The following is a 72,089-nucleotide window of genomic DNA, read 5'->3' on the forward strand; positions in this document are numbered from 1 at the left end:
CTCTTCCTTTCCAGCCTGTGTGGTGGTGACTGTGATGCCAGCTCCTCCCTGCCCCGCTGCCTTGTTTTGATTTGAAAAGCTCTTTTAGGTAACAGATGTTTCTCTGCCTAAAGATGGCACCCATAATGGGGAAATAATCTCCTGAAATGGAAAGGGGACGTTAGCCTGGGTTTTGACATGTCAGATCTGAGAAGAGAGTGGAAGTGTTCTGTCAGCAATCTCAGGCAGAGCCAGGCTGGCAGGGTTGCCATGGCAATTAGGTTGTTTATCACATCAAAGTTTCCATAATCAAACAGCAGAGGATGTAATTTAGAGAGCACAGAAAGTAAAATATGCATATCTGTATGTATTAAGTTGCAAGAAAATGGTGAGGCAATCATAAAGTAGTGTTAGTTTGGGCCTTGGTTTGAGTGGGGTGAAATAACTTATAAAAGCTGAGAGGTTTTATTGCATAAGACAGTGTTTGCCTAAGAAATATGTATCACATTGTGGGATGATCCAATTATAAGAATAAACAGATTGGAACTATGGGATATTAACAGATGGATGCTTAAAATTTTAATTCTTTAATTCTTGAACTGTTATTGATATAAGAACAACTCTGTGATATGCAAGCTCCTGTACAAATTTACCTGGTTACAAAGTGTAGCAGTATCAGTTTAATTTTGAAGAGAAGCAGTAGATTAGATTGAAAGAAACAGGCATCAGTTTCTATGAGATGTCTGCAGTAATCACTAACCTGCTTAACTGTACTTTAAAGGTCAGGCCACATGTTATTGGAAAAATCATCCCCTTTGGATTCACAAAAAGTTCTTGCACTTCACCTGGGACTACAGATTCAGGAGGTACAAATGAACAAAACCAGGAATATTACTTAAACAAGCATGGAGCTCTTGATCAGGGAAATTCATAGACCCTCATCCTTCCTACAGGCACTGGGAGCCCAGGTGTCTCTGCAGAATCTGCCTCCCCATCCACATGGCCTTTGTGCTGTTTATGGACTGGGACTTTGCATACATCATTGGAAAGCTTCAGAAACAGAGAAATGACCATACATGAGAGAAACTGGAAGCTTACAGTCAGGGTCTGCTGTAGCAAAAATAAGCCTAAAGTATGCACCAAAGTGTAATGTTATAACTGACTAAATTATATGCTTCAAAAGTTCCCTGCATACATATTTAGCAAGTGCTGGCTATGAATTTACTCACACCATACTGTGTATATTTGAGTGACTGGAACAATTCCTGAGGTTAATTACTAAACTAATCAAAGGCCTTGACTCATTTGATGGAGAGAGCTGCACTTTCTCCTCAAATTTATCAAGTAAACACAATTATGCTGGTCCTGACACTAATAGCACAGGCCACTGGAGTAAAACATCCTGCCTTGGCATGTGTCTCTCAGCCTCACAACCTGTCATGCACTATGAGATGAGAGCTGGTGCAGGAGGGAAAGCAATGGCCACCCACTGGGTATTCCCCCTGATGCCATATTTTTATATTACACTGCATTACTGGAAATTACAGAAAAATATGACATCCTCTACCTTGGAAACTTGGGATATGTCTGTAGATAATTCTCACTAAGTGGTTTTCTGTGTTTAGGATATAAAACAATCCAGTTGGCTACAGCAAGCAGGACAATGAGCAAGATGAGCACAAAGCATTGAGGTCTGAGATGGCATCTGAACCAGCTGTCAGTGAACTTCCATCAGAATTTTCAGTGGGAGGAATAGCTGAGGAATGGCTCCCAGCCATCTGAGAAACCCGATGCAAACTGCTGATCTGACCTCTGCTTATCAGCCTTTGCTGAGGCTGGCTCTGTGTGTGTATGCAGAGGGTGTAACTGCATGTTAGAGAGCATTGCCACAGGAATCCAAAATCCCCTCTCCAGCTTGCCTCCCTTGCAAGCCATTGTTGGTGCTTCCCTCCCTTGCCTTTCACTGCATGTTTCTGTACCCTGTACAGCTGTCCTTGTTCATGAGGTTTCTCAAGGAGGGACTTTCCCTAAATTGAATGTCTTTTAAAGTAAGCTTTTTGCTAGACACGCACAGAATCCCAAACCTGTCAACAGAGATGAAGGCAGGGCAATGAATCTCTAATTTCCAAGGTTGGTTAATTTGTCATCTGAAAGCCTTTTCTACTTCTACGGTAATAATAATCATATCCTTAAAAAATGTGATGATGTTCCTCATTCATGACTAACTTAGGTGTCCAGTTATGGACACCCTCACTTAAGAAAGCCCTCAAATATGATTAAATCATACTAAAGCCCAATCTTAGGCGTTTATCTGAAGTGGCACTTAATTTGTTAGTGCCTTAAGCATCCCTCTAACAAATCCTATCTAAATACAGAATTATGAAGCAGAAAGTAGAAAGTATGAAGCAGACATCCATAGCACCACAATGATGACATTTTGTCCTGGTTTTGCACAGAAACCATTTAATTTTTGCAGTATCTGGGGCACTGGGGAAAGTCCAGACTTCAGGTTAAGAGGGGGAAAGTTAAGACTAGAGATTATTCTATACCATCTCATGTATTACCAGGAGTGGAGTTAAGATACTTTCCATGGGCAAAGGAAGTGCATCCAGGTGAAGGGGGAGGGTCTTTTGGGTCTTTTCCAGTTAGGATAGTGTGGCTGCAGTTTGCTTGGCTTGAGCTCTGCAGTTAGAATTTTGCAAGTGAATCACTCTCTCTTTTGTACACTTTTGTTATTAATATTGTTGCTGTTGTTATTTGTTTTCTTATCTCATTGCTGTTTCCAGTAAATTGTTCCCATCTCACCCCGTGATCTTTACCTTTTGTGTCTCCAGTTCTTCTCTCCAGCCCTCTGCAAAGGGGAAAGGAAGGGGGAGCAAGTGCCAATGTGGTGTGCAGAGTTTCAGTGGGAACACTAAACTGGGGATTACCATTCTTAAACCATGACACGTTTATTAACAGAGGTGGTCCTGAGCACTACAAGCTTTTAGAATAATTTTCAATTTTTGGTTAGTCAAGCCTGCATCCTGCCTGCCCTAGAGAACTGCCTGAAGCACCTTTGACATGAAATTTCCTAGCTTCCTGTACCACTTTGGCTGTGAAGAAGGGGGTGGCAGTGGAGGTACAGTACCAGCCTTTGTGTACCCATCAGGTGCCATGCAGGCAGCACTGGAGAGCCAGGAGGGATATGCATATGGACATATCACCCACAAGTAGGAATGTGCCTATCCTGCCCTCCCCCTCCCTCTGCTACCTCTTTGTAACTCCATTTGTGATGTCCTTGTGCTTGGGCTTTGCTTTTGCCCACAAAATTTGCATGGGACAGCCCAAGTGCCAGAAAATTGCCAGGAGTACCTGTTTTCAAGTTGGAAAATGGGAAACATGATTACAGAGCTAGTGTAGGAAGACTTGAGCTAAGAATTGTAGAGTCATAAAATGGTTTGGGTTGGAAGGGGCCTTAAAGGTCATATAGTCCAACCCCACTACTAATGTAGAGTAATATGTTTCTTAAAGAGAGAAAAAGAAAAGAGAGAAAGCCTGGACAGGCTTTTTGATGACCCTTTTAGAGTTTGAATGTAAGTTTTTAATGTAGCAGGACTATAGAATAGCCAGCTCTTCATTATGTATAATGTCTGTATCTTCTGGAAGACTCGGTGCACTTAAGCAATCAAAAAGAAAATGGAATTTTGACAATTCTTTAAAAAAGAAGAAGTAAAGGGGAAGGGGGAGGGGGAAAGTGTTGAAAGCACTATTTTGCTCTATCATGGGTTTATTTTCATGTGGTTTTGTGATCACGGAAGCAGTCTGCCCTTTTTTGTGAAATGATGTGAATCAATGTTCAGTCATTTTCTGGTGTGAAAAGCTTTTTGTTCTCTTTTAGTAGGAACCAAATTGCAGTGTTCACCAAGGAGAAAGTAAGATGAGTGAAGGTCTTGCACCATACTAGTAAGAAGTCAATGTAGTATCTGAGGACAGTTTATCTAGATGTATACAGCTTATGGCATAGGCACCTGTAGTGCTATAAAGCCAAGAAGCTTAAGATCAGGCATTGAGACAGTAATTAAAAGAAGTGTTTCCCTTAGAGGACTACAGAGACACTAGGCTGTAGCAGGTGGCAGAAGCAGAGCTTAACAAGTGTCTCTGCAGCTCCAGGAGTGCATCCTGGTGACAGCCAATCCTGCTCACAGTGCCTTGAGCCACCTGCTTCTCTGCCTGGGCAAGGTCTGGCAGCCAGCCCCCATGCAGGGAGGGACAGCACTGCTGCTGAGCCTCACTTCACTGTCTGCTGGCTCCTGCCTTGGACAGGGAGCTGCATTTTCCTGCTGGTTGTCATTTCTGGGCCTGGTCTGCAGGCAGGATAACTCATGTTCTAAACACCCAGTTGTCCTTGTGTGACACTAGTGACAGCTGGACCACTGGTCCCTTCAAGTCCTGCATGTCTTTGTAGACTACTGATTACCACTGACACAAAGAGCTGTGCTTTCTCCCCAGATTTGGTAGATGTTTCCTGGCTCTTACTGCCATGAATTATCTTCCCCAAGTCTGAGTTATTCCCCCAGATCCTATGAAACTTAGGAATTCCACAGCTGAAACATCCTAATGATTCAGGGTTGTTATGATTTACAATCCTAATTAGATTCCTCTGTGCATTATCACTGGTTCTCTAATTGTGGGATAGCCTGCTATGCTTTTCAACAGGATTTCTGTTTCATTCAGTGAACATGATTAATCCTGCTCTGGGGGTCCCTTTTGCTATATTTCCAGTCCTTAGATGTGCTCTGTGTTTGGTAGCCTGTCTACAAATGTTTTGCACCAGAGTGCAGGTTTGGAAGAAATCTGGATATGCACCAACCCCTTCTAATGCCCTGCTTTCCCTGACACAGGGAACCCTGAAACACAATGAAAGAAAATCACTGTATTTCCAAAAATGTATCTAGTCTGGATAATCAGGGAAAGAGGGGTACTGAGTACCTCTGCAGGTAAAGCAAAGTACAGCTTATATGACCTTCATCTTTTACTGCCATGGAGGAAACATTCACAGCAAACAATTTTTAAAAAAGCAAACACTTTAGGGACTTGGAGGAGATGGTGGACAGGGCTCTCATGGTTGAGTCAATGTGATGCTACTTGGAAAAATGGATTCTGTCTGTACTGCAGCCACAGGGCTTGTGTGATGCTGGGCAGAGATTCTAACCCTGTGTTTTCCATATCCTGCCTGTGTGCAATGCAGGCTATGGAGTCTGTTGGCAAAACAAAAAGAGAGAAATCAGCAACCAGACTCAAAGCAATTAAAGTGCCTCAAAACCTAACATCCCCTACCAAGTCAGGACTTTCAAATGCAGCACCCAGCATAGCTGGACATTTCAGATGTAATATCTCACCATCTCAGTTCCCCATCTCCATGGGAAGTAGTAATACTACATCAATTCTGAAGATTTGCTGTGTATATCAATCAATTATTTTTTTTCAAACCACTCAAACTTTGTAATGATGAATGTTTTAAAGAACTTATGATTAATGTTGCCTTCAGATTAAGATTTCACAGTGTACATAAATAAGGCTTGGGGCTGAACATAGACAAATTAAGATAAAATGAATTACAGAACAGCTGCTTCTGGGGGAAGCAAATCCACTGTACTCTCCAGGTGGTGAGGCCACTCGAAGATGGTGCATGTGGGCATGAAATTAAAGTCCAGGACACATGCTTTGCCCAAAAAACACTAAAACAAGCTTGCACAAACATCTTTTCATTGTTATCTTTGATCTTGCAACTTTTCAACCTTTTTCAATCAAAGTGATAGTTTTTAATGTATTAAATGTACTAAGGCAATGCAAAAACTCAAAGAGATTTTTGTTTTATTTTTGTTGGGTGCATTTAGAAAAAGAAGACATCAACACTTATATAAATAAAAGTAGTAAATTCTGGAAGTCACATGGCTGGTAGTGACATGCTAGCATGGCCTCATCATGGGCAGTGTGGAGGCCCTTTGAACAGTACCAACACAATATTGTTTCCTGGGTCATATTGTGTAGCATCCCTATCTGGAATTCTGCCTCCAGCCTTGGGTGTCTGTGTATCTTGGTACACTTTATTCCTGGGCAAGGAAGCACTGCTCAGCCATCTGCTGACTTTTTGAGGAAGGACTGAAGGAAAGAGAGCAGAGAGGGGATCTTATCAATGCATACAAGTAACTTAAGGGTGGGTATCAGGATGATGGGACAAGTAGTGTTCTGTGGCAGGTCAAGGAGCAAAAAGCCTGGCACACAGGAAGTTTTATCTGAATATTGGGAAAGACTTTTTTACTTTGCTCAGAAAGGTTGTGGATCCTCCTTCACTGGAGATATTAAAAACCTGCCTGGATGTGATCCTGGGCAGTCTGCTCTAGGTGAACCTGCTTTAGCAGAAGGGTTGGACTAGATAATCTCCAGATACCTTCTAATTCAAACCATTCAGTGATTCTGTGGTTGTGTGGCTGACAATCCACATTTCCCCTACATCTTTCTGCTTTGAAGCTTGTGGGCTAAAACTGTGTCCTGGCTTTCTCCCCTCTGTTAAGAGTTTGGCTGTAATTGAGTGTGAACATGAGTTGTAGTCACACTGGGCCATGCTTTCTGGCTCAGCTTGAGTGTCTCAAGCTATGGTGAGGGCTTCCTGGGCACAAAAAGCACAGCCACCCTGGACTTGGCAGCAGCTCTGAATCCCAGGGGGACAGCAGATGGGGACTGCTTCTCCTGGGGACAAGGCAGCTGAACTGGTGCTGCTGGCAGAAAGTTGCAGGGAAGGAACTCAGAATAGCTCAGACTTCTCTGAAGTGTGACCAGGGTTGGTGATGATTTAGCACACAGGGGTCAGTGAGCTTCTAGCCCTGAGGCTTAGTGTACATGCCCAAGGCTAAATTAGGAGGCTGTGTCACAATCCAGCTAAAGCTTAGGTGTCTTCCTTCACTTTGGTGCATAAAAAATATGGGGTCAAATCATCCAGTGGTTCTAGGCACAGAGATGCTCCACAAGCTGGCAAACACAGCATCTCACTTGATGGGGGCTTCAGGCACTTTTTCTGCATCAATGCTTCTGCTATAGCTCCTCCTGGGAGACCAGACCCAGAACTGGCAGTGGTGGATTTTTGGCTCTCATGCCCTTCCCTGCCATATGCACCATCTTGCTTTACAATACCTGAGCACTCCTTTGCATAACTACTACTTTGTTGTGGAGGGAATCCAACCTATGCTACATTACGGGTTGGCCAATCTGAGCTTGCCAGTTCAGTTGGAAAACAAACAACCTCATCTAATTTCCTGCATGTATGTTTTTCCTGCATATCCTTTAGCTTTGCCTTGGCATTTCAATAGCAGCAGGAGACTATTAGCTTGTCAACAATGGTCTATTGCATTGACATTATCTCTTAATTACACAATTACTTTGTTATGTACTGTAGTATGAGCAATAAAACATTTGAAGTACATCAAGCAAATACAGTTTTAAAGGTTTAAAAGAAAAAAGACACAACCCAACTCTGATTCAAACTACCTGCTAAGTGCAAGTTCTTTTTTTTTTTTTTCACTCTCTTTATAGATTAAGGAATTAATTGTACAATTAGTGCTAGAAAAGGTGCAGGTGAAATGATTGGCAAAATGGTGCTCTTTGTCTTTTTATACTGATAGAGATGTCAAGAGAACAGGGCTGCTTTACTCACATCACTCCTTGTCCTGTCACCACGGGACCCCTCAGAAATTAAAGGGATCCAGCCCAGCACATGCCAGTGGCTGGAGGCATCCTGACAATCCCTGCTGGTTGTGCCATCAGGGATGGGCTGGCCTGACCACACTCCTGGCTGCTATGGGGTCATCTCCTAGCACCAGTCCAAATCTGGGGTAGCACCACTGGGTTTTCACTCCAGAGAAGCTAACCTGGCATACTGCCCTGGCACCACTGCTGCCTGAAGGGCTGCTGGAAATGCAGCTCACAGCCAGGCACTCTGGCAACCCACTGCTACCCCTGCCAGGTTACTGCTTACTGGCAGCTGTGTTGTCATGCCCCAGACTTGCTCCCAAAGAAGCCCAAGGGTACTTTGTCATTGCCCTTGAATGACAGTAAAACTTGGGACTTTGTAGCCTAGATAAAACTGGTGCACTTGGCAAAGATTTTATTTTAGAAGCAAATCTCATTATCCCCTTAAAAGTCCAACACTGCTGACTTCTAGACTTATATTTTTTTTTTTCCTACAACCCTTGCTTTGCCTCCTGACAAAATCAATATCCTAAAAATAAATAAATAAACATACAGTGCAAGCATCTAAATTGAAAAGCAGCAACTGGCAGAACCATGCATCCTTAATCTAGATTTAGTCATCCAGATGAAGTGCAACTTTGCAAGACCCTTCAGGCAAAGCATTTGACAAATTTTCTGTACTGCACTTCAGAAGGCTGTGAGTCTTCTCCCCATTACAGGTATAAAAGAAAAACAACATGGGAATGCTCCCAGCCACTTCTCCCACAGCTCCCCTCAGCCTCTCCTGGGATAGATGAGGAACATGATGATGACTTTGGCTCAGGATTTGTGTATCAGCACAAAGGAAAGCTCCAAGGGTTGGTGGGAAGGAGTTGGGATAAGCTGTAGGATCAGGCTACAGATCCAAACACTTGGCACGGTTTCATTGACATCCTTGCATTTTGTCAACCCCTCCATGAGAGGAAAACACATTTACAAAGAAGAGCCCTGTTTTCCTGGAGGATCCTTTGTTTGTTTGTTTGTTTGTTTTTAATTTTTTTTTTATTTTATTTTATGAGAACCCTACAGTGAGGATTCAGGGATGATGACTTGAGCATTGACGACTTGCTTTTCTGCTAATGTTGCCAGTCAAGAACTGCACAAATATATAACAGAAAGATACTTGCAGCAGCTCAGCTCCTCACCTACTCCCATCACCAGAGAATTTTACCTGGTATCCTATTCTGAGACTAGCTCTTTCTGGAAAGAAAAAAAAAAAAAGGTATCATAATGTTGCATTATTAGGAGAAGAATGAGAGAGGAGAAAATGCAGGTCTGTTATGCATCACTCAGGGACTGAAAATCAGTAGCTCTGAAGAACAATCTGGATGTGGATATTACAGTGATGGTTAATGAATAAGGCAGTGAACAGAGCATGCAGGTTTTTACCAGTCTGCTTCCTTGGGCTTCTCATTAGGTTTGCAACACACAGTTTAGCTAAAATTCGATGACTGTTCTGCACTGAAATATTTTTCAGAGCTAGAGATAAGTCTAAGCTGCACTGAGATGTCAGTGGAGATCTCAGCCCCCCTGACATACTGGAGATTGATTTGAGCCCATTCAGGCTTTGCAAAAGTGTGAATAATTTTAGGAAGGATTTTGAAGGCAGAAAATATTAGCATTTTTGGGAAAAGGAATCATGTGCATAGAAACAGCAGGGAATGGGTAGCAAAAAAAAGAGTGGAATGCTTTTTTTGCACAGAAATAAATGTTTTCTAGTAGCCCCTGGGTAGTGGGTTAAGAAGCAGATAGAGATTTATTTGTCCTTTTAACATATTCATGTCTCCGTGGCTGTGTGTTGCATGCACTAACTGCTCTGGCAACCCTGCTCTCAGACTCACAAAATGTTTTCAAAACAAGATTTTTGTGTTTGCTACCGTTGGCCTGATGAAGCTATAGTGACAGAGAAGTTCAAAGGCAGCAGATGCTGAACCCTGGCTCTTTGGGTTTTTTTCACCACATAGATGCAAATATCAGCTGTCAGCCAGAGATTATGCAAAATAATTCATTTTGAATGATAGGAATAAACATTTTTCAAACACTTTTCAAACATCTGCATGAAGAAGAAAAACAGAAGATGATGACAGTCTGAAAGACAGGGGGGCAAGGACAACATAAACAATTAGCATGTATGGGTAGATGCGAGAAGAAAAGGGCACACTTTGTGATACTTGTTGCCACAAGTGCTGTACATTATAGAATTATGTGCTTGTTTTTTGCCTTCTTTTTGGCACTGCATCTCAGATAGGTCCTGCCCTCCTGTCCAACCTCTGCATCTCAGTGGAAAGTGATTTGTAAGTGTCTTTTGAGACATCTCATTTTTTGAGCCTCGGATTCAATTTAGTTTCCATATGTTCTTCATAGAATTTGATATTTCATGGTTAAAAATGTTTATTCAACTGCAAAGACCAATATTTTAGTTTTTCAGAAAGCGTCTCTTGAATTTAGATTGTGGCTGTTGAGGGTATTTTCCTATTTAGAGGAAAATATGAAATATTTTGACACATTTTAAATCTGATTTATTTTTTATTCTAGTTAGGAAATGCATGAAAATAGTTTTCTTGAGCAAAATTCCTGACCTATTCTGTTATTGTATTTTGCCTATTCTGTATATGTGCTGTTTTCCAGCAACAAACAGCCCTGTAGGATCATGGGGGAACTTCTGTCTTTTTCTTTTCTCTGCCTTATTCTTCCTGCCTAGAAGCTATTCTGCAGTACAGAATAAGCATTTCTTTTTTATTTTCTTATTTTCTTTCTTCCTTCTTCAGTTTTGCAGCATACCCACCTCACTGTGCTCCCACTCTTTTGAGTCTTTCTGCTTTGTCTGCATTTCTGCAAATGAATCATTTTTTCCATCTGTTTTTGTGAAAAAGAAAAAAATACAAAGCAAAACAAATGAGTTCTGTGAAATGTCAAGGAAGCTGTTAAACAACAGTCTTGAAAACAGCACCTTAATTGCATCACTAATGGGAGTTCTTATCTAATTGAAAAGCAACGAAGCAGATAATTTTTTTGTTGTAGTTTCCATTAACCACTGCCCGAGAAGTGGAGAAATGAAGAGGAACTACAAACCAAACCTTTGCAAGGGGGTCTCTTTGCCAGAGAGAGGAATGTGCCTCCTTGGAGACTTGGCTGCCCACCTTACCCACCACTGGAAGCATTGGTGCTGCCTGTGGAAGCCAGTGGGAGGTTCAGCAGTTCAAGAAGGGGTCTGCATCAAAGCCATCTCCTCACAGGGTGATGTGATACCCACTGAGGAGCTGAGAACCATAAGTCTCAAACTTCTGGGCTTTGCAGAGCCTGATTTTATAAAAATTTTATTGCTTAACACCACCTATCTGCGAGTAGCTGACGCAGTTGGTTGCATAGAAACTTGATTTTTGGAGAAGCTGTAATGAAACCTTGGACCACAGACAGGTGCACAAAAAAGGTGCTCAGTATTAGGATACCTTAGGGATCCCTTATCAGGCTTACTGCCCGTGTGAGGACTGGTTTGCACACACACAGGGGCCTGACCTGTCTGCAGTTACTGCCTCTAGGATGCACTGGGGTGCTGTCCCTCCACCACTCTCTTTTGAGATACCTGCACAAGCAATCAACATTTCTCATTTCTCCTCTGAGAGTGGATAAGCATGTGAAAATTGATCTGTACTTGTCCAGTAAGTCCTGCCCTCCCATCTCAAGAAAACCTTGACAGATTCAATCAATTCCACAGCAACCAGTTAGCTGACAAAAAAACCCTAGAGCCTAGTTGGAAACCAGCCTGGAGCAATGGCATAATACAGCCTGAATTTAATAATGTGACACTTGGAGAGAAAATGAGGTGGGGTTCCTGACTCACTGCTCTGTGCTCCTTTGGGAAAAAGCATACTGTTCTGGGGACTCTCTAGGGCTGTGGGGATGGGAAGAAAGGGATCCTTCTGGCTGGGTAGGTTAATGTAATGCCATTGTGCTAAAAGAAACAATAGCAATCTGGTCTCAAAAAGGGTATGGGACTTATAGCTCTTCTTGTTCCCCAGTAGGTGTGCAAATCAGCACATTTGGTGCAGGGATGATGGGGATTCAGTGCCAGGACTTAGGACTTAACTATGTTTTCTTCTATCTGATCAATTAAAAGAAAAGCTGTATGGTTTTCTTGCCCCTGTATGTAATTTATGTAAAGTAAATATTGCATGCAATTGGTCTGGAGGCTTAGAGCTTATCCACACCTAATATTTATGAGTGTTTGTGGTGGATAAATGAAACAAATGATAACCTAAGTTGTACTGGGAAAATATGAAGGATCAATTCAGCAAACAAAACAGGCTCTCATCTTGTTAGTTATACAAATACACACAACAAATCCCATTCAGGGAATAATACATCTCTCCCATTTCAGCAGCTTCTTTCACTCTCTGAAGCTCACCTAGGGATGCTGTACCCAGGGATCCCACCAGGCACATCTTTGGCTGTGTGCAGTAGCTGTGAGTCCTGTACACAGAGTCCTTCCTATCAGTCCTGCAGGTGCTGCACAATTAACCCTAATCACAGATCATCACAAACTGAGTAATTGAGTAGCAATTGAGTAGCAAATGCTGCTCAATTGCCCAGGCAAAGGGGAACAGACTACCCAGTGAACTGGCGGGGGAGCAGAGCTCGGCACAGCACAACTGCCTGTGTGGAGAGCTGGTGTAGATAATCTTTTCATGGAAAAGTGCCAAAGGTCCCTTAGTGATGTTACACGGATAAGAAAACCTCAGAATCTGTATTTCATCTGAAATACCTCTGTGCCAACAGTGGACCCCAGTCAGTAATGACACACTGGGGAAGTGGCTTGGTACAGATTCTGTTAGTAATAGACTACTTATTTTTTTTTGCTTGCATCTCCTCACAGTGTATTATTTTCTGACAAATATTTTCACCTCTGTTGGTAGAACAGTTTAAGCAGAATTTTGTTATAATTACTAAAACCAACCGGCCAATTTAATTTTACATTAAAAAACAATTCTGATCAGGATAAAAGTCTCCTCCTCCTGACAATCTCCTCAGGGAAATTCTGCATGATTACCTTTTGATATCCCTGACATTTTCAAGCAACAGAAATCCTGCAGTGCTTCTGAAACAGAAGCTGCTGGGCCATCTTCCTCCAGCAGCCTGGCTCGAAGGCGGCTGCCAGATGTGCTGCTGGAGGTCTGCACCTCCCAAAGCTTTTAGGCACCACAGCTGCACATTGAATCACACAGGAGTCCCAGTCTTAGACAGTGACCTGGGCCATGGGACTGGGATCCAGGGCTGGTCTGCAAACAGCTTCCTTGAGCTGAGCATTGCTGATAGGGGGCAACCTCTGACATTACTGCTGGTTTTGAGGTTACAGCTCTGGGGATCAGAAAGGGCTGCTCTGGCAATGTGGGTGTGACAGAGTGGTGGACATCAGGAGCTTCTGCTTGAGGACACACTAGCCCTGTGGCAGCAGGCTAGGCTCTTTCCACAGATAGCAACAAAGGCATGGAAGCCTCCAGAGGCTGAAATCTTGGCTCAGACTTCCACAGACTTTGAGGCTCCTGAATTAAGTGCAGAGAACTCATTCAGTCATGGGGAGTCTTGTGATCTAATGAGATATACTATTTGAGGGCTTGTGGCTAGTTTTGTCTCCTCCTTCAGTTTCTTTTTTTCTTTTAATTTCTAGTCAGATAAAACAGCGCAAATGAAAAGAATAGTGGAGGTGTCGAAGCAATTTTTTTTTTAATTATGATATGAGCAAAATTACACACTTAACTTTAAATGAAAAGTACTATTTGAGTAACAGATAATGTCCTGGAGATGTTTTCTAAAAATGAATTTCTATCCTTTCCTTCAAATGATGTCTCCTGTAATGTGCTCTATTTCTGCCTGGCTTTACTGAGGGGATATACAAGTATTGCTCTGTGCAGAGAGTGAAGAGAACTATAAGTCTTTTCAGGTCACTTTCTGTGATTCTCTCTCCTCTTTGCATCACTTTTGATGTTCGTCCCTTTCTGCTGTGCTGGTTATGCTGCTCTCATCACTCACTCACTACATCTCCTTAGAATTATCTCCACTCTTTTACTCCTCTCCCCATGAATGGGCGTTGCTGCTTTCTCACCTGTGTGGGAGTACTTCTCTCATGTGCAGGACCTGACTGTGCATGGGATAACCTCCCTGAATGGGCCCTCCTGCTATAGTCCATCAGACTCTTTAGCATTTCTTTGCCCTGATTTCAAGGAAAACAAGTGATGGGTGAGGGCAAACCCTGCTTATCAGCTCAAGGTTGTGTCCTTCTGCTTCCTCAGGCACACCCATGTGCCCCTTGCACCTGCCCATCTTGGTCAGTGCTCTTCTGGGGGGCTTCTGTCCTTGGCCTTGTCCCTCTACTGTATGTTCAGATAGCAATAATGTTTTTAATGGGCTTCCTGGGCTGAAAAAAATTTGGATCCCATGTAGAAGTGTCTCCAACAGCCTCTCAAGCTGAAGGGCTCAGTCTACAGAGGCGCTCAGCAGAAACACTGTTAGAAAAGAACTGGCAAGAGACTCTTGGAGCTAATAATAATAATGATAGTGTTGCAGAACTGAAGCAGAAGAGATAGAAGTCATTAAGAATGAAGAGAGCTATTGAAGTAGAGTAGAAAGGTATTTTAGAGAAGTTGGATATATTAGCAAGGGAATGCTGGTTAAAAAAAGTATCGACACAAATAGGTTTATGATTAAAAGTTGAATTAGTGAACATAGTTAAGAGGATTAAAGAGAAAAAATTAAGCTAATAGTTGAGATAGTAATAGTGCACTGGCTTTGAGCAGGTTGGTTAATCAGACTGTAACTTGGGCTCTCTCTGCAGAGAGAAGCACAGAAGAGCTGCTGGAGCAGTGAGCCACGCAGCACAGCAGGGAATGCTGCTGGGCAGCTCCTGGGGACATCTCTCACAGGCTTCTCCTCACAGGTTCCTTGCTGAGGCTGTGACTGAAGTACAGGGCACCCTCCTCATGCTAAGGGTGCCCCTTCAGGTTTTGGGGCTTGTTAATACCTTTCTGCTGGAAGTTGCATTTCTGTGAGTGGTGTTTAAGCAGACACCAAGGACAGTATTCTGAAACCTGAGTGTTTGCATTTATTGCCATCTTTTTTTTTCCAGACAATTGTTTGAGCACTAATGGTACTTGAGCAATGCTTGCTACTCCACGTTGTAGCAAGGAAAAGATTATTGGCACCTTTTGAAGGAAAGTACATTGCAGGAAAATTTGCAGGAAAAACTCCTGATGATGTAGTCAGTTCACAAATTCAGTTACTGAGCAGCTTCCTTTCTTCTTGTCATGATCTTAACTTACTAGAATTGTGCTTCTGGCATTACTTCTGAGTCCTTTGGAGCATCTAGCACCAATCCACTAGCAGCACTTCTTTACCATGGCTTAATGCTCTTTTTCATGTGAAAGGAAGATGGTTTCCCAGTAGAGACCAGTCTGACAAAGGCATTGCCATGACTGCAACCCTTGGATGTTGCAGTACCCACATGTCACAGAAATCCTGAGAGAGTGTATAAAAGAAGAAAGAGATGTAAATTCCACCTCTTGAAATGCAATGCTGGCAAAAGTTTGGGTAATTTTACTCACACCTGTTGGACTCAGGGCCTGTGTTAAAAGGAGGGCTTCAGTAGTAGACACCAGCATCTATACACTACATGCCTTTACCTTTGTGATTGATCCTTGAGTTATTTAAGATTATTTCATTATAAAAATGAGGGAGGGAAAGGGGTTTCCATGCAAAAGTAATCTTTACCTTGAATTAAAACTGCAATGTTTTGAATTGTCCAGATTTCCTAAGAAAAACAATGGTTCCAGCAAGCAGTGCTTTTAGACCTACTTGCAGTAGGTTTTCCAAGACCTGGTGGCTCTGTCATATTTTTTGGATTTCAGTTTTAATGCTACAAACAGCTGGCACTTGTGAGCAACAGCTGTCTACAAATTCAGGCCCAAATTTCAGTTTCTTACACGTCCATCTTATATTTTCTCTCTTAGTGAGTTTTTATTCTTGGACATAATTATGTGTGGTTCTTATTAATATAATTTACTACAGCTTGGTTATCCCCACAGGCTTTGTAATCACTGAAGGCTGGAACTCTGCTGGTACTGTATGGCCTATCCTAGGAATATGAGGCAGTAGCTTTAAGATGTATATGGACTTGTGTGTAAAGGCAGCTGGAGATGGAAAAGGCTGTTTTGAGGCAACCTGCAATACCTCAAAAGTAATGTTCTTTATTTCTGAATGAAAATAAAGCCCTGTGAATACTTTATCCACAACACCAGAACTGTGTAGAAACATTTATTTTCCAACTGGAAAAGCTTATAAAGGTATTTTTAGTTTTCTGCTGGAGTATATTTTCTGATGAGTTGTTCCCACCTGCCTCTCAGAGAACTTCCTTGTGAAAGAGACCCTTAGTTATAACTAATATTTTCATGTGAATGTTTTAACTTTAGAAAAAGTTACACTGCTCTTCAATAAAAATGCTAAATTAAAAGTATTCTGGCCAGCTCATCTTATATAGATCTTTTCATTAGCATTACAGAAAAAAATATTTTCCACAGGGCTACTTACATTCTTAAGCTGTCACTATGCCAGCAGTGAGTATTCTTCTGCTGGCTGGCACTGCAGCCCAGATACACTGGGGTGTAAATCATGAAACCTGTGCTAGCTTCAGCCTTGAGCTGCAAGAAAGCATTTGTCCCCTGAGTCAGCCTGCCTCAGAGGAGACTGTCCCAGTAATTAAGAGTTCTTATTGCTGTTCACTGTCCTGCATTCCTCCTCTGCCCTATTATTTCTTCCTGCCTCCTGTGCCTTGTCTCCAGGAGCAGCAGGTAGTAGTGAGCAGGACTTTTTTACTCCTTCAGCAAGCATGATTGAGACTTCAATTTCTTGCTCTGCTTGTTGATCCCACAGAGCTAAGCTCATATCCCTCATAATTCAAGGTGACATGACAAGGCTCACTGGGGGCTATCCCTGCACACTACATAAATGAATAGTCCTATAAATGGTCAAGTACTTTTCCAGTACTTTGACTTCTCTGTTATGTTGTTCAGATTTCAGAAATAAAGATTACTCTGTTTCTGCCTATAGCATATTGAATTTGAAGAGCTCTTTTGTCCTCTGTTCTTTTTAATAATTGTTATGTATTTGTAGTAGATAACTTTTCTCACTCCACTGTGAGAGATGCTGCTATTCCTATTTATGCATTGGGATGCTGAGTTGTAAAGAAATTGTATGTGTGGGCTTCGTGGCACTGAGTATTACCAAAGTTGTGAGATCTGGAGCACTCAGCAATCTCCTCCCAGGCAGAGCCAGTAATAACACTTTGGAGAATGCAGAGTATTTTTCTATGACTGCAGAGTGAGACAGTGCTGCAGCACTGAACTCCTGGACTAAGGATCAAGGTGGGAAAGACTGCCAGGGCTATTGGCTCATTTTCTCTCTAATTATTAATCTATTAATTCCCACACACTGAATAAGTCTGTTTGAAGATGTCTTTTACCTTCCTCACTCCAGTCCACTCTTTCCCTTGATTTTTTTCCCAAGTGTTTTCTGTCTAAGTACTCTGTGGTGCTTCCTCACCCATCCTCACACAATAGCCGGGGCTGTCTTTAAATGAAGGGATTTTGGCAGGATTAAACATACAGACAATATTATTGGTGTCCTGTTCCCTCCAGAATCCTAAAAAGCACTACCTTCTTGTTTTTTCGTATACTTCTCACTTCCTGCATGGAGTGCCTGACCCACAGAAAGATTTTGGAAAAGAGAATTAACAATTTTGTGTAGCTGTTGGCCAGTCAGTGAGTCAGAACTAAAGCTGGAATGCTGTGAGGGGAGCTGCAGCCACCAGTGGTGCTTTCTGCAGATGGACAAGCCCGCCTAGATAAAAGGGAACAAAGATATTCCTTCTAAAACATCCCTCCTAACACAGAGCCAAAATAAAAAGGAAACTCAAAAATAAATAAAAAATTCAATAAGCCTTTTTGGCATTTGAATTAATTTAATTTTTTCCTTTATTTTACTCTTATCTTGTTAGCTTTGACTGGGACAGAACATGAAAATGATCACAATAGACTATAGCCAACCAGGAGAACAAGTCCAACAAGTTTGTGCAGACAAGAAGTATCCAGGTTTCAGAAAACCATGATTTACAGGACCCCCAGAACTTTGGCTCTGCGCTAATGGGAATTCTCATGGAAGCAGGATATCCAGCTGCTGAGTGCATAACACCTCTGCACTTGCTAATCTTCTTTTGCTACTGAACCTCCCTCTGCATCAGACACTTAATATTTGGCCATTTTTTCAACTTGACTTTGTGATGTTTCTGCCTCTCTTTCTTGTAGCAGCACACCTGCCTTGTGACCCTTTTCCATAACCCACCACAGACAACTATTTGTCTGGGGTCATCCTTTCCTATTATCAACTTCCTGCATTTATAAGTGGAAATTTAGAATAAATTATTTGGAGGCTGCTGGTATCTGAAAGATTCTGAACTGGGGCAAGGACATCTAGAAAGGCTCAGATTGTATTAAAAGCCCCATCAGTCCCCCCGTTGCTTGTTCTGTGGTAGAAATTTGTACCCAAAGAGAAAGAACTTTTTCTCAACTGCTTCACTGGTTTCCTGTAGTGACCTGCGTGTTCTCCCTTATCTTGAGCTTATTGAATTCTGCCTTCACTTTCCTCCAATTTAATCACACTCATTCCTCTTCTCAGCTTAAGCATCTCTCCTGCCACTGTGTCAAAAGATTCCTTCTGCCTCTCTTGGTCTTCAGCATACTTGTCCCCTTGCTCATTAGAGCAGAAGTCACAGCAGTTTTGGCTTCCTGGCTTCCTCCTGGAACTTTGCCTCTGTAGCCTGAGCCTTGCCTGCAGTGAGTGTGTTCTGCAAATGGTTACAGCAAACAAACAAATAAAACATTTGCCTTTTTTTTTTTTTTTCCAGAAAAGCCGAGAGAAATGTAAAGATGCTTGGTGCTTGGTGAATTTTTTTTTTTTTTTTTTTTTTTTTGGATTAGTGGCGGGTCAGCTCAGCCTCTCAGTTTTCAATGAACAAAACCTACACAGCGGGGCTGTAGCTGTAAAGGTCATGAAGGGTCAGAGAAACATGCCGTTCTTCTCATCATCCCTCTAAATTCTTCAGAAATCTCTCTATCGGATTTTATTGCTATTTTATTGTGGCAAATTGAGGTCACTCTGCTGGGTGTTGTATAACACGGACAGGCATGAATGTGGGTTGATGCTGCCTGCCAAGCTTTGTGCCCAGTGGTGGTACAAGACCTGCTGCTGGTGTAACCTCCCACATCTGTAAGTTCCTTCTCAGGCTGGTTAACAATTACCCACTTCTTCCAGAAGTGAAGGATTCTGACCTCAGCCTCCACACCCAGCTGCTGCATTGTCACTGTAACAAAAGTGCCAGTGCAGCTAGAATGATGTTTTCCAGGGAATCATGCAGCAAGAAAGTCTCTGAAGTGTGTGAGATCTGAAGGGAGCAGCAAATGACAATTCAGCATAAAGGCACTCTCTTTCTTTTGGGAAAGTGGAAGAGAAGAATAATATGATCTAATAAAATGTATCATGTTTCATTGCTACACACCTTGCCCCTCCAATAAAAAGATGAACTAGAATAACTAGTTTGGCCAAGATAGAGATTTAACAAATATTGAATTATTTTCTATTGGACAATGGGCATTTGGAAACACTGGAGGGAGTGAAAGGGAATTGGGAATAGCTGTTTAGCCAGTCTTGATTCTGCTAATATAGATTAGCTTTCTTCTTGTGCCACCATTGCACAGACCTGTGATTGCTGACATCTTTAAATGTGTAGGCATGACTGCTTGAGCCAAGGGTTACTCAGATATCTGGGTGTTCAATTGTGTGCACAGCTGCAGTCTTAAATATTCAGGCAAACAATTCCTGCAGCATTTGCCTTCTTTCAAAGTGTGACCCAGTGACCCCCTGCAGTCTGCCTGAGCTGCAGTGACAGCCTTGCCAGTGGGGCACTGTGTCTGCTTCCAAGGCCAAGCTGTCATGTCCTACACACCCCATCTGCAATTCAATTAGCCCCTGTTTCACGTTCCCCAGTCTGCATCCCAGACATTCCCCCACAGCCTTGCAGTCTTGCTCTGTCCTCATCATGTTGCCTGCTTGAGAGGCTGAGACCTGGTATGGGCAGAGGGTGTCTGGGCAGTTTCTGTGTTTTTCCCATCTTGTGACACCATCCCAGGAAGGCTGTGACCCCACCTGTCACTAACTGTAGGCAGGACAAAGGGAAAAACACCTGCTTAGCTTGTTGTTAACTTAGGAAGAACCTGGGTCTTGTGATTAAGGAAACGACTGAGGGCTGAGGGCTCGTCCTGAGGCTCTGACTCTGACACAAATGTCCAGATGGCCTTGGGAAAGTCCCCTCACTTCCTCAGGAGTCTGAACCTCTGCTCTTTTCCTCCATCCTGTTGCCTGCCTCACCTCTGTGCATCAATGTACCTGTGTACTCCTGAGGACCACTACTAAAATGCCTGAGCAATTAAAACTGGCAAACTTTCTGGCATTAGGATTGTGATGGATCCACCTACCATATTTTCCACTTTCATGGGAAAATAAATCAAGTGTGCCACAAAAGAAAACAAAAACCAACAATGACAGTGTCTCCTTGAGTTTGCCAGTTGGTAGAGCAAAGGATTATCCTGTTTTTCACTGTATGTGTTGCCTCATGCAGCATAGTGCTGACACCGTGCATCTGCAATAACAAAACAAAGAGGACCCACTTCTGAGATTAGGTTTTGTCACTAAAGTCTTCTTAGATTCTGGATTTGTAGTTCCAAGATGGAAATGCCTTTCACTTGCCCAGCACTCTACCTCTGCGTAGACCATCAGAATCTATAAGGAAGCTTGAAGATGTTAGTTGTCTTAGGTTACAATGTAAGATGAAACCAAAAGTCTGTCTTCTATCACCATCTTCATAAGCTGTTAAAAACCAAGGGGGGAAGTGTTCTTTACCTCTTCCATGGCTCATCTCTGATAACTCCCTGCAGGGGCTATCTTCTGCTAATGGGCCATCAAGTCTCACTGCATGACTCATAAAATTACATCTACCCATTGCATGGTGAAATGCTCTGGCCAGGGAGAGGAGCCAAGCATTCCTACCTGGATATAATATGAGGTTTGGAACACCACAGGCAGCCTTACCTTCTGGATTCCCAGAGGACATAAATGCTACTACATAACCACTATTGGACCTTCAGAGGAAGACCAGACTCTTCTACAGGATCACTGCTTCAACAGAACCACATTTATCCCTTTAACAGGATTGCAGCCACCATTTAATTGGACTGCTACCACCACTGCTACCACCACCCTGACCAACAGGGTGTCAGGTTGTATCTTGACTCTGTTAGTTTAAGCTAGTGTTTCTGTATTATTGCCTTTATCTTAATTTTCCTATTAAATTTTAGTTCTGACTTGGGATTTCCCACTGGTTTGCTTTCAAACTAGTACAATAGTGGGATTTGCTGACTCTTTTTTAGTCTGAGATTTGAAATCTGCTGCATTTCTTTAGCTGAAGAAAAAGATCTATTCATATATTAGTGCTATGTCTGCTTTCATCCCACACCTCCTTCACATATCCTCTCATTCCTTTTAAAGACAGCTTGACTGAGGTATGAAATACAGTGTGAGGAGTCCATACTTTACTTCCCTGAAGTAAATCAAGATCTCTGCTGTTTCACAGTCATTTTGCCTGAGCTACTTAGTCTTTCCTAAGTGCAGGACTGGCTGTTTGCTGGGAAATCCAGGACTCAATTGAGCTGTCAGTCCTCACTTTCCTTCTCAGGGCAGCTGCTTCAGTGCAGTCATCATCAACCTAATACCTGTGTGCAAACCAAACCAGGCTTGTGCAGCATGAAAATTGCAGCCATTATGATGCTCCTTTTCCATTCCTCAACCTGATCCCTCAAGAAGAGCTTCAGCTATCAATTTAAGAAATTGGAGCCATCTGTGGGGCATGGGGAACTTTATCTTTGCATGCTGCACATCGCATAGATATGAACTGGGAGTCCCATAGGAAAAAACACTATTATTATTTAAAGAGCTATTGGCTGTCATTGCTCTGCCCTCCACAGAGGTCTCTGCAGCTTTTTGATTCCCTGGCTGTTTGGCTTTACACTGATTTATTGTACTTACATAAATAGGATGAATAATGTGTTTTCCAAATGGTAATTCAGCATCCAGCTGTAACCCCCCCTCTTTGTTCTGTGTCATGCCTTGGGTGTTATTTTCTTTCCCATATCTATCCTGGATTTCCTTGTTGCTTTTGAGTTTCAAGCATGTCTCCATTATCTTCAGGAATCTTTGCTTGTGTAACAATAGCTGCCCATTGCTATGCAAAGTGTTGTGCTTTCAGATTCTGTTTGGATCACTGAGCTCCTCTGCACATGTGGCTGCAGAGCTACAGCCTCACCAGGACCTCTCAGGGACTTGGCAGGGACTGGAAGACTCCATCTAGAATCACCATGATTTTATCTCAGTTTTATCTCCCCAGTTTTATCCCCCCAGTGCAAGACATTAGCAAAATGCAACAAAATGCTCTGGGTGAATGACCACCAAGATGGCCAAGGAGATGGAGTGCAGGACAAAAAAGGCTGAGAGACTGGATTTGTTCAGCCTGGAAAAGAGAAGGCAGAGGGGGATATTACTGCCCCTTTTTCACCTGGCTAGAAAAGGATGTGGGGAAGATGGAACAGGGCCTTTCTCAGAAGTGCACAGGTAACTGAACAGGACAAAAAGGATACAAGTAACATCAAGGAAAATTCTACTTTAGAAAGAAAAACAATTCCCCAGGAAGATGGCACAGCACCAAAACAGGGCCCAAAGCGTCTGTGGATGTCCACCACTGGAGACATTAAAAATTCAAGTGGACGAGGCCCTGAACATCCTGCATTATCTTTGAAGTTATCCTCCTAAGAATAGAACTTTGAGCAGACAGCATCCTACAGTACCTTTACAATCTGAAATTCTGCAATCCTGACCTCTTTCCTGCATCCCCAGAAAATGCTGGGGAGGGGAGGAAAACCTTTCCTAGCTCTTCTTTTTGCAGCTATTTACAGCAAAATACAACTGTGAAAGGAGACCTTGACAGCAGGGAGACTGTAGTCCTCTGTCCCTATTAGCATTACCTGATGTCATTGTCTTTTCCATTTGAGCAGAGATTTTTCAATAGGGAAAAAGGCAAATTGGGCTGTGCCTTGCATTTTCAGATATTCCCTGAAAATGGCCTGACTGCCTGTACAGCCTTCACTGTGTTGGGCTTAGCAAGAGCCAGCTAAGAGGTGGAGAAAAAGCAGCAGGTCAAACAAACTTGCTGTGAGGAAAAATCTCCCATTTGTGAGTTCAGAGGAGAGGAGGGGATTTATCAAGTAAACATCTGTCTTGTGCTGTCTCTCTGTTTGTCTGTGGCTTTATCTATTAAATGGAGCCATTAGGAGAACCAAAATGCTCCCTAGAGTAATTCAGGATGAAAACACTTTCCTTTACGTCCTAGCTACTTCTTACCACCAGAAGCAATTTCCTGTCTCTGGGAGGCTTTTGCTATGCACAGCATGTAAGTGATGGCCTAGGATGGCTGTGTGATGTCACCCTAAACCTCTGCTTTGTCGCGCCTGATGAGTCAGAATAAATGCAATAAACTGCCGTGTGTCACTAATGGGAAAAGCAATGAAGCAAGGTCCAAAACAAGAGCCAGCCACTTTGCAAATAATAAATCCACAGCTGATAGTAAGCAGTGATCAGAAAGACACGGCAGTCTGTGGCCAGCATGTCCCTTCATGTGAGATGTGCTGCAGGCTTTGGTCCAGCCCCTGGCCAGAGGCAAGTGTGGGGTGTAGAAGGGTTAAAACTGGTGTGTCTGAGGCAGATTCAGCAGCCTATCCTTCCTACCTGCTGGTGCTTCATAAAGATCTGGATGAAAATGTGTTGTTGGATGTGACCTGGGGGGGATCTTGGCTCTGGCACAAGTCCAGTCCAAGCGTAGTAAGTAAGGTTGCTCATTCTTCCTTACCACATTGCAAGAAGAGTTAGTGGGAGCATTTAGTTCAGTGTCAATGGGATTGACCTTCATTGCCCCCTCAGACAAAGCTGGCGTGAAAGTCTTTTCCCTTAGAAGACAGCACCTCAAGCCAGGCTGAGAATGGGTGCTGCTCTGTCCATGCCATGTGTTGCAATAAGCTCCTCCAAAAAATCCATTTGTTAGGCTCAAAAAGCCATCTTGTTTTAGTGTGCTGACTGAAGCAATTAAGCTTCTAAGAGATGGATGAAATGGATGAAACTCAGATAAGGAAAAGAGTAAGAGTGAGGAGGGTCTTTCCAGGGCAGGGGAGTGAGTTAAGTAATGATTCAGTTTGCTGGAAGTGTTTCAGATGAAAAAGCAGGTTTTTGATTGGGTGAGGAGTGTGAGAGTGTGACCTGTGGTAATGACAGACCATTTGTCTATTCCTGTGCCTGTCTCCTACATTGACCAGAATCTTTTCAGACATGGGGGCAGAAGTTTAAAAATTAAGGGAGATGAGAGAGGGAGATATATCTTTCTCTCTTTTCCACCATTCTACAGCTCATATCAACAGCTTGTCTCTCCTTATGATTTGTATAGAACAGACAAACAGCCCCATGGTAAGCCCACATGTCTTGCAAAATCCACCTGGAGAACTGGGATCTGACCTACTGCCTCCCTTGTACTGCCAAAACCTTGCAGGGCTTCTCAGCCCCATTTAAGAAATAGGAAGCTGTGGCCACATGGGATTTATTTTTTCCTTGCCCTACCCTAAGCCTATGTTGAAGCACATGTCCAGTCACATACATTGGCAAGCTGAAAAACAAGGAGGCTACAGTGAGCATTTCATGTAATACCTTTATAGGATTAAATATTTGAACAGTTCCATTAATCTTGCAGTTAGCTGCTCTGAACAGCACTACCTGCACCAGCAACTGCTGGAAAAACAAGTGCCTGACCACACTTCAAACATGTTTACCCTCCTTTCCCATTTTGAAGTTCCTGGTTAGCTAACCTAGGGAATTTTTTACAGAGCCAACATCCATTTGAGACAGTTCTGTCCTCAATATCCTCTGCAAATTACTTCTTGAGAGATCCCTCTTATTATTTCTGTTCTTTTACCTTCCAGTAGACAAGCAACCAGCAAACTGTATAGACTATGAAAGCACGAGAGAAGGAATGAAGACAAATGGTCCAGGTGGAGGGGATCCATCTTTTCACCTCTCTCCTTCCCCATGTGTCACACTACAACACAAAATAAGTCATGTATGTGCATAAGATCAAAAGAGCAAAAGGAAGCAAAAGGAGGGAACTTTATTTCTGACCTCACAATTTACAGAATTCCAAGAGTGACAGTGGATTGGAGGATGAAATTGCCACATCTCCAACCACACTGGTCAAACCAACAGTCCATCAATTCTCTCCTCCCACAAAGAAGAATGCAAAACAATCATTATTTACATGACAGTGTGTGAGAAACTCCAGTAGAAATATGTAAATATCAGAAGGCATAGAAAACTTTTAAAAGAACAGGGCGACACCCATGGTTGTCTCCTTCCAAATGGGATGCAGATCAGTGCAGATGAAGATCTGAGATATCAGCCACAGGCATGTCTATAGTTCCACTTCTGATCCTCTCCTGGGGATGTGGCTGCACGGGCTCAGCTGAGAGGTGCTGGGTGCTGGTGCTGGTGTTGGGGCTCTGGCTCAGATCCATTTAGCACACTTGTCTTCCCCTGACTCTCACATTCAGGATGTGAGTGGTGGTTCCAGTTTCCCTGCCATGCTCTATCCCATTGCAGGACAAGGGCAAGGTTTCTCTACTGAGGTGAATGATGTGTGAGTAGAGGCAAGATGACACAGGTGGGAAGAGGAATATCAGGCTTAAGGTTTGTGTGCAAAGTGTAATAAACTGGCAGTTTCTGCAGACTGCATAATGGACCTGCTCAGTGTAAAACTAATTCAGTTTCTGGTGATTCTGGAATGCCTCCTCATTAAAATTGCACCTTCGCCTTTTTAAAGAAGTGACATATAAGAATGTGCATATTGCATCATATTAGAAAACAGAAGAAAATTGCAAGCACCATCTCACTTTGCTAGGTACAGCGAACACTGTTGCCATCCCTAATATGAAAGTTTTTAATTTGATAGTTTACATTCCATTAGTATCCCTCATCTATCAAACCTGAAGTGCATAAATGTATAATGGCATTCTGTACTGTGCATTTGCATTACTGTAAGGTGCATAAGGAAATATTTCTTGAGGCTCTAAAATGCCATTTTCAACATGATCTTGCAAAACTAGAAGGGAGACTGGAAGTGAATGGGCTGTGCCGACATTACGAGAAACACATTACAGAGTTACATTTCACAACCTCAACACAAACATCTGTCTCTTTCCCTACTGACCAAATGATTGCCTTATCTAATGGTCCATCTAGTCTGATATTGTACTCTTTGCAAAAACATCACTGACACTTGACTAAGAGGCAAAGAAAATTATGCCTACAAACACATTTTCCTGGAGGAAGCCACTTCCTGATGTTTCAGACCGTGATCAGCATATGATCAAACATCAATGTCCTTAGTTTGTTGGATCCTCTAATCAAAATTTTTAGATACTTAGAGAACCTTAAAGATCTCTATTCTGGTTTCTAAAATTGACAATCCTGATGTTTCCCACCCTCTCAGCCCCTAAATTACCAGGCTAGCCCAGAGATCCGAGGCTTTGAGGGGAGGAATATCAGATGACAAAGATTTCTAAAAGAGGCTCTTACCCCGATATATGTTGGTGCATGTCTCTTTATTCTGTGATGTCCATGGGGAGAGGGGGGCTAAGAGGATGAACAGGAAATGTCAGGGGTGTATCCAGGCTTTGGGCAGGGAGGGCTTCTTGGCTCTCCACCAACCCTGTCAGGGCAGGAGGGAGGGGTCCAGGGTTATCTGATCAGAGTCACAGGGTCCCGGGGAATGGGGAACAGAATGCCCATGAGCACAATGTAACACAATCCCATTATAGATAATGAATTTTTAGCTGCTAGGTGCTGAGTTCTCTCTGAAAATTACGCTCTTTTTAAAGAAAGGTGCCAAAGTCCTGCTGCCCAAAAACACTTCATGTTTTGGAAAATATTAGCTGCTCCTTTTGGAGAAGATTAGCAGCTTCTTGGGATAAGTGAAAAAGGCTACTTCTCATTTCATCTGTGTGCAGCATTGGTCCAGACTCCCATAGTGGATAATTCAAGGGATTACATGTAAGGTTAGTTTTCTCCGTTGCATATTTGATTTTATACATAATAGGGACACTCTTATGGCCCATTTGACACTAGTCAATAATATAAGCACAAGTAGTGGCTGAATGGAATTAAAGGAAGACACGAGTCCTAACACAACTATTTGTCTCAGCAGTACAGCACTGTCCAGTGGGACTCTTGTGCAGAAAGCCACTCAGGCAGGGTCAGACTTTGATAAAGAACAGATACTCTGTGACAACTTGAGCTGCACAAAATAAAATAGAAGTAATCACCCGTGATTCAAGATAAAAACCATCTTCCCTGAGCTCCTAATGCTTTCTTCCTCTGCTCTCTGAACAGCAAACACGGCATCAAGACTCACTTGTCATTAGAGAGTGCTTGGACTATTCCCTGACTTAGCTACACAATAGCTTCTCTTTGAAGGGAGATTTATCTGTGATGCTGTGGATATCATGATGGTCTGTGAGTCTTATATATCCTCAGTAGTAAATGGAATTAATTTAACATTAAGATGGCAGGTGCATTTTGGGGAGGGATCACTGCTTGACTACTCCAAACCATAGCTCAGTAATCTATCCTGGCATGAAGAGGTGTTGTTTGAAATTTTTCCATTCTGTTCCTGGCTCACAGGGGTGGTACCTCTGCAGGTGCTCACACTGTGCTGGGCTTAGAGGAGCCAGGGCTGCTTGGTGTCACTTCAGATGGTGAGCAAAGTGAACAAACTCAGCCTTGCTCCTGTTGTCCCTCCTGACACGTCAGGAGATCAGACATCTCCTGGAGACATTAGAAATCTTAAAGCTCCTGGGGTTGACTGGGAAGAAGATGTTTCTCTAAGTACTTGAGAAAGAGCTGAGCTCTAAATCAAGATTTTGGGATGCTCCAGGTGACTGGTCTTTCCATAGTGCACTTCATTGCCTCTCATCACACAAATCTTCAAGTATCCACCTGTATCCAAGTAGAGTTAAAGAAAAAGTTTTATTTGAAGGTATGAATGAGATTTGCAATCATGGGATTTGCATGTGCATTTTATGCTTTTCTCTGTTTCTTTAATTTAGTTAAAACAGAACATCTTCCTGTAGCTGAGAATCCTACATGGATTTGAAGTAGGCAATTGAGCCAAAAATCTGGATTCAAGCACAGTCTGTGCATCAGAGTGGGGGTTTCTTTTTAGCCTCAGAGCATCTTCTGTGTCTTCATCCCTGCTGAGTGTAAACAAGCAAACAAAATGCACTAAGGAAAAAAAAGGTCCACCAAGAGAAACTTAGTGCTGTCATTAGCAGAAATTTGCAAGAAACAATGGGAAATCACAGCACACAAATCCCAGAAGGTGTTGTTTCAGAAAGCACTGCAGATGGGAGCACAGAGAGCAGATGCTGAGAGACCAGCTGTGAAGGACCAAGTCAAACAAACTCAGTTATATTGGGTTGATTCAGAGCAACTGAGGAGAGCTGAAAACCTTGACCCATGCAACTTACAGCTCATTCCAGCAGCCATCAGCCAACACCTGTGTGGGAATCCAGAGCTTCCCTCTGGCTGCCCTGGCAGGTCTGGGACCGTGGCAGGGGTCAGGAACCCCCCTGGACAGAGCCCCCAGAGACACTGTCTGTGATCTTTGTCCATGGAAAAGAGTTTTCAATCTTACAGGATTAATTACAAGCTCTGAGTGTTTGATAGAAGTAATAATTAAGTGTGGCACGGGTGCAAAAGTAAAATTTTAGGATTCTAGATAAGGGGTTCAAAGGGACAAGATGGAGGAAATTGGGTGTGCCTTGTCCTTTTTCTCCTTCTTCATGCCCTCCATGTTTCACTGTGGTGTTGGCATTTTTCTGTTGGTTCAGGCTGGGGACACACTGTCCAACGTAGGTGACAGATATTGGCACGTTATTGTAAATCCAGCCCAGGGAGTTTCTGGTATTTAATGTTTGTAACATCCCACTGAGGGCAGAGCCCCACATGCTGCCCTGCAGGACAGAGCTGGGCAGGGCAGCAGAACATGTGAGAGAGAAACAGAATAAACAACCTTGGAACCAGCACAGACCAATTATGGCTTCTGCTTTGGCAGCGAGGCTGAAAGACAGAGACTTTTACAATCTCAGGAATCAATACCACAGATTCTGACACACCTGCATGTGTAAGAGGTTGAATCCTGCGCAGCTCAAATTGATACTCTCAATCAGATGCACTCACAGGTCCCTATACAGGAAGCTCCCCATGAGCTAGGGGTGACAGGACACCTGCCAAGAGCCATGTGTTCAGAGCAAACTCATTCATGGTGGCATCAGAGTAGTATTTCAGCCTGTGTATAGGGGTGGATTTGGAGTTTATTTTAGGGAGTTGTTAAATACTTGGCTCACCCTTTTTCTTCACAAGCTTGTAATCCTGATATTGTTGGTTTACAGAGTAAAGTGCTGCTATGCGCTCACCTCCTGCAGATCTCTCTCTCTCTGCTCTCCAAGAGGTTCCTCGTGCACCCTCCAGCTGTGGTCAATATCACAGACTGTTTTGATAGCATCTGTTTGCATCTCTGCAGTGTTGGCATTTAGTGAAATCCTTGCCTCACACATCGTACGCCTGCTCCCAATCCTTTCTTCTGGCACTCTGCTTTCATTTCTGCAATGTGTCCCCTTGAACTTGTCTCTTCTCCCACAGCCTTGTGACACAGATGCAGTCAGCTTCAGAGTCCTCTTGAGGAGGAGGCAGGTCCTAGACCCAGGTGGCAGCTTCCACTCCCTTTTTGTGTCTCCTCTGAAAATTATAAGAGTTACATTGCCTCTGTCATTTCTTCCAAGATGCCTTCAAAAGGTCACTGGAGACCTCTGCCTACTTTCATGTGTGGAAATTCAGTTTTGGAAAATACAGGTTGGCTGATACAATGCATTGAGGTGCCTTTGGAGAGTGGCAAGCTGCAAGTGGAGTCAGCACAATGCTTCTATGTGAAGAGAAAACACATTTCTGAAAGAAGGCAACGAGCACCTTTCAAACCTAAATACCTTGTACAGAACTTAATGCCTCTGCTCTTGTTGTAGGTAACCTTTTACTCTTCTGAGTGGGTCTTGAACCCAGAAACAGGCCAGAACCATTTTGTCATATATTTAAAGCAAGACTTGCATCTAAGGCTACAAAGACCAATCACAGCTATATTGTGTCCCTGGGAAACACACAAATTCACATCATTGTGCATTAGACACCTCTGAACTCACACATATCCATACACATTAATGTGTATGAACTGCATTTTTGTGTATTTCTGTTACATGGCAGTGAAGTAGGTTGGCTTCTTTCATGGAAACCAGCATGCGTGAGTTTTTCAAAGCAGAAAAACAAAAGAAGCAAACCCTGCAACCTCACATGGCTCAAAAGTGGTTTCTAATTACAGTCACTGTTACAGATCACCACTGCTGAGGGATGCAAAAGAGAAAAGATGAAAGCTGGGGCAGAATTGCCAGCAGCTTTCAAAGCAACATGTGGACTGGTAATGCAGAGTGTGGAAAGCTTTAATACTGAAATCCTCAGAGCATGAGAGACAAACAGAAGTAGGGAAGGGAGAAGAATGCACTGCCTTGTCACAGCATCACTGGAAGGACCCCAAAATGAAAACTTTTAACCTATGTTTACTCATTAACTAACAAAGAAGAAAAAAGCCCTGAAATTGATCTGCTAGCAGGCCTATGAATGGGATTTTTGTGAAGCAAAGAAAGTAAATAATCAGAATCAGAAAATGATATCTAGTGTTTGTTCAGTGGTTTGCTGAAGCATTCACACTGTGAACCAGAACAGACTTCATCTCATCTATGCCAAAATAAAGCTCAGTTTCTGCACACACAGAGAGCTGTAGGATCAGAATCCAGATCACTGAGTCTTTTTTACCATTCATTTATACTGGTTTTACACTATATTTAGTTTGCAGAGTTATTGCAGCCCAGTGGAATGGAGGATAAGTCTTAGTATATTCAATATTTACAGAAGAAAAACCAAGAAAAGTTAGATAATAGCTAATAGGAACTGTGATACAGAGCAGTAATATAATTCTGGAGACAGACTGCAGCAACTAAGAGTTGTCTCTTTCTATTGTTTATTAACCTTTGACTAGCATTTATTTTCCAAAGTAAAGCTTCAAAGGCTTTTCTTTGAAGTCAAACTTATTACAAAAGTGTGATAGATTTCAATTTTAAACATCTCAACAGGTTTGAATAAAGATGGATATGACCTGTATGGAGGCAGGAATTCTGAGGAACACTAGCTTCAGGCAGAATCCTGCCCAGGGCAAAACGCAGAAACAATCTCAAGAAGAGAGGTGGGATTAGATTGGCCTCAGACATGGTGGAAGTCAGAGGTTTAAATGAGAGTAAGTCTTTTAAAACAGGCACTATATATGGTTGTATGCAATTAATTGCACTGAAATAATGAGTTGAAAGCGTTGCACAGAAGGTTGAGTCTCTGCCTTGTCTGGAGCAACACAGCTGGGCCAAAAATGGGACCTAGAAGTTGTCTCTGTTTTTTCCCCACCATCTTATTACAGAGTCACAGAGTGTTCAGAGTAGGACAGGGACTGGTGACTCTGAACAAAAATCTTCATTTAGCTCAAGCCTATCTATCAGTGCATCTATCAAATGGAGACCCAGCTCTGAAAGAACATGATAAAAGCAGATGCAAAGGGAAATCCTTTGTGCCACTGGAAGCATTGTCACTGAATTCTGCAGCGCTTTACCCCAGTGTAAAAGGAAGATAAGCCACTGCATTTTCTGAGCTGAAAAATTAATGGCTAAAGACATAATGCAGACACTATAGAAACTCTGAAAAGAAATGATAGCAGGCTAGAAAATTAAGAGCCTAAATAAAACCAAGAGCTGAGATTGATACTATTAAAATATATTTAGTCAATCAGATTAATAAATCTTTTCCACCCAAGACAAAACTGTTGTCTTTCACAGAAAATCCTATATTATGATTTTTCCTGAACTTTCTCATTTATTCTGATCTTACCTTTCTCTCTCTAGTAGATGCATTTTCTTCCATAGCTACTTTCCCTTGTGTGTCCTCATTTAAATCATCAACACATTTTCCGTCGTTGTCTTCCCAGTTTCTTGTAAGTCTGCTGCAACAGGTGTGGTCATTCCCATATCTCCTTAGCTCCCTTTCCCAGGCAGATATTGGCTTATGGCTGTGCAAGCCACCCCAGTACTGATGTCTCTGGAAAATAAGGTCTGCATGTAGACTTCTATCCGGAAGAGCTAAATAGGTCTGGAGTTTGATTTTATTGTTTTCTAAATTATTCTGTGTCATGAGGTATTATTTTGGCCATATGCACTCTCTTGATATTTCTATTTACTGTTTATTTGGTACCACTATTTTCCTTTTCATTTTTTCCCTGTTTCCTCTCTGCTAGACATGCTGGGCACATGAAGGCACTTCTTGCCTTACGAGGATGTCCTTGGACAATGTGGGGGACCTATCATTTATGAATGGGGAAACAAAATAAAAAGAAACTCAGAGACTTGATCACAGTAAGAAAGCCACAGAAAAAGGAGGGGATTGAATTTGAGTGCTCTGAACTCATGCTTAAGGCACAGATGTATTTTTCCAGATAAAGAAATTAATGTATCTGTAGGCGTTACCGATAAACTAACAAGTTTATAATGTTTTGACTATGCTATCTATCAGAAAATCCTAATGATTTCACCAAGAATTCATCTGCAGTGGGATCTTCTATGTTTTTTTTTTGTGATGTTTTGTTGCTGCTGGGTCTTTTTGTTTGATTTTTTTTTTTTCCTTCTCTCTTCCTGGAGGGGCAAAGGAACGGAGTTAAAAAAAATCAGAAAGCAATACAAGTGTTGCTTTCCATCACACCTAGTCCAAGGCTACTTCTCTTTTCAGGGAGACAAGAGGTTTATTTCAGGGAGGAGCAGAACTGGAGCATGCTGGCTGGGGAAGATGACCCTTTGACATCTACAGGCTGCCTTCTCAAATGCAGAAGATGGAACCTGTGTCTCATTGAAAAGAAAAGCCTACTTGAAAGGAGAAGCACCAGCTTCTACCAGCTTGTTTACCATTACTGTTTTTAAAATTAATATGTTATTGTTCTCTTTTCTACTTCATGTAGCTTATCAAGGACTTTCCCTGTTACCTAGGAATAGCACATAATGCTACGTTTTAATAAAAATAAACTAAACAGCTTGCTGCTGCTAAACACCATCTACTTAACTCCTTGGTATTCAGATTTTTGCAGAAATGAGGCTGTATTATCAGCCATCGTGACATTGGAAGTCTTGGGCAGAGTTCCTGTAAAGCATATTAGATATTTCAGGTCTTCTGGAGCAATTCTTCCTTTGTGAGATGGTCTTTACTATATGCTGTTGAGGACTTCATGCAGACAAGATGCAGTTACATCTGTCTGCCTGCTCGAGGTGTGCTGGTGATGTGATCATTTAGTTGGCTCCATGGGCTGAAATCTTTGCTGAGTCTTTCACTGGCACTCACCAAATGAGGGTGCATCACTTCAGCTGGCATCAGAATGGTCCCTGTACAGTGCCTTAGGTCTCCCCTGGATGTAGGTTGCCAGGTCCTTCAGTTTTCTTGATGTTCTCTCCACCTATAATACTTCTTTAAGGACAGCTTGTAACATATAGCCTTGAGCTAGATACCTCCCTGAAAACCTGTCAGCCCCGAGACAGCTCCCAGTAGAAGTGTCACTTCTTGTCATGACAGTTTCACTGCTCTAAGCAGCTGCAAGATCCGTTTTTACTGGATCAGTGTTCTTTTCACATAGGAAGCAGCTGTGCTGCTGACACATTGGTGTTTTCTCCATTCTTGTCCTTCTGCAGCTGGATTGAAGAACCTAAAATAACACAGTTAAATTCTTTCAATTTGGGTTCCTTGAATCTCATGCATTAAGAAGTTCTTGCTATTTGTGCTGTTTTCTAAGCTCATTTCAGTTTCATTCTCAAATGACACATATTTGTTCCAATATCAGTAGTACTATATCACAACATGACCATTCTTTGTGGACTAAAGAATTATTTCACTTACTGAGTGGTGAAACGTGAACAAGATTAAATAACTGTTCCCCAGAGTTTATCTGTGTGCATACTAGTTGAGATACATTCACTGTCTCAGGTTTTTCTTCTAGATTGTTTGTAAGTGGAGGTCCTTAGAAGATTATTGACAAAATTTTGTAAGCCTTTTTCTGTCCCATCCCTGATTTCCTTTCAACACAGCAGCCTGCATTTACTAATGGCTGAGCTTCTTCCTAGCTTTCTGTTGATTAACTAGACACGTACACAAAATTTCTGGTAAAAAAAAAAACTTTTATTTCCTGACATTGCCGACATGGCATAAGTAGAGTTGTAAAAGCTCAACTTCCAGCACCCTGAGACTCCTCATTATTTATGATTCTGTTTTCTAACCTGAGTGGAATCTGCACTTATTCTTAAGCTGATAAAGACTTTTTGCATGCTGCCTGTGAAGGAGTTAGATATATTTATCTGAGAAACTGCAATAGCTTATCTAAACCTTGCCTTTCTAGAAATCTCCAAGATTTTTTTCCTATTGAGCAATGGTGAGCGTGGTTGTTTCCAAGGCAGTAGAGAAGTGTCCACTGTGGGAAGACTCATATCCTCTTCAAAGAGCAACTCCCTGATTCCTTTCTACATAACAAATGCACAATGACAGTTCCCTGTGTCCCTGCTCCTTTGGAGCATGTCAGGAAGGTAAGGATGTAGTTACAGGCTGAGAAAAGCAAAAAAAAAGCTCTTTCCCTCTGGCAGTCCTCAGCAGAAGCAGGGATGTGACCCATCTGAGGGATGCACTGCAGGGGAAGGGATGGTGGCACGCATCCGAGGGACGGTCAGGGATGCTGTGCAGGTATAAGGGAGGCAGAATGGTAATGGCTTTTGTTAGACTGGCCTATTTATTTAGAAAAAAATAATAAGCCATCAGGTTTTAATCAACCACAAAACAACTCTTCAAACAAATGGCTTCAGAAACCATTATGCCCTGGCAATTTTCCATGCAGCATTTGCATGAGAAATTTGCCTTATAAATGTGGAGAACTAACATCAGTGCAAAGAGAAGAAACTACCTAGGGAAAATCTCCTATTGGGATTCCTTTCAGTGAGGGGACTTGGACTACTGAGGGTAGCTACCAACTGATTCTGCAATTTGCTGCCTCATTTAATTTTCTCAGCCTAGTATTACATAATCAATAATATCCTGCAGTCCCATAGACAAAAAGTATAGACAGTGTACCTTTCTGGGCTTGTGTTGTTTATTTTTAACTATGGATTTCATTATCTTGTAATTTCCTTACTTACTTCTCTCCTGGAGGTAATGCTGGATTAATCTGTGTCCAGTTCTTAAAAATTGGAAAGGAAAGCTTTTAACAGTAAGAAATAACCAGTTTTCTAATGCACAATGCAGGTGTATTCATTTGCCAGAATTTAGAAGTTTTTTTTCCTTATGTACTTTTTTTCTTGTGTGCATTTTTCCTGCTTTTATGTAGTTGGAGCTGAGGTGTGATATTCTACATGATGGTGAATTTTGAGATCCATCTGGAAAACACTAGTTTTATGTTGGTTTGTTTTCATTACTTTTCCCATTCCTAATCCTGTTTTAATACATTTAAGGCATTTTAATACATCTACAATGCTTTTTACAAGATTATTCATTGCTAAAATATGAATCAGACTTAATGGTCTTTGGCTTTTGCAAGAAAAATAAAAATAACATCAAGGCAACCCAAATATTAAGTGGTGTGCTCTTATTATAAAGAGGAGCCATGTTCAGTACAAGAGACTGTCTCTTACACAGAAATGTGAGTTGACCTTACCAATTTTGATCAATATCTGAAGGGAGGGTGCCAAGAGGATGAAGCCAGGCTCTACTCAGTGGTGCTGAGCAGTAGGACAAAGGACAACAGGCAGAAATTGAGGCACAGAAAGTTCCATCTGAACACATGGAAGAAATTCTTTACTGTGCAGGTGACTGAGCACAGTGGATTGGTTGTGGAGTCTCCCTCCCTGGAGATATTCAAGAGCTGCCTGGATGCAATCCTGTGCCATGTGTTCCAGGATGACCCTGCTTGAGCAGGAAGGTTGAAACAGAGGATTTACTGTGGTTCCTTCCAACCTGACCCATTCTGGGATTCTGTGATATATTATCTGAACCCAGCTAACCAAGCTGACACACAACTGGGACAGTAGATGTGAAACCGACATATTATCAAAGGAAAGAAAATTAATTCACTGTAGTTTTGAATAAGCAAAACCAGATGAATAATATGATTAATGAATTAAAGATTGTAACTTTCCTGTGGAAAGAGCATTACTGTTACAGAGAATCTAAAAACTGAGATCATGTTCCCAATATAGAGTCATATTGAAAGGGTGTGGTTTTCAGACTAGGCTGGTGCTAGATTCACACTTTAAGAGTTAGTTATTTGAAAACATTGGTGTGAACTGCTCCCAGTGAAAGCAGGGAATAGCTGAATAAAATCATAAAACGTCTTTCCAAGGGTAGCTGGGAGCAGTCTGGTTTCAGAAGCTGTGAGACAAGATCAGATCCAGTGTGAATTGCATTTCTGAAAAATAATCCACTTAATGTGGATGTCTAAGTAGGGATGTAGGTTCTGCATATAGATATCTTCATCAAAGACTTGAGAGTGAAATTCTGTTTTCTTCCTCAGTAATTTTTTTTATTGAAGATCTAGATTTGTATCAAATGTTTACATGGCATGTAAGAAATCCACGTATCCTGTCCAGCCATCGTGTCTGGTGAAAACTATAACTCAGTTATAACTTTTCACTTTGGTGTAAAGACAGAGTAACTCAACAAAATTAATCCCAAAATGTTAGGCAAATTAATATATTATTAGTCATATGGTCATTGAAATCAAAAGAGTTAAGAGGCTGTGGACAACATGTTCTTTACCAGGTGAGAAGTGCTGGCATAGTCTTTATTCTTTTTGCCTGGAACAGGCTTTGGTTTGGCAACACCTGCCAAAAAAGCCTTTATTTTATTCTCATCTCATTATATACTGTGCAAACAAGTTGGATTTCTAGTCTAGATTTATGAATGCAGTGAGGAATAACACAGTGAAGTCTAGCTTGTTTGACTTAGAGAGGAGATATGTAAATTGCCAGTCATCTTCAATAATTTAGTCTGATATGACAATATGATGAAAGCTGAAAAAACTGCCAAAAGAGGTGATCTTGCCTTCTGCACTTACGATCTGGAATTGAGATTTTGCTGGAAATTATTTAGTGGACTTCCCTGTCTGATGGAAGAAGGTAATAACATGATTATTATTAATACTCCATTAACAGGCACGTGGTGTTATTTGAAAAGGAAAAAAGCTATTTCCCAGAGAGAAGCAAACAAGTTAAAAGCTCCTGCCCTGCTTTGCAGTAGAATAAATGTGACAAGGCACAAAAGACTGAGACATTAGCAGGGTGATCACCACCAAGCTATTAATCGTTTTCCATTTCATTGCTGAGGGTTTTATACAATGCAACACAATTCATTACATCTTTCCTGGTACATCTAAAGCTGAATCCTGAAATGCTTTTTGGTGTTAAATAATACAACATAGTAGACACTATAAATTACAGGAAATGGCGGTATGAAGGATGCTGGATGGTGAATAATTTATGAAGATTAGAACAGATCAAGGGGAGGAACCAGTGGTGGAGCAAAAAATCAAAGTGGAAAAGAAGTTTTCACAGAAGATCTGAAGAGTTAATGGAAGAGGCAGACCTAGGAAGTTATTTCATGTGGCTTAAAAAAAAGGTTTCTATGCCAGAAATATTCTCATGCTGAAATGGTTAATTTGGGACTGAGGTAGAAGGGGTCTAATTAGTAGTGCAAAAGAGTCCAGAAAATTCTGAAAAAAAAAGATCTTTGGGAAAAAAAACTCAGCAGGAGTGGGAGGTTCACTGTTCCAGGTGTCTTCAGGGAAGGCCAGAGAGGAAAATACCATTCTTCTCCAGTCCATGAAAAGGTCACATTTTCATCTGGTTCAGAGTAGTTTCCAAGCAGTCCAGTCTGATCACCCCCACTGCCCCCTCCCAGTCCTGGCTGGGGGTTTCACAGCCATATTATGTATCCTGAGGGACAGGGTTATACCATGGATAAGATTATCCTACTCTGAGCTCCAGAGCTGCTGCCACAATAAAGAACTGGTGCACTTTTGGTGAGTAATGCTCCATTAGAGACAGGTGATGTGCTGGCCTCTGGCATGTGGAACAAGGGACTGCCATGACATGTTTATTACCACCAACAGAGGAGCAATTTGGGATGACATTGTAAAGTGTAATCAGTAATAAATTATTAACTAATGGCTTTTAAATGGTCTGAGTTCAGTCTGTGGTGGCGAGGCTGTGAATGGAGCAATTATTAAAAAATAATGTGTTCTTGGTCATAGAACTGATAAATACAGTGAAGTGCTCTTCGATTACCGAGTGGCTGGCAGTTCACTTGCACACCACATTTCTGGTTCTAGTGGCCAATAAATGATGGCTATGCCCACGTTTGTCAGGCTCCCTCTAAGAACTCAGCTGCCGTTTGGCACTTGCAGGCACACTGGCAAGGTATATTTTCCTGAGTGTTTGGAGACTAATTTAAATGCCTGAGACATAGCCTGGGCTCTCCTCACCCCTCCCTCCTTTCTCTAGCCTCCCAGAGCCAGCTTTTAGAGTGTCAGTCAAGATAGCACAGTCTTCAACAGATCAGAGACACATATTTGAGAGTTTCTTCATTGCAAAAATGCAGGGAACGATGTAATAATCACATGTACAGAGTACTTTGATATCTAAGAATGAAATATATGTTGCCATTAATTTCTGTTTTGGGGAGCTTTGCAGAACTGAAGAACCTGATTTGTTCAGTAGAGCATTAAATCCTGTTTTCCTATAAAGTGAAATGGAAGACAGAATAGAGACAGCTGAATTTGCCTTGCTCCCCTCCCTTCTGCTGGCACTGCTATTATGGTTTTGCACCAACAGAGAGTTTTTTCACTGCAGTGATGGTAGAGGCATAGATTAGCTGCTAAGGCCATGATTTCCAGGTACAGATGGATAGTGAAACACCTTTTTATACTAGTACTTGAAATTCACTGTGTACGCTAAGGAGAAAGTGAGATAATTTCTTAGTAAAGAAATTGCTTCTGCAAGAAGGGAGTGCTCCTGCAAGCTGATGCTAGCTGGGTTCATCAGAGGATGTGAATGGAGCCATTGCTTAACTGCAATTCAGGACCTGCACTCCCTCTGGCTTGCTCTAGGCTGATTGTCAGAGCAGTCCTGCTGGAGGAGGACATCAAACACAAACCTCCCCAGGCAGACCAGGGAACTGAATCCCTCTTCCAAGACAATAAAAAAATCACTTGAGCCATCAGATGCTGGGGTCTTCTGGGACAGAGCTCTTGCCCCCGTGGTGCAAGCTGTTTGCTTCTGCATGACTTGGTTAAATAGTCCCTGTTCCAGCATGGCTCCACAGGTCATATGCTCTTAGAGGAAGAAAGGCAGTTTCCAGTCACTACTCAGGAAAGGGATTATGAAATAAAGCTACAAATCTCAGAGAATTCAGGTCAGTTCAGGTTGATGAGCTGCAAGACCAGAGGTGTGCCTCAATGCAGGCTGCAAACAAGTGTGGGCTCTTGAGGAGTGAGAAGGAAGCCCCAGAGCTGCTTGTCCTCAGTTGCTCTTGTGGTACAATCCTGAGCCAACCATCTGTGTTGGTGCTCCCTGCAGGACAGCAGGAATTTTGTTGAGCACCTCTAGCACCAGGGATCATGATCCCTTTGTGTGAGGGCTTACTCCTGAATATGAGCAGTGCTACAAGTGTGGCACTGCTTCATTGCTTTATCAATGTATTTTCTTCTCCTTATTTTGACATTTGGGGTGAGAAAATTTTTCACCAGATCCTTTCTCCATCCCATATATGGTCTGAAAAGCCAGCGGTTTCAAAGATTTCTTTGCAAAGAGAAAAACCTTCACCCCAATAATTTACCCTAGGCAAAGGGCTATAAGCAGCTGCTTGCAGCACTGAGTGAGTGTCTGTGGCCATTTTCTGCTGGAGATACTTGTGTCCAGCTGAGATGTAGCATCATGCTCCAGCAGGATCCCTGAGGTTGAAGACAAATTAAATAAATAATCATATATATATATATTAATATCATATATCTTAATGTCATGAAGGAAACCATCCTTGTAGGATTCCAGCTTAGAGATGGAAGCCATTTCTTACTCCTTCATGGACTAATGGAGGGTATTTTCTTCTCTGGTGAATGTCACTGCACATACTGAAGCACAGGGAGGTTTAAGAAATCTCAAAGAAGACAACTGAACTTGTTTTCTTACCTGTGTACATGTGATGGGGGCGGGGGTGTTTCACAGCCTCTTGTCTGTGCCTCTATACCTGGAGTATGTTTTTGGAGACAAATGTAAACCACCCATTAAAGCTCTGGCCCCCTAACATGGTAAGTAATACACAGGTGGAACTTTTTCCTCCTGGAGTGCAGGTTCAGATAAAACCAGCTGGGTGTGTGCTGGAATCTCAGGAACCTCCTTCATACAGGTACAGATTTGCTTCCCGGGTGGGCTTTTAAGATCTGTTGAGGAGAAAATAAAAGGTGGGTGAGAGAAAAGTCTAATAACTTTATCCCAAACTACCCATTCCCAAGGTACATTAAAAAATCAGAAGACTACTAAAATCAATTAAATCATCATTTAGCTGCAGATCTGTCCCCAGGAGCCTGCGGCAGGCTGATCCTATTCAGCCATGGCTATGATGGGTCTCCATCCCAGCTGAGCAAAAAGCAAAGTGCCAAGAAGAGCATGGAGAGGGTACAGAACTACCTCAAATGAGCTTTCAGAGACTTGTGAAGTGAAAGCCAGAGGAGTTACACAGTCTTTAGTTGGCAGGCAAAGAATGAATTTTATCTCTGACAAGAAAAAGGTGACCTTTTAGGCAGTTTGCCTTGATGTCACCATTTGCATTCTGGAAAATTATATTGAAGCAGTTAGTGGGCTCAACCCAGGTCTTTGGGCTGTTGGTTATTTTTTACAGCTCTTGAAACCATACCTGTGTGACAAAGACAGGGATATGTTGCTTGCACAGGTATTTGCAAGGTATTTCAAGCATGTGGTTCTGGAGCCTGGAGTTCTGCAGGTTTGGGCCCTCTTCACTAATCTTCTATAACTTCATAAGTAAAGCTTGGTTCTCTTATACTAAGAGAAACAAAAATTTTTTTTTTTTTTGTTTCTGCTACAATAATATTTGAAGATAAGATTTAAATTCATGAAAATGCTGAAGACAATATTAAAACCAGGGCAGTTCAAACCACATCATCATGAAGAGAATTTAAAAATGTTTGCAGAGGGTCTTTGATGTTGGTTTATTTTTAATTCAAAGTAGGCTGCAGCTGCAGGTTGCACACAGAGTGATGTGCTGGAGCAGGCTTAGAGAACTTGGAAATTTGGTATCAAGTTTTGATCTTGCTGCTCTAAAGCTGTATGTCCTTGAAAGAATGGCTTCTATCCTGGATTCTGGCCTTTTCCCATGGTGATATGAGCCTTTCTTTGCAAAGAGCCTTGCAATTCTCATATAAACAGTAATACTACGAAAAGGAGTAGCAAAAGTATTATCTGTGTGTGTGTATTGCTTTCACAGGAGGTGAAAGAAACATTTGAACATATTAGATGGTGGATGAAAGTCAGATCCAAGTTTTGAGAAAATAAATCTTCACAGACTGCTCTTTTGCCCTGCCAAATCCTTCTTCTCTCCTAAGGATTTGGTCTGAAACAGAAAATTACCAGACAACTCCAAAGGAATATAGGAATATGCTGGTTCCCTGCTGGAAAGAGCAGGTGCCCAGGATACCAGTGTTGCTGCTCTGTGCATCTGCTGATTTCCCCAAAGGCATGGCCTGAGCTGCTCTCTCTTTGTCTTTTCCAGAGGGAGAATGACTCAATTATTTTCATGGCAAACACACGTGGCCATGCACCCTTGAGCCCTCACACTGCAAAGCTCTTGTTCCCCTCTATTTGAGCCTCCAGTCTCCTTAGAATTCCTGAAGGCAAGACGTAGTTCCTTAAAGTCCAAAACTGTGCAGAAATGCCATTATTCCTCCAGTCCTCAACAAACAATTTATTCTCATCACCTTGTCCATAACCTTCCATTAATTTTCAGCTTTGTTGCAGCTCTGTCTTTTTCTCTTCCCTTCTCATCTTCTGGGGTAATACCTTTTCTACTCCAAAATCCTCCCTGTAAATCCCAATTTATGGGAGCAGGGCATTTGTCTAGAGGTCACACCTTGGTCACTAAGGTTTTGCCCTTAATCTACCCATGGGTGAAGTGCTGAAAGACTGGGAAACTTTTCAGAAGGCTAGAGCAGGAATTCCAGGAGCACAGGGCAAACACATGTCTGTGATGCTTTGTTGAAACTGTGACCAGAAAGAGCATTGGCTGCAGTTGCTTTGACTGGAATGTTGCATCTTCTCCTTCCTGATGATTCCTTGACTTTCTTACCTCCTAGTTCAAGTCTCCAGCAGCGGAAAACTCCTCTGGCCTGAGCACAAGTATCAGCTTGACTTGTTTTTGTTTCTAAGATCCTTCCCTTCTGCAAGCATAATTCTGTTCCTCCTCTGTAGCTGGCTGCTCTGTGAAAGCACATTTGTGTTGTAGGATGTAATCACACTGAGAGCTAATGGGATAGGTTAGAGAAGCACGCAGAAACAAGGGTATGAGAGTTCCTAGTTTCCTGAAACACTTGCCTTTATTGCTGCTACTGACAGGACTTCCACATTCCCCTGCAGAGCTTGCCCAGGCCTGTTGCCTGCCATGCTATGTGACACCCTGCTTTGGGAAGGCTGCAAACACTTTTTTACTACCAGTGGCCATTGAGTATGCTGGATAACCTCAGGAAATACAAAGGCTAGGAAGCTGGTGAAACATCTCCTCTATTCATTTGCCCTCCTGGTTAGGGATGACATGTGCAATAGGTCACACCTCTCCCTGCCATGGTGGGGATGTGATTTCCCACACACATGGTCAGCAGAGTTGCTAAGCTGAATGCAGGAAGAACAAACTCAGACACTTGCTAACGAAGGAGGAACTGAAGAAGGATTCCCTGCTGGGATGTGGTCCATGCTCACCTAGGCTTCCAAGAGGTCTGGTGGCTCATGTAATCATTACCTTGGTAGTAATTCTTGTAGACCAAATTAATTCAGGCTAACAGTTCCACATCAGCAGCCCCCAAAAAATAAGGCCTTTTGGCAATGTGCTCTTGTTCTTTACTGTTTATCCTGCATTAATGAGCTGGTGAGGTCAGGGCCTCCCTCAGCTGGATGTTACCTCTTTCTATCAGATAGCTAGTTAGAGACAGCCCTGCCTGGATGAAATTATTCTCTTACAAATGAATATGGGGAAAAAGAGAAGACTTAAGATACTCCCTTCCAGATACAGATCAGAACATGCTGAATTGTTTCCCTGAACTCTCAGGAAAAGTTGGGGGTATGCCAGTAGGTGAATAAAGATCTTCTGAGGTCTAATGTAGCACTGTCTCTTCTTTGTCCCTGTCTTTTGTGTCCTGTTAATGAAGCCAGAGGACAGCCAGGATCTGCTGACTTCCTCCTGTCATTGTGAAGAGCCCCACAACTGCATTGATGGAGCTCTCTGTGGTGCCAGCCCTTATACAGCACCACTGGAGCTCAATTCAGTAAGTGGAACATTCAGGACACTTTAAAGTATTTTTCATCTGGAAATACTGATTTATCAAAAACTAAACTCCATGTGGAACTACTTATCCTTTTGAAAAATAGGCTTGTTTCTTACATTTGAAAGATTTTCTGTGTGTTTTTTTTTTTTTTTCTTTTAATTGAAAAAGGATGATGTGGGTGTAGGAAGATTTTTTTTGGTTGTTTTTAATCTCATTTCACTATTTTTAAAGATAAAAATTCTTGTGTTGTTTAATGTGATATACATTCAGTACACATCACCAGATGGATGTCATCTGGGAATGATGTCACCATAGTTTTTTTTATCAAAGTTAGATATCACTTAAAATTTCACAGGGTAGGTATTTAGGTACAGGTTGCTGCTGAGAGGAATGCAGATATTAAAGATGAGACTCATTTTCCCTTTCCAGCCATGGTTCCTCAGTCATCCTCATCACCTAATTAGCATTTCCTTCTATAGCAGTCAAGCCAATAACAGAGCTAGAACTTGAGAATTCAGCTGTCACTTCCCCATTTCTGAACAATTTTCTCTGAATTCTGACACTCCAGCCTGGAGTTCCATCAGAGGTAAAGCTTCATTTAATGTTGTCTAGAAGAATAAATAATTAAACAAAGAAACAAATTTATCAACTCCAGAAACTCATGCCTAGTTTCTCACACATGTGCTCGAGGTTTAAAAGTACATTTCCTTCTAAACTTTAGTTAGCAAAATGAAAATTATATAACTGGAACTTGTTCCACTTGACAGGGGAGAGATTCTTACTTTCTTCTCTGTATTCCTTCCAGGATTTATGAATTCTCAGGATATTTTTCATGGATTGCACCTCATTCTTACCTTTCCCCCTTTTTTCCCCTGTAGAGTTTGGCATTATTAGTATTACTATTATTTTGCTGTTTCCTTTATCAGGTTTATATAATGCAATTGCAAATGAAACATTCAATAGGTAGGAAATGAAACCCTGAGTATTCCCACTGTATTTCTTTACAACATATTATATTAGCTGATGTAGGTGACGGGCTCCAAGAAAGGACTTGAGGGCTGGGTACAGCTCCCAGCTCTGCTGCTGGATGGTTTCAGCAATTTTCCCTGTCTTAGTTCACTCACCAGGAAATGCAGACTATAACACCCCTCATCACTGTCAAACACTTTACTACCTAGTGATGGAAAAGTCTGTATGAGACTGTCATGTAATCAAGGAGGAAGTAAGGTGAGAGTGGAAGAGAGAGGAGTCACACTAGATTACAGAGGCGATGGAGCAGTTTAATCCCACACTTTCTCAGGTTCAGTGTGTTTCAAAGGAAATATAAGATCTGACACCATGCAGACTGCTTGGATAAAAATAATACAAAAAAGCTTTCCATTGCAGTACCCTTCTTTGGATTATTTACACTGATATAATGGTTAAAAAATCACTTTTCACTGCTTACAAGGGCAGTTTTCTTGGTTCTTGTACTTGACCTGGTTTAGATATTCATGTCAGAGCATATGTATTTTCAAGGTTTGTTTTGCCTTGATTTGCACTTATCTATTTATTTCCTTCAAATCCACCACCACTGAGGGGAAAAAAGGGGTCTGTGAGTGCAGCTGATGAAGCTGCATAAATCTTCTGAGTCATGGGCTCAGAAGAGAAAGAAACAAGGCACTATGGTTTGGCACCAATAAGAGAAGAGACAGAGATTTCTACTCAAATGTACTTCTGGTCCTTGACTTCCTTCAGGGAAGATGTGAAGCACCATTATTCCTTTCACTGTTTAAAAATACAATAAATTGAGAATAATAATGATAATATATTTATTAAAATCCCTTGTGGAAAATATAGTAATTATCAAGCTTCTCAAATGTTTGAGCACACAGACAGTGTTTTGACCTTTGAATCAATTAATAATGCTGAATGTGAAAGACTTGAAAAGTTAAAAAAAAAAGGTTTTTTGTGCTTCATTAAGATATTTTCTCCTTCATTCATTCATTTCAGTTGCATTTGCAGATGGGAGACTGGAAGTGTAAAAAAGTTGCTTTTGACTCACAGCCTGGGATTTGCACAAAATTTGCTGCAGGAAGTGCTTTTGCCCTCCCTTGCATCTGTTGTGCCCAAAGTGCTTCTCACAGGGACAAGACAGCTGGAGGGATAGTCTGGGATGGAAGGGAAAAGGCCAGTTTGACCCTGCTTTGCACCTTGGCTCAGGCCCTTCTTATGGGAATAGGGCAATCACAGGCTGCTGTGGTGTGTAAAAAATACATATTTTATGATTGGCTTTTCGCAAATGTTACAATGAATATTATATGTGTAATGTTAGAAAGTTATGCTGTATTAATTCTCTTAAGTATTGTAATAAATGTAGTTTTAAGTTACAACATAGTGTTAAAATGAAAACTCTGTAATACAGAATTTGTAACAAGCTCAAGCAAGGAGATGAAATAATCAAGAAATTCTTCATACAAAAATGTCAGCAAAAAGAGCCAATAAAAAGTTACTACTTCTTTATCAAAAAAGACAAACATTCTTCTACCTTCTCTCCATCTTTATAAAGCAACCAAAATTAAATAAAAAAGTTAACAAAACCCAAAAAGTTCTTAATTTACTAAAAATGTATGCATTATATATAAGATATATAAATATAAAATTTATGCATCATATATAAGATATATAAATATACAACAAACTATTACTTTTAAAGTTATTCCTTTATTCACAAAACATACTTTTTTCAAAACTTAGCATCCAAAAACATCCAAATATCCATAATTCTTTACTTTTTATTGTCTTATAATTATCCTAACTCTAAATTTTATTACTGTAATTATATTACTATTTTTATAACCATTTTATTATTATCATTAACTTTTAAAATGTTTAAAACCCAAGTAATTAATGTTTTTCAGGGGGACTGTACAAAGTACATCTGTCTCACTATGACACAAAATAACTTACACACTCACACTAAGATCAAAAGAGTAAAAGGAAGTAACTTTTATTTCTGACCTCACAATATATAGAATTCCAAAAGTGACAGTGGGTTGGAGGATGAAATTGCTATTTTTCTAACTACACTGGTCAAACCAACAGTCCATCAATTCTCTCCTCCCACAAAGAAGAATGCAAAATAATCATTATTTATATGAATGCTGCATGAGATCTCCAGTAGAAATATGTAAATATCAGAAGGCATCAAAAACTTTTAAAAGAACAGGGTGACATACATCCCCCCCTGCCCACTTCTATCCCAGCCTGAGCCAAGCTGGAGGGGTTTTGCAGTGTTTTCTGCCAGGGCTGGGAAGTGCTCATCCCCAGAGACTGTGCTGTCTTTCATGTCAGACCCCATTGTTTGCTGGCAGGGGGACTCCAGCAGCAGTGAGAGAGAGGAGAGGTCATCGAGAACCTGCAGCATGGCCAGACAAACCTAGCCAGGCAGCCAAGGAAACTGAGATTCCCTGCTGTTGTTTTTTTTTTTGACTGTGAAGTTGTCACTCCTAGCTCGGATTCCAGGGAATTGTAGTTTTCGGAATCAAGACAAAATGGTCAACTCCCCTGTGCCTGCTTCAACATGCTTTTCCCCTTTTCTCTGCATCAGTCACCAAGCACAGTGCCCTTCACAATCAGCCACTGCAGGGATCAGAGGGACTTGCACTCATCATAGAACCACACAAGCAAGCTGGTGAGTTCTGCTGACATCTGCCTACATTATCTCATTGCCACGTCCCTCATCTGTTCCCTGCTCATACCCATCTGGAGCTTGTCTACCTGCAGAAGATTTGGTGGGTTTTAGGTATTCCTTGGCTGCTTGGCTCACACAGGACCTGTCATCCCTCACCTCTACTATAACCACCAGACTTCTCTCTAGTGGCTTGGATTAATTTCTGTATTTTGCTGTATTCCTCACTCCAGTCCTCATATACAAGCCTCCTGGTAGAGGCATGTTCTTTTATAAATGCATCTTTTTGAAGGATAAAAATACTGCCTTCCTTAAATCTCTCTGATGCTATATTTTCTGCTTATTGATAGGTGTGCTTCTGAGGGAACCACTGCACATGCTGAGTACTTGAGCCATTAGCTGACATTAGCAGTTGATGAAATGGTTTTTCTGATGGTTTGAGATGTCCCTGAAAACTTATATTCTTATCTTTTGTCTCTGTGTGTGGAAAATCCAAAGGCAGGTTCACTGGCATGGGAAAGCTTATGAAAGAAAGACAAAGAAGATATTATTCTTTTGGCTTTGTTTGGCACCTTCTCTTATTTCTGTTTGCAGCAGAAAAGGCCACACAAGCTGGTCGGGAGAGTCACTGCCCTTCACTTCTATTAAGACATTAAACCAATCATTAGGTTGTCTACTGAAAATGCAGAGGGACAAATAAATGATTTATGAAGTATTTGGCATGGCAGCTTGTATTGCCTGGAATGAAGCAGTCTTTCCAAATAGTCACTGAGCACTTGTCTCCTCTTCGTACTGCCTCCAGATACACATCTCAAAAGCTCAGACCAGTCTGGGGGCTTTATCAGTGTCTGCTGGCAGGCAGAGTAAGAGCAGGAGGTCTGAGCTGGTCTGTACCAGGTGAGGGAGCATGGCCCAGAGAGCCGTGCCTGCCTGGCAGTGCTCTGCCCATCTTGGACGAGGGCTGCAGAGCCCAAACATTGTACAGCTTCTGTGTTTGGGCACAAACTGCACCATGGCTAGAGCCGAGTGCTGCCTGCAGCCAGCCAGGCCTCCTCATGACTTGTTTTTTGCTTCCATGTCATCCAAATTCCCATTAAAGACAACAGCTGTCCCCATTCATCAAGCTGTGACTCAGTTTCCATTCATGACCCACTTCTATAAAGAAACAGGCATAAAAACTCCTAGCCTGATGTAAGTTACAATGTCTCATATTTTATGACATAAGAGGATTCATATCACCCAGACTATTTCGTACTGGGGCCAAAAGCAGTCAAAATACTTTTTGCTTAGCTTCTGGAATAGGTACAGATCCCACAGCTGTTTCCACATAGTTGAAGCTCTATGCCTTTAAACAGTATTCATGGTGTTTTTTACCTGACAATAGATGGTGCTCTTTCTATAATTATCTGTCTCCACAGTCCCTGCATATACCAGTTTTTTAATTTAGAACATACATAACAGATTATCCTTGAGTATGGGCATTACAAGATCCCAAGCAGCAAAGGTAATAAATAATCACCTGCAAGCAAACCTGTACCACAGATAAACTGTTATGATAACTCTGTTATGGCTGATCTGCCACAAGGACTCAGAACAGACCCTCAAATCTTAAGTGCTCAGGTGATGAGGGACATTTAAATGGACAGATAAATAGATGGAACAAGTTACCAAAATAATAAGCAATGATCCAAATCTCTTCCATAGCTTGCACAAAACAAAATTCCCACTAATTCAGAAAAGATTTGTCATGGTATTTTCTTCATTCTGTGTTTGAATGAAAAGGATGGAGATGCTCAACACCATCAAGCAAAATACACTTTGTTTCCCCCTGTATTCATTTGAACTATTTGCAAAGTATAAAGAAGGGTTATGTTTTTAACAGGACTTACAGAAGTCACAATTGTAACTAAAATCCAAGACAACAATATTTCCCTGTCAAGTTAGAGGAGGGGAAATCATAAAATACCTTAAAATTTACTCCTCAAATAAAGCACAGTGATCAGCATTTAGAATAGTTTAGTGACTGCAAAGCTGTAATTTTTTTGGACATGTTTTTCTCCCATTCTTGATGTTATTTGTGTCCAAATGAAAGTCTTCAGCCTGACATCTACCTTCAAATCATTTCCATTCACACAGATTGCATAATGCATCTAATTTTTATTCTAAATTGGTTTTAAATTGAATATGAGCTTGGAGATCCTGTTCCTCAGACTCTTTAGAGACTGAACAAGACTCTTTGGAGACTGACTGAGTAGCATTTCAGCCCTTTTCTCCAGTGCATTTGAGCCCTCCAAACACAGTCCTCAAAACCATCCTTGGGTGCTTGCAGCACTGAAGCTCTCCAGCTGATACTCTGCAGGCAGAGCAGTGTTACCCTGATTCTTAAGATTTTCTAAAACCTTCTAAGTTTGCATTCTTGTAGAGAAATTGCTCACACAGCTTTCTGTAAACAACCTATTGTTTTACATTCCTTCATAGAAGCAGAGAAATTTGTTTTGTCCAATGTCATTGGAGAGGTGGCACGTTCACCCTCCAATCCACTATCACCTTTAGAAAAGTATAAATGCTAGTCAGAAAATAAACTTCCTCTTTTTCACCTTTACAATAACAGCAGCTCATGTCATATTTTCACGTGTCCTATAGTGACAGAGCAGAACATGTGGTTTCTGTCTTCCTGAGCTCTCGGGGTCTGGGTGTTGGGATGACCCCAAGACTGTAAAAGTCTTTGTTTCCCAGCCCGTGCTGCCGAAGCAGAAGTATGAATGTGTAGGGTCGTCTTCTCAAGGTTTATTTTTCCTTAGCTATAACATTCTTTCTCTGACCTGCTGAGCTCTGTCTAGCAAGTTGGCCATGGCAATCTGCCTCTCGCCTTGGGTGGCATTTACATTTTATACTAAAAACTACGTGTACTATATTTACAATAATGTGCCAATATCTATCACTTATGTTAGACAGTGTGTCTCTACCTTAAACCAATAGAAAAGTGTCACCATCACCCCAAGACATGGAGGGCAAGAAGAAGAAGAAGAAGGCCAGGACAGGCCCAAATCCCTCCATCTTGACCCCCTGAACGCCTTATTTCAAAACCCTAAAACTCTACTCTTTCACCCTGTGTTAACCAACTACCACACTACTCAAACCCTTGTGGCTTGTAATTTCTCATCCAGAGTTGGCAGTTTTTTATGGGCTAAAATCAAAGCCACAGCTGTTTTTGACTTCATGCCAAGATCTCTGAGACCCCTGCCAGGGTCTCGAGACAGCCAGGGCAGCCAGAGGGATGTTCTGGACTCCGACACTGAGCCATGATTACAGCTGCCCTACATCACAATAAGGTAAATACCAGCACTCACCCACTGCTCTCTCATCCCTTACCCCATGCTCTGAGCCCTCCTGCTCTGTCTGGGGATGCCTTGGTGGTGTCTGATCCAACAACGACTTCAAGTCTACAAGAGCTACACAGCAGCTCCTACCATTGTGGGCTACTCACGTATCCAGTGCTTAAATTAGGAGCAGAAAGAGTTCCACTTGCTAAAGGGGTACTTCTGGTGAGTGAGGAAAGGGAAACTTTTCAGGGGGAAGTCATGCAATGTGAGCCAGGAGCTTTAAGTCCTTTCTTCTTCCTTCTGTTCTTCATCTTTTTGCTGGCAGGTTCTTCTAGTCTGTTAGACTTATGGGCTTTGCTGGTGTTTCAGCTCTCCTACTGTGTTTCCTCTCACTCAGATAAATATACCATCTCCTGTTGCTTCTTTCCCCCACGCACTCCATCAATATGTAAAAAATACAAGAGGAAAATATTGTGTTAAAAAGGGCAATTTGTGAAAATACTGATCTAATTATATATTTTAATCAGTAATAGAAATATCATTGACTTCTAAGAAAATCATTAGGTTAACAATATTTAGATAAACATGTTATCTATAAAATGAAGGGAAAAGGCCAGTTTCTTTCATAGAAAGTATTAATATTTCTGACTATTGGTGTTAGAACTTGATGAGAAACAAACCAAAATGCTGAAATCAATTCTAGGCCAAGTAACACTTCAGGCTGGAGAAAACAAAAATATCTTAGAGCTCTGAAGCTTTTTACCCTTATATTAATAGTGAATAAATAAATAAATAAATAGAAATTACAATCAGAATGACACAAACATTCTATCTTTATCAAAAGTTTAAATTCAGACAAAGAGGAATTTTTGAGTATTGCGGAAACATTCTGCTGACAAATTCTTAGTTAACCCTTGGCATCCATCATCACTGTGTAATAATGAAAGGAAGAGAATATCAAGCTGGTGACTTATAAATGGCTATTCCTTCTTACTGTGGTCACAATAGTTTCATTACTTCTAACACTTCATTTTCGGAAGATAGACACCTTAATGTATGATCTAGAGTGCAAAGAGCAAATCCTATTTTCATTCATGTTCATGTAAACCATTAAAGTCTCTGCTGAAGTCAGTGGAATTATTAAACTTATGCCACTATAATTAAGAACAGATGCTGCCCTGTGATCCCTAATGCTCTGTGTACCCTAATGTGCCATAATGGGTAATCACTGAGGAGTATTTCTGAAGAAGGCACACAATAACATTTCAGTGGAGGACACAAAGGTACTCAAATAAAGCAACCATGAAATCAAATGACCTTTCAATCTGTTTATGAGAGACTTTGTCATCTCCACTTTGAGACAGCTGGAACAACAAGTGAGAGATCTTAATCTGTATCCCAGAGAATCTTTGCTTCGCTTCAATGCAATTGAAAAATACACACAGGCTCCTCAGCTCTTGTGGTCCTGTTTGTTTTCCCTCTGCAGGTTTGAGCACTTGAGGAGCTTATGTCTTTTGCATGCTCAGGGTGAGTTCTCCTCAGCCCTTCCCTAGAGAAGGATTAATCTGTAATATGCTGCAAGCAGTCCTTGAGCAAAGATATAAAATGGATAAGGATTAGCATGATAAAAACTGACTTACATTTTTTTCCTGTTGTACTGCAAATAAAGCTCATTGCTGGTTTACATGCTTGGCTGCATGCCTTATCACAGTGAAATCCCACCAGCATTCCTGGAGTGGAAAGTTTGGTCCTTTGGAGCCTCTGAGCAGACAGATCCAATATAGAAAGTCCAGTGAGGGTTTGGTGGCACAGAGGCCTCAGTGTCTCATTAATTCCTCATCTTGGGTCAGGCAGGGGGAAAGCCTGAACATTGTTTGGGCTCAGATGGACTCAGAAACTTCATTAAGGTAAGACCTAAGTGCATGACAGCTGGTCCCTGGTCATGATGCCCCTCTGTGTATTCCTAAGGTGTGGGACATGTGACATGATGTGCACTAGTTTGGCTGACACTGGCAGAGAAAAGTATTGGCAGAGATGCCCACTGGACCTCCTCAGACATCCTGCTCCCTCCCAGAAAGAGGGATGCTAAATGTTGGTGTGTGCCTTAGTCTGGCACCTGGTATAACACCACTTCTTGAGGGTGTAAGCTGGCACAAATCAACTGAAACAAGTGGAGCCACCATAAATTCTGGTATCAGCCTATAATTTTTCTACTGTCAGTTTTCCCTGAGTTTGACTCAAATAACTACTCCAGAGAAGAAATTACCATTTTCCAGTTCTTACATCTATCCAATCTTCTCTTATGGATTTCAGTTGCTTCTTGCAGGGTGCAGTTCAGCCCTGTATGTCTCTCACAGTAATCATGTGCATCAGAAATTCTGCTTAATCCAAGAAAGGACCATAAAGCAGAGGGTAGAGAAGAGGATCACATGCTGAAAGGGTGCAATTAAAGCTTTAATGACAAATACACTAAGCTGAAGAGGAATGGGAGGAAGAAAGAAAGTTGCTCATAGGATCCTTAATATAGAGGATTTAAAAAAAATTATCTGTCAAAAAAATTATCAGGCAGTTTTCGTGCCTGTGTGAGTTGTCTCACTATTGGCATGCATGCCAAGCTACACCAGGTATTTAGCACACTAAATACCATATTTATGCCACAATAGTGGCATATAATGGAAAATGCTCTATAACAAGAAGTGTCACACTAGTGTAGGAATATTAAATGCCTTCTCATGCTTCATCATCAAATCCTCTTGTTTCTGTTGCTACCAACACTGCAGAAAGAGATATGCTAAAGTGAGTATGAAAACTTACAAGCACCACATCTATGGTTTTATTTGTTTCAGTCTTAGAAGGGTCAGGCATTTTCACTAGCTTGAAAAATATTTCATCAGCTGAAGCAGCTTCCTAGTACAATTTTTAACAGAGTCTCAGTCTAGATGTTGGTGTGCTTAGATTCATTAAGCCTAGGTGCTTAAAAATATCAGCAGATTCAGGGAATGTAATTTTTGTCCATAAACAGCTTTGTGCTTGCTTTGCATAGGAAAGAGTTAAAAGGAATGGGTTTTGAAGAGAAAAGTGTTCCATTTAATAATTGATTTTTTCCTTTTTAAAACATCAAAAAACACTGGCTAGGATGGTGAGTCACCACTAACAGCAACAGTGGCTTGCATTTCAAAGAGCTGCCATGGAAAAAAAACCCCGAAGAGTTAACCTAGTAATAAAAGTTTCACAGCTCATGCAGCTTTAATTATTCACTGGGACACAAAATCGTAACCATAAATTATAATGCTATGAATGATTGAGGGTTTCTAACAGGCACAGAGCAAAAAGAAACGCTTTGCAAAGCCCAACCATTGTTGAACTAATTAAATGTCTTTGAAAAGGTCCTAATATCCAACTCTGAATTCCCTTATCTCTGCAGGTGTCATTGCAAGTTAACATTAGCTGCCAAAACTGGTCATGCTTGAGCTGATGTTCATCTCTGGTGCTTGTTGCTCAAAGCAAGCCCAAGGAAGCTCTTTTGGGCAGAAGATGCTTTGCCTGGGCAGGAACAGGAGAGGGAACTCAGGTCAACACAAACCTCAAGTACCCTCAGTGGTACAAAGGTCTTCCTCAAACTGGTATGAAACTTCACAAAGACATCTGCTTATTCTGCCTACTAAAGTAGAAAAAGGGCTTATCTCAAGAAAAGAGTGAAATCTGTTGAATGAGCAACAAGACTCTGAAGGGAGTCTGATAAGACCTAGTCTTCTGCCACTCTGGGTTTGATACTTCATACGGAGGTGGAAGTTGGTCTTGGAGAAGAAAGGAAAATTTCTTTCCACCATTAAACTGGGAATAACACTCACATGGCTGCCTGAGAACAGAATTCCCACCTTCACATCACCAAGGAAAAAATCCCCTTAAACTTAAGAATGTAGGAGCTGTCAGGAAACAGAAATTGGGCTGTTTGTTAAGAAGATAAAAAAAATACAAACAAATAATGAACAAGGCATAGGTTATATATAATAGTTTCTTGTGTTTAAGAAGCAGAAACATTAGGAATGTTATAGGAAAATAGACCATAAGGAACTTTCTGCTTAGGACTCTCAGCTCTGAGATTGTCCCTGAAAATGGAAAATATGGAAAACAGGCCTTAAAGACACTGAGGTGAAATTCACTCCTATTGAGTATGTTTTTTAGCATTTTTAGTGTTGAATAATGCTTATTCTTTTGATGCTTCCTGTATTGTATTGCTGTATTTTAAAACTTTACTGCTAGCACTCATGATTTTGAATGATCTCCCATTTTATCTGAAATAAAGGAGATCTGTTGCTAGCTTCTGTGTTTGTGACTGATTGTGACTTCAAAATCCACATAAAACCTTGAGAAAATAATTTAAAGTTTGTTTTACCATAAGGTTTTGGATCCTGACTGAGAGCTTAGTTATGATGATGCAGAGACAGCTTTTCCAAGGAGAACTGGTGCTTAGCAGAACCTTCAGCCGAAATCTTAAGCTTTACCTGGGCCATGACTGTTTAAATCTCAAGTATTTACCCCTTGATGGCATTGAGACCCTGAAGTGAGATGTCTGTGCTCACTGTGCAGTCCCTGGGGAGAGATAGGTCCTGTCAGTCCCTGGAGATGAGGCACACTGGGAGATCCTTGAGATGGAGATGTGCATTTTACAAATTCCACAAAGCAGAGCAAAAAGCTTAAAATTCAAAATACATAATTTAGAAACCAAATACAAAACCCCAAATAACCTCACATTAAAATAAAGTCTACAATCTGTTGCTCTGTAAACAGAGAAAAGTGTCAAAATTAAAATAAATATAAATAGAAGGAAGGGGCTTATAAACTGTCTCTGCCAAGCTCACTACTTCCCTCCATCCTCCTTTGCGTTTCAATCATTCTGTGACTTTATCAGCTGGAGCAACCTGTGCCTAACCCTGTTTTGGTCCCTGTCAGCCTGATGGTAGAATCTGCCAAAGAGATTTTGATGTCCAGACATTTACAGTTTAAGTGAGAAAAAGGCATCCACCAAGTGATGAAAGAAAAATTAAAAATGTTAAGCAACCTCAAGTTTTGAGCTATTGTGACTTTTGCATATGTCCCTTTGGAGAGACATGAGATCCTTTGCTGTTTCAGAGGCTGTTGAATGTGCTTGTAGGTAAGATAGGTCTCTCTCCTCCCAGCCACCTGAAGCTAACACACAAAATTGAAATGTTGTTTTAAAAACAATACCATAAATAAATAATCAAACAAAACCTGAAATGGGCTCTGAATCTGAACGTGCAGCGTTTTTTGGGTATCTAAGCACATTTACACTATTCTGGGAAAGTTTGCTCTTCAAAAACTGTTTCCATTAAAATTTTAGTACCTAATAAAGAGCCTGACACACAGCTCTGTTTTTTTCAAAGAGATGGAGGATGTTTTGAGTGTCAGCACTTGGACATTTGTGCTTGTAATGTCAGGAATGATGTGTCCCTCTTGTTTGCAAGCCCAGTGGGGTGGGGGTTCAGCAGCTAAGCCCCAAGGCTTGGGGACCTCTGACCTGGACTACTGCTGAGAACTCTATGTGTGTATATGGGCAACCAGAAATTATGTTTTTGCCTTTTTTAACCATGTTATAGTCATGGTGATCTCAGATAAAGAACACTTAATAATTTGAGTAGATAATAAAATAACCCTGGTGGTGGGGAAAGAGGCTTTTTGGGGGACAAGAAGTTGTTTCCTGTGGTGGATGTGTGGAAGGGCTGCAGACTGATGAGCAGCTGTCCCAGAGCATCATAGTGGGGTGGCAGTGGTTCTGCTGAGGAGCTGAGGGAGAATGGAGAGTCTGGCACAGGATATTGAGGCTGTGCAGGTGAAGACCTCAACATGACCTAAACCACACTTTGGCAGGAGCAGAGGGGCACAGAATTAGATTAAAAAGTCCTCATCACCCTATTGAGTAAAAACTGGATAAATAAAATAATAATTTGATTCTCATCTTTCTCAGCATCTGCAGCGCTCTATTGAAGTCAGGAGACTTTAAGTGATCTACAGTGATATAGCTGTGGATTTATTCCAAATTCCCTTATACAAAGGGAATACATAAAGGGAATATATATGGGGAAGAACTGTGGTCCAGGGGTCTTGCAGAGAGCAGAAAGATGCAGGATCATGGGGGCTACTGAAGTGGATTGGTGTGAGCCATATATGAGGCCTAGGATATTTGCCTGGGAAGTGAGGGCTGATCTGGATCTGCATGATAAAACCTTGTGTTTTCATTTATATCATTATTTTATTCAGGAAGGGAGGAAGCAGCATACCAAACTTCATTCCCATTCATCCTGTGTCTGTTAAAGAATCTGCCATTCTTGCTCCATAAATTCCAGGATGGTCTCTAACACCTTGCTGACAGTTGAAAAGTTACCTGCTGAATCAAGGCTTCTGCACTGGAACTTTCTCCCATGAAAGCAAGGGACCAACATGACATCTCTCACTGAAATGGACTGCCAGTTCTGAGCAGCTGAATGGAAAGAAAACATCGAGACAGAGAGCTGCTGAGACCAGAACTGGATAGGGGAGCCTGAGAAAGTAATTCTCCACCAAAGACTCTCTTCCCCAGAGTTCTTCTTGCACTGGCTTTGTTCCAGTATCTCCCTGTAATATTAATACAGACAATGAAAGCAGGCAGACTAAAAGGACTCCTTTAATATACTACTCCAGGAACTCCCAGGGTACAGTACAGACAGTAGTGGTGGGGTGCATTACTTCCAGCTGCTGTTGGAGATTTTGACTTCTTTATACAATAAGAAGTTTGTGTCAGGTCTACTGAACTGAATGGTAATATGGCATGGACTAATGCTGGACTCTGCTGGTCCTTTCACCTCCCAAATCCTGTACTTAGAGGGGCAGGTTCTGGGAAGCTGTGAATCAGGGCAAAACAAGGGGCAGAGAAGCAGGAAAATCAGAACAGCTTTAGGAGATGGGAACATTGGTCTCTGGATGTGCTGGTACCTAGAGTTGGGTGAAAGAAGCATTGGGATGGTAAGAATGCAGAAAAGTCCTCCACTGCTGGTAAGAACATGAGAAAACCCACTTCAATACTTAAATTAGTCAATCCCTTTCCCACTCTCTCTTTTTCACAGTGATCCCATTCCCTTCTTGTAGCCTTTCTGTCACAGCCTTTCCTCTCAGGTGAAACAAAAAGAAATATTTTCTTCTTAAAATCTGATAGAGGTGTCAAGGCTTAGCTCCTGGCAGAATTAAAAGTGCCAGACAGTACCAGGGCAAATATGTTAAATAAATCTTATTGTTTCTGGGACTTTAAAAATTCTATTGAGAGCCGTGTATAGAAAGAGCTAAATTGTATGGCCAGAAAAGACACAAAAATGCTGTACCAGAGCAGTGCATGCACATCACTGCCTGATGCTGGCTGGAGACAGCCCACCTATGTGCTTTAGTCCTGCTGTTCCTATTTTCCTGAGCTCATGAGGCTGAAGGCAGAGCTTTGAGGGATTCTTCTGGCCCTGCTGCTTCTCTGTCACTCCCCTCCAAGGCTTCAGGGAACCATAAAGATGAGTATCATGCAGTTCTCAGGCAGCAATTGCTGCCATGATCCTGTGTGCTAATGCCCTCTTCATTGCCTCTTGGACACCCTACAGTGCTTGTTACCAGCTCCTTCTCTTCTGTAGAGTGTGAGAGGACAGCACTTACCTGGCACTCTAACAGATGACTTTTTATCTCCTTTCTGCAGAACAAATCTGGGCTTGAGATTTCCTGAAGGAAAAGAGCTTTGTGTTGCAGGAGGCAAAGGGGCACAGAACCAGACTAAAAAGTCCTCATCACCCTGTTGAGTAAAAACAGGAAAAAAAAAAAAAAAAAGATTCTCATCTTTCTCAGCATCTGCAGGGCTCTAAAGAAGTCAGGAGACTTTAAGTGATCTACAGTGATATAGTTGTGGATCTATTCCACATTCCCTTATACAAAGGTAATACATAAAGGGAATATATGACGGAATAATGTGCTACTCGTAAAGATGAGAATATTCTGATAAAGAAACTATATATAATGTTCCTGATGTCTCTTTTGCATCCTCTTACTTGTTTCATAGGACCTCATCCCTCTGTGCTAGGGAGATGGTATAGGATGTCAAGAAATGAGTGGACCCAACTTCCATTTCTTTCTTTTGCGTGTCAAGGATGTCCTTGATTCTGCAAGGACTCCCAGGATTTATCACTAGAAGACTTAGACTCTTTCACAATGTTTTAAATGTTTTAAACCTTCTGCATCTTGGATGATGTTTTCAATAAAACGCCCGTCTCCAGGAACAGTTCTGCAGGGCCCTGCCCACCTCCTTGCTCTGAGTGTGAGAGCTCAGGCTGGAGTCACTTCTGGTGGCTGGCAGGGATCACACTGGCTGGGACCTGGGACAATGTGGGGGAAGCTCAGGCTTGAGCTACAGATCATGGAACTTATGGAATATATCTAGACATATGTGAGGTTAACGAGGAGCAAAGCTTAATGTTTCTTCAACAGATCTGCCCTTCTGTTACTGAAACCTGAATTCAGCCTCCCAGATTCAGAGGCTTAAAAGTGGAGTAAATTTATGTAGTGTGAAAGTGAACTGATGCTGGAACATGCACCCTGTTAAACCCTCCCCTTCCCAGGATTTTAGGTGGAATGAGGGAGAAGACTATGAACATTTTATATTCTTAATTTGAAGGATCAGTTATTGCTATTGTTCTTTCTTAAACAAAACAAAACAAAGTCAGTTACAGTTTTTACAGTGTTTTTTTTCATGAGGAAAAGGTTTGTGAGACTGGAATGCGTGCACTCAGATTGTGTGCAGCTGATACCCAGTCTGGGGAGAGTGCACTTCCCTCTTGTGCCCTTTTTACCTATTGGGAAAGGTTCTGCCAAATGGTTCAGTACTAAACACTCCCCAAATTAGTGATCCCAGTGTCTCCAGTTTGAGTCCATCACCTTAAAGGTAATTATTCATCAGCAATGAACCATGCAGGAGACAGCATGGCTAATTGAAGATGAGGCAAGAGGTTCTTTTAATATTATTTTTCCTCCATTTGCTTTCAATACCTCTTTGCTCCTCAGTGAGATCTGATGGAAGTTTTTAATTACCTCTGAGAACAATAACTGTATAAAGGCCCTACCTCTTTGTCTGAAGCAGTTTGCCTGGAGATGAGCGATGTTGTATGCTCAGGTCTCAGAAGGAAGCTGAGGTTGACAGGGATGGTAAATCCTTGTTACCTGCTGAAGCCTTGCAGTAGTAAATTTTTAAAACTATTTCCATTCTGGCCAATCTGTCTTACCTTTCTGTCTCTTGTAAAGTATTTCTCCCCCTGTTATCTGTCTGCCACACACAGAACAGTGTAAGTGGAAATATTAATATCCCTATGAAATATTTTTTGCCCGAACTCTCTCATCACATTTTGGGTACGGATATTTCTTCCTTCCTTCGTTAGCTTGCCTTTCATGTTTCTCTCCCTGGCACAGATTGTAAGTCTTTTAGAGGCTGTAAGTCTTTAGGCAGATGATGTCAAGCACAGGCCACAGAGAAGAGCTGAGCCCAGACCTTTCTGTTCAGTGCAGTCTCTCCCACAGCCCAGATGTCACAGTAGTGGGTGCATTAGGAATATAAGAATGACTGAACTGAACAAATGGCACTCAGGTTTTGCTATAATGACACTACAATTTATTTTATATTATTATGAAAAACTATTCCCAAGCATACAGAACGCTGTTCTTGGGGAACGCTGGTGACAGAAATTTATAATTGAGAAATAAATGTTCTGTGGAGACAAGCAAATTGTTTCCATTTTAGAGAGTTTTGGATTTGTTTTTAGGTTTACAGTGCACTGCAATTTTTTAGAACATATTGTAGAGATTATATTTGCAGCATTTACCAAAAAATTAAATAATAGTTTAGCAAGAATTATGAAAGAACCAAGAAATGAAAATCCTTGATGATAATTTCAGTAACAATTCTGACAGTGCACTAAGAATGTCATCCAACACTTCATAGGAAATAGACACTCTAATATCATATTTGCTTTTCAGGGTGCTTAAATAAAAAAAAAGCCATTTACCAGTGAAAAGCTTTGCCTTTGCAAAAATTCTAATTAGTTCTGCTATATGTTGGCGAACTGTCTTGGATTAAAAAGCAGAACGACCTGTCCTCCTACCCTAAGCTTGACAGAGCTTACGTAAGTTCAGAAAAGAGTTTTAAAAAGCCTTTTTTTCCCCATAATTTTTTTTGTACTTTTTTAGCCTTTGCATTCCTGTCTAGAAGGACGCTTGGCTCTGTATCTTACAATTTCCAGCTTCACCCAAGATGCCACAAATCTCAGGATGGATGTTATCCTCAGAAGACCTGTAGCTCATGCCTCGGCTTTTCAGTTGCTATAACTCCTCAGCTGCCTAGAGGACTTAGGTGGTCCCTTTCCATTGAAAATTAATGGGAGTTGAGCCTTCAAGTCCCTTAAGTGGATTTGAAACTTGCAGCCAAGAGATGTAGGGAAGCATCCCAGCTTAAATATCAGGCTAAAGTTGCTTTTGCCTCACCAGCACTGTCATGACCCCACTGTTGCTACTGTGTGAAAGTTCTGCTGATCTCCTCGCTCTTTTTCTGTACCTGTTATGCTAAGGGATAGCTACAGAGAAATAAAGCTCTTTGCTGGCCTCTTGCAGACAGAAGGGAAGTTTCTATGGAGACACAGGACAAAGGAGGATGCAGCTGATTTTTGCTGTTGGCAGCTGGGGAGGGCCAGCCTCACTGAAGAGTCTCAGCTCTTACCTGCTGTTGCACTTATGGATGGTGAGCAGCAATGCTGCATGGCCAAATGCATGGCTCTAGGACGTGCCTTCCCAATGCACTCACCCCCATGCTGCCCCCTCCACTATAATTTCAGACACAAAAACTCCAGGAGATGGGAGTTGTTATTAACACACGGGGATCACTGCAACTCCAAAACCCATCATCAAAAGGGGCAAAGTCTCAAGTTCAGAGGTCAGAGACAGCACACCAAAGAGTTCCTACTGATCTCTGGGGACACAGAGAGATATCATAAACATATATTTGGGCAATTCAAAATGTTTTGGATGGAGCTCTTTTTCTCTTTGTCAAGGATTTTTGCTCTGATGGGGCCATGGAAGACAGACAGCCATGCCTGTTCAGGTGCCCTTGAGGTGAGAGCTGGTCTCCAGGTACAGAGGGAGCTGGTGAAGGATATTTTTGCAACAGCTCTTGGTTTATCTCCAAATAAACTTGTTCACAAAAATACATCTCTCATGAAGCATGCTGCACTGTTGAATTTTCACGTGATTTTGCTGCAGTGCTTTCAGGGGGAAACCGGGAAACAAACAGCCTGTTGAGCAGAAAGAAACAGAGGTTATTTGGTTTTCCTCTGGGTAGATGGTAAGTGCAATCTTAAAATTCCTTCCCAGAACCACATCAAAGTTTCTCAATTGCTCTGTGCTGATGCCAGCCCCTAATGGGTCTGTGGAGAACCAGCACAAGAACCATACACAGACAAAAGAGTTGTTTCCTGGACACCCTCCTGGCTAAGAACTGTTCTGGGCCTTGTGAGCCAGAAACATCTTGTTTTGATCCTTCCCAATTCTCCACTATTGGTTATGATTTGCTCTAGCACTAATGTGGCAAGTGGCTGCAAATGACTGCTGAGTTTTGCAGCAGGGTTCAAATCTGGGTGGGAGTTAGCAGAGTGTCAAAAAGTGTTCAAGCCAGAATTCTGGATAAGGTCAAAAGGAAGGTTCAATGAAACCTGCACTGTAGAAACATCATGAACAATTTGTGATGGGAAGTGCCATTTGACCCCTCAGCCACTGAAGAGTTTTTCCCAGCAGCTAAAGGGCAGCAATTTTGTCCAGAGGACCTCAGATTAGCAAGGAATATGAGTTTTTCACTGCCACTTGATGCTTTCAGAAGAACCACTAAAATAGTTGAAAAATCATTTGTCAGGTCTCTGCACTCCACTTCTCTGAAGCAGCAGAGCATGTCCAAAGACTAAAGCAATCTGTATGTCCTCCTGTGCTTGAGCTACCATTGCAAAGAATGAGGAAAGTTTTCATTTAAAGTGTTCTGCCGTGTTGGACAAATAACAGTCACTTGGTTAATTCAGTTTGACATGTGTCTGCTCCCTTCCCAATTATCATGTCATACTGTGGCAAGTATATGAGCCAAAGGAGTCTGTTAGTATGCAGGGTCTTGTGAGCCCAGCAGGCGTGAGAGATGACCCATTATCTCTGAGCCTCATTGCTTGAAGGTGCTGAACTTTGGCATTACTTTGACTTAATGTAGGAACACCCCTATAGCTGTCACTGTCTCTTTTCATTGCAGCCCTGCTCCATGTGGGGCATGTATGATTTTGTTACCTGAAATGTCATGCAATAAAACAATGAGGTTTTTCTGAGGACCAGCAGTTCGTTCTTCAGAGGCATGTTTGCTTCCTTCTAGGCTGATCAAAAGAGGGGAGGGGAGAAAGAAGGAGTCAGGGGTGGAAGTGGTGGTAGCACTTTATAGACATACAGAGGAGCATGGTGGAGAGCAGGGAATGATTGCCAGGGAAAAGGGTGAAGTGGTAATCACAGGGACAGGGAGGGGGTTTTAGAACAGCAAAACAGTTGTAAACTGTGTCTGAGTCAGTGTGAGAGATGATGGGTGTAGGTGGTTGGCTGGCATTGACAAAAGCAGGGACAAGTGAATTGTGTCAACTCGTTCTAGAAGGGCAGCTGCAAGCTCCCTAGGAGTTACATGCTGTAGAGAAAGGAGGATCCCATCGCTGGGTGCTTTCAATGATCTGCTGATCTTTTGACACAGAGCAGGAGTTGAAGGTAAGTCACTTCATTGTCAAGATGTGAGTTAGCCCAAGAAGGTTCTGGTGGTAGAAGATATTCATCTACCATGGATCTCTTAGAGCAAGAGTAGTGCTGGATGTCAGCTGCTGCCCTTCAGAGCTGTACCCAAAGCTGCCTACCTGATATGACACAGCCTGCTGTGCTGGCTTCCTTTTGCTAGTGCACAGAAGGGCAAGGGGAGATGTTGCAGTGTGAGTGAGACAGGATTGCACATGCCAGAGCCAGCCTTGCCTGTGGGCTGGCTCTTAAACTTGCCCTTGCCCATTGCCCAAAGGAAGGCAGCACTTCATCCAAGCCCCTCTTTGTGCTTGTCTATGTTCATAATTCTGGTCAGCTTTTTAATTTTGCAGCAAAAAGACAATTCATTCCCTTCATTTAGCTGTTATGACTATCAAAAACCCAAAATCCAACCAGTCATATATGTCTCTTCTGCTTTTAACAGTCCATGCAGAGATGCCTCCTCTGAGATAAGCTTGATGTGATTCTCCACTTGGTAAGAGCTGATGGGTTCAGTCTGCAGACCTCATGGAAGTGCACAGGAAATACAGCAGGTTTTGATACCTAGGGTGGATCCAGCTTTGTTCTTATAAGTACTACCTGGCAAAATGCTTAGCTGAATCTTCACTGGTGAAATATCCCTGGTTTAACTACTAGTCCACATCCAGTATGTCCATCTCCATCTTGTGATCATCTGTCTTCCTCAGAGGTCAAGCGGCTGGGCTCATGCTAATGCTTGAATTCCTCACCTTTTGAGAAAATTTGCTAACTATGCAGTGCTGGTAAGACCTTAGAATGTAAAAATCTGAGACACAAATGCCAAGACTAATACAAAGAACACTCTAATGCAGGGTTTTCATGCTGTCTTCTTTCTGATTATGATTTAGCCTACACTCATGACTTGTAGTTAAATATATGTCTTTACTCAGAGATGCATGCCTATAGTGTTAACCTTGAAGCTGGAAGCTTGTAATTAATTAATTTTGCTCAGGTCTGTACTGAAAGCTGGTTTTGGTCCTCTTATTATTGTGAGGAGCTGCATGACTGTTTAGGGAAGCCAGAGAAACAGTCTCTGAAATTTAGCTGAGACTGCAGACAATGTGCTGAAGTCTCCTGAAATTTGGCTGGGAAATCCTGTCTAAGACAGGTCTCACAGTTTCTGTGTAGCCATCTGCCACCTATCACTGTCTTACGCAGTAAATCTCCCATCCAAAATAAGTGACTGCAGTGATGTTCCTAACGAGAAGCCAAGTCTGGCACTTTTTGCCCTTGTGGAGTCAAGATTCTGCTTGAGGCCAGACCCTGGTGTCTGATGCATTCACAAAGGGATGGGAAACATGTTCAGAGCAAGTGTTACTTTTTTAATGTGATTACCAGTTGGAATATTTCCCCATGTGCTCAAACATGTGAGCCAGGTTGTTTAAAGGTAGGATGGGTACGAAAGAAGCAGTCAGGATTTGGTTTTGCACTGCCACAAAAGTTGCCATCCCTAGAAAGGCAGAAGGTGTGCCTAATGCCAGGTCAGTGCCTCTGCTCTGTGGCTATGCTGGTTTTCAGGGAGGCATTGCTCATGTGAAATTCCGTGAGACTCTCAAGCATATTTCAGGCCAGAGCGAGGACAGCAGATTATGCATCTTCTCCCTTGTTTGGCTTCCTTTTATTTTTTATTTGTCTTATAGTTTTGCAGATGCTATGTGTTCTCTAATTCAGTAGCTAATTACTAATCTTATGCTTGACTTTCAAACTTCTGAAAGTTCCTTGAGAGGTCCTAGTAGCCATCAAAATCCAATGAGGGTAAATTAATATTTGCTTTTACATTGCCTTGTGTGAGAAAAGGTGTTTTGAAACAACATACTAGCTATGTCTTCTTATTGATTTGTTAGCCATTGTCTCTCAAACTGCCAAGCATTTAAAGCATTCTTTTATTTTAAAGGTAGTTATTTCTAAATTCAATAAAACCAGAATATTTTCCATGCAAGACCTACTATTAAAAGCTACACATTTGGTACCACTGGCCTGTGGTTTTCTTATCAAGCTAATTTAATTCTAAGGAGAAGAAGAGAGAAAATATATGATCTTAATTGCTCAAGATGTTACAAAAAAGTCAAGAGACTTGAATTACTAGAGCAAAAATAAACAATTTTGTTCACAAAATGATAGGAACAAGAAATGGAAAAGGTCAGAAAGGGTATCTTCTCCCTTTACCCTCACAATCAAGACTCAGCAACTACCGAGCAACATTTCTGGCAGATTTTCAACAGATTAATGGTACCTGTGTAGCAATGGCTGAAACTCACCCTTAGGCAGGGCTTCAGCAGAAAGCCTATGACCCAGCCTATGACCCACAGCTAACACCACTCAAGCTCAGGGACATGAAATCTTCATTCTGTAAACCTCGTGCTTTCTCCAGTTTTTCATAGTGTGTTCAGGAGCATTAATTTTAATGACATGGAAAATATTCCAATGTGGAAATATCTGCTTAGGAAAGCCCTGTCTCAGGCAAACCACAGAGCCTGAAAAACAAATAATCATCTTGTCCCTGCCTCATTAGTCTGTAAGGTGAAGGCTGTGGTGGGTCGCCCAGGCTCAAGCAGTAAATCCAGAGCTCCCCTAGGCAATGTTGGTGACTAAATTCCATTGCCTGGAAGGCCAAGCACTCCCAAGTGTCTGTTCATGAACTTAACCTTGAATGGGTTAAATTATCCACAAAACTGATATATATATAAACCTGAGTTCCCTTTTCATTAATATACAGCTGAATTTCAATTCATCCTGTTCAAATTAAAGAGTGGGAAAAAATAATTCCTGACTATCTTATAGGATCCATATTGGTTTTGAGCAGCAATGCTAAAAGCATTCAGAAAATATACCAAAATCCTTCAAACTTCCTCTTTTTAATGAATTTTGCATTTGAGCAATTCACAATAGAGCCAAACACTTTGATTAATCTTATCTCAGTTCTCTGAAAATTCAATGCATGTTTTCTACGTATGAAGAACCACATGTACCTGTCATTTGAAAACCCCTCTTTGCTTCTAAGAGTTAAAAAACTAGCTAGAGCCATTATCTTTCATTTGATTTGTTTACACTTATAATTTGCAGCTACTCTCATAAGTCTCACAATGATGCTTGTTACTGGGAACTGCATGAAAAACTAACTCATTGTTCTTGTCAGTACAGCATCAAGAAAAAAGGCTTTTTTCCAGTGAATAAAGTGTAATATTTAAGTGTTTGACCATGTTACATCTGCTTCTATAACTATTTTTGTGTAGCCCTATCACCTCCTTAAGTAACATTAATTGAGCTGACAGGAGTATTGCTCTGCTGGCATAGGCAAATTAAAAGAATATCTGTCCAAGCACAGAACAAAGGACCATTGAAACCCACATCTTGTCTCTGGCAGAAAACAATAATGTGGATGTTAAGGAAAAAAAAAAAGAAAAGACAAAAAAAGGTCAAGCACAAATTCTTTAGCCTTGAGGACAGACCTTCATCTCCTCTTCATCTGCTGTGCTGCAGGTGCAGAGCATGTGGAACATTAAGTTTAATAGCTGTTTGGGGTATCAACCTTCTGTGCATTTGACTGTCCTTTTTCCAGTCCTTTTACACCTTTAATCTCAAGTGTCGGAGACATAGCAACGAGTTCTAAAGCTGTACCACACACTTTCAGAAAAAAACATTATTTCCTCTGTTTTAAACCTGTTTTAAGGCATCTCCTGGGCATAACTCTATTAGTAAAGAACACCAGGTTTTCTCAGTCTCAGACAATGTAGAAATATCTCCGAAATTGTTTTGGTCAACCAATATAATTTTGATTTCTACTATTTAAATTCTATCCTTCCTCATAAATTAATCAAAAAAGCCCCAACCAAACAAACAGATTTGCTGTAGTAATGTGGCAGAGGATTAAAGGAAAGATTTATTTTCCCTAGAAATCTGAGTAGTATTCAGCTGACAGGACTAAATCTTCTGTATAACATATGGAAGTTCAAAGATGCATAGATAAAACCTAGTTCTGTGTAAGCCTAGAAGACTTTTGGCCTTTCTAAATTAGCATTTCCTTTCTGGATGAAAAAGAGCAAAAGTTATTGTAGGTAGCAGCTTGCATGTGTTAAGGTCCTGCTCTGTCCCAGATGCTCTAAGGAGATAACAGTAACAACTACTACTATTATGATTTTTTCCCAAGAAATGCAACAGAAGCTTGTGCTGTTTTATGAGCATAATTTAAACCTGTGGCATCAGCCACAGCAGTATCTTCTTTATTAGGATTGCACAAACAGTTTAAAAAATGCAAAAATATTTTGAATATCCCCAAAGGCAGAGTTCAAGTTCACCTTGTGCAACAAGAAAAGTTTTGTTATTTCTGATTTCACTTATAATTTATTGCAAATCTCTGCTTCTCCCACCCATCAGGAGAGATGTAAATGTAGTGCCTTGCTAATGAAGAATCATTGGAGGAACAGAAGCCTGGGATTGCTCACTTCAAATTTAACCAGCAGCCCAGGTCTATTCATGTTCTGGGACACATTTGAAGAACACCCCCTTGTCTTTCTGAAGGCCTTCCTTTCTCCTGGCCTTGTTTCACCAGTTAGAAGTCTTTTCCCCAAAATACAGGAGCTGATACTTCCTCCAGAATATGAAATATCCCACAAGTACTGTTGTGCTGCATCCTCCCCTTAATCACTTATCTTAATAATGTATCTTCTTTTCCTATTTTAACTTTTCCCCCTTCCTCACCTTTCTCTCATCCTCCTTGTCTTACTCAGGTCTGCCTTCTGCTTCAATTTCTCTTAATTAAAATTCCAGAGCAATAACTACACCTGATGACAAGTGGCATGTTGCAGGGAAGCAGAGCCATGGCACAGCCATTGTCCTGTCCACTGGGGTGCTGGTGGGGGCAAAACAGGAACGACAGGACTAATGTTTAGCAAGAACCTCTGCTTTTTCTACAAAGCTTTGATTAACATCTCCTTCTATCAAAGAAAGTATGCCATTTAGGAAATAAAAAATACACCAAGGAACAAATATTTTCCACCTTCTTTGTGGGAACTACTGGTTCTGAGCTAGAGTTTCATCTTTTGTAACTTCAGTGAGGGGCTTGGTCTATGCTGTGGGTCCCCCAAGAATCAATGGAGAGAAATGGGCACCTTCAGAGAATATCTCATCCCACTTGCCCCAGCCTGGGTAAGCTCCTCTTTGAAAATGCCATTATCTCCCTGCCAACTTGGCTGCATATAGATAACCACAGACCTTCTCATACATCACACTCTGGTGCTTAAGGCAATCTGAAGCCCATCCTGGAATCTCCATCAGCTAAAATGGAGCAAAATCCTTGGATAAGAGTGGTGGCTTTGCAGAGAAAAAATGCTTTCTGCATATTTCTGCAGCCATGACCACAGTACTAGGAACAGGACAGCAGAGGCAGCTCCTGGATCCTTCCTCTGTCAGGTCAGGAGATCAACTTGCAAGTTGAATGGCATCTATTCTATAGCTGAATTGTTTCTGGGTCCTTGCTAGCTCATCCTAACCTGCACCTGTCCCACTCACCTCAGCCCTGCAGGGGCACAAGGAAACTCATGTCCAGGAGGGGAACGTGGATCAGTTAGCAGCCAGGACTGTCAGGGCAATCTGGTGATTAGGAAGGGGCCTGGTGGGAACTGGTCTCATTTGAATTGTCAGCCTAAGCTGCTGTGGTCAGAACAGCCTGTTTGTGTCTTCAAAGCCGCCCCTTTCATCCCAGAAAAACCAAGCTGCAGTGAAGAGTTTGAGCAGCCTTCAGAGGAGCTACCCCACCACAAATGCACACACTCTCCCAAGCCTGCCCTGGTTTATCACTGAATGCAAGAGGTCCAGGCTGACCTGGCATCATTCTGGTAAGTTTTTGGATTGATTTTGCTTCAGGTGTTTTGCGTTGTTTGGGGATACCCTAACAGATAGGTGTGCCTGTAATTTGGCAGCCACTGCCCAACCACCTCCTGCCTGCTGGTCTGCACTAGTTCCCCAATCACAGTGTGCCTGTACACACAAACCCAGCGTATCTTTCCTAAGTAACATTCTGGATTTAATATTTAATTGTCTCCAAATGATCACAGCTTAATTCCCTAAGAAAAACGAGGTAATTTAGGCCTTAGAGTGGTAGAACTCAGTCCATGTAGCCTTGTATCCTGTCCCTGTGGATAGCCAGCAGTTCCCACATAAGATGCTACACAAGAAAACCCAAAGTAATTCTTTCACCCAGTACGTGCTCAGCTTCTGGCACTTTTGATAACAGTAGGGTTGGGTAATTGTTGGCAAACTTTGCCTTGTTTGCAAGATCATCTGTGCAAGGGATAAATAAACTGTAACTCTTTCCCAATTTCTCAGACTCAGGGGCACAGTGCTCAATGTAGCCTGCCACTGGAAGTGAGTGTGGACCTCCTCAATTCTCTGTCACTAGGTTAGTTCATAATCTGCATCTCACTGAGAGGCCCCTCTGGAAGTTAATTAAAAGACAAACTGCAACACAGATCATTAATTTGCACATGGACCAGGAATGAAGGATCACTGTGGCCCTGCAAAATTAGCAACAGATGCCCAAAGAAATCTCTAAGCAGAGCTAACTAGCCTGCTCTGGCAGCAGATCTTGCCTGTTAGAGAGCGTTGCTTGCTGCACCACGACTCAGGCAGCAGCAACTCTCTCTGTGGTGTCTCACTCTGCAATCTTAGAGGTTCAAACAAAGTAAACACGATAGCTAGGAACATACAGCAGGAAGAAAAATGTCATTCCAGGCCTTTAATCTGGAGTGACATTTCCACCTGCCTCCCAGATCAAAGCAAAAGGCATACAACTGGCAGAAGTGCTGGGGAAAAGTGACCATCAGCCTCCTGCTAGCGGAAGATGCCATGTGCAGAAGAAGTGCAACAAAAAAATTCCCATAAATCCAGCTGGCACAAAGTGTCAGCGCTCAGTGCCTGTCTTTTAACTAGTCTACTGAATGCCTTCAGGGTTTTGCCCTCTGCCCCCAACAAGTGTGAGAAATGATAACTCTCCACAGCTATGCCTTTTTTTTTTGCCTCTCCACTATAGTGCTCCTGCATGCCTCCCTTGGCTCTGAAACCTAGAAGAGATTTCAAATCCAGAGATGTTTTCCAGGCCTTGCTGCTCCCTGTAGCAATTTTGGCTCTGGTCCACTTCTCTCTATTCTTCTCTGTTATTTCTCTTACTTGTCTTGCACTGATTTTGGAAACTTTTTAGCTCAGGGAATGTATTTTTGGTCTCTGTGTCTAGTGGTTACATATCTCAGGACTGGAATATGGTCTGGGAAGATGCATGTGGTTTAGAGTGGTCTAAAAAATATAGGGGTCAGCCCTAGGAAATTCATAGCAGAAGTTATCTCTCAGTGTCTTTTCATTCAGAGAGATGACAATAAAGTCCATCAGGCAAGGAGTGATCAGGCAAGAAGGTGATGTTTTTATGAAAAACAGATTATGTTCTAATGAAAACAGATATCCTTGGAGAGTCAGAGACATTGCCTTGCAATAAACCCAGCTAAAATTCGGACTGGAGAGAGGGGTGGGTGAAGAAAAGAAACCTCTGAACAGCTTGGAGGAGTAAGTCAAAAAATGACTTTTTTCTGTCTCCTAAGAATGAAACAACTCAAGGAAACAGCCTAGCTGAGTGTCTACTAAATAGCAAAGAAGAAATAGAGAACTATTTTAGTTGCTATTTCTCACAAGGAAAAATTCCAGTACATGTGGAAAGATATAATACAGAAAGATTAGGCCAAAGTGGGATGGGGAAAGAGAACTGTAGCATTTTCTGCAAGTAATGTCAGAAAAGCAGGTGAAAAAGGAATCAGATTGGAATTACACTGTCAAAAAGCAATAGTATCACAGGCGTGAGTCAGAACAGCAGGATTTTCTCTGTATGTGGAGGGCAAAGACAGGCCAACACTACTGCCAAGAAGAGAATTATATTAAAGACCACTCCTTTCCCATCCAAGACTTTCCTGCTGTTGGTCTTGAATTCAAATTTTCACTTTTTACACACCATATGCTCATCCTGAAGAGAACCATACTTATGCCCCAGTACAGAGATGGGACTTGGCCAAAGTGTGCCTGGAGCAAGGAGCTAGAAGGACATCTCATGCTTTGAAGGCAGTATGAACTACTGTCTGCAGCCCTAAATCTCTGTGATTCACCAGTGCACTCAAGGCTGAGATCACACAGTCTCAGCCTTCATGTAACAGGGAGAAGGATCTTTTCTTCTGGCAGCCAAATTCCCTGGTATTTGCACCAGAGGGAGATGGCAAGGAGGATGAATCTAGGAGACTCTGGCCTTGGACACCTTATTTTCCATAACTTTGCAACATGTGAGTTATACAATTGCTAAGTTGACATAAAAAGCCGTCAGACTGAAGTGTGAGATTATTTGACAGTGATACTTTATACTGAACTAAACCATGACCCTAGTAAGAAAGCAGAGAAAAAAGATGAAATTCTGTTG

The sequence above is a fragment of the Lonchura striata genome, chromosome 3 (genome assembly GCF_050655825.1).
Source record: "Lonchura striata isolate lonStrDom1 chromosome 3, ASM5065582v1, whole genome shotgun sequence".
Lineage (NCBI taxonomy): Eukaryota > Metazoa > Chordata > Aves > Passeriformes > Estrildidae > Lonchura > Lonchura striata.